The 72,089-nt window shown below is 41.5% G+C and overlaps 1 protein-coding gene across 1 annotated transcript; it reads right to left on the bottom strand.

Moving 5' to 3' along the window:
- Nucleotides 1-26,322: 26,322 nt before the first annotated feature.
- LOC122000716 (probable ribose-5-phosphate isomerase 3, chloroplastic) lies at nt 26,323-31,502 on the bottom strand. Its single transcript, XM_042555152.1, has 3 exons — nt 31,402-31,502; nt 27,117-27,486; nt 26,323-27,017 (listed from the first exon to the last, which is right to left on the bottom strand). Exons 1-3 carry the CDS (start codon nt 31,500-31,502, stop codon nt 26,580-26,582), a joined length of 909 nt encoding a protein of 302 aa, XP_042411086.1. The 3' UTR covers nt 26,323-26,579.
- Between the last annotated feature and the right edge of the window lie 40,587 nt (nt 31,503-72,089).

The following is a 72,089-nucleotide window of genomic DNA, read 5'->3' as shown; positions in this document are numbered from 1 at the left end:
ACACTCCTCCATGAAATGGCTCCACCTCCTAAAGTAAACACATAGCCTGATGTAGACTTATTATTATCCCTATCGATTGGAAATCGAAATCCATGGGAGCAGATCGTCCGCTTGGTAAACTAGCATATAATCTCTAGTCCTTCTCGGTACTTCAATATATGCTTTACCGTCCCAATGTCCTTGTCGGGTTACTCGATATCTCTGACCATGCCCACCAAAAATGATATCGTGTCTCGTATAGCATTGCATACATTAGGCTTCCTACACCGAAGCATAGAACCGCTTTCATGTCCTCTATCTCTTTTGATGTCTTTGGAGACATCTCTTTAGATAGAGCTACTCCATGTCTAAAAGGTAAGAAACCATTCTTGGAATCCTGCATGCTAAAGCGAGCAAGGATTGTATCTATATATGAAGCTTGGGATAGACACAACATTCTTTTCACGATCCCTTATAACTTTGATCCCAAGAATGTGTGCACAATCTCCTAAGTCCTTCATATCAAATTGTTTGGACAACCATACCCTTACGTCTGATAATACCTTGACATTGTTGCCAATTAACAAAATATCATCTACGTATAGTACAAGAAATACCACCACGTTTCCGTTACACTTATTATATACACAAGACTCATCCGGACTTTGAATAAATCTATATGACTGGATTACTTCATTAAACCGGATGTTCCAAGATCTTGAAGCTTGCTTTAGTCCATAAATGGACCGATTGAGCTTGCACACTAGATGCTCTTTGCCTTTTTCAATAAATCCTTCTGGTTGCTTCATATGGATGTTCTCTTCAAGACTTCCATTAAGGAAAGCTGTCTTGACATCCATTTGCCAAATCTCATAATCCATATGAGCAGCAATGGATAAGAGTATCCGGATAGACTTAAGCATGGCTACCGGTGAAAAGGTTTCCTCATAATCGATTCCCTCTTTCTGAGTGTACCCTTTCGCAACAAGCCTAGCTTTGAAGGTTTCTACCTTCCCGTCTGTCCCTCTTTTCCTTTTGTAGATCCACTTGCATCCAACGGCTTTTACACCATCAGGTGGTTCTACAAGCTCCCAGACCTTATTAGAGTACATAGACTCTATTTTGCCAAGATGCTGCATCTATATCTTGGAGTGCTTCGTCATATGACCGAGGATCAGGTTCATGTTTTCCCGGGATCAAGTCCGAAGACTCTCCCAAAAACATGAATCTTTCAGGCTGCCTCACAACCCTCCCACTACGACGAGGCACTATCTGTGGTTGTGTATCATGTGTGACACGTGTTGCAGTCTCTTGTGGTACTTCATCTTGTACTGTTGGTATTGAAGTAGACATGTCCTCTCTAAGTTCTTCTAAAACGACTTTACTACTGGGCTTGTGATCCATTATATAGTCTTCTTCTAAAAACTGGGCATTGGTGCTAACAATGACCTTCTGGTCTTTAGGACTATAAAATAAACCACCTTTTGTTCCTTTGGGATATCCTACAAACACGCGAACTTCTGTACGAGATTCTAACTTATCAGCATCTGGTTTCAGCACATGTGCTGGACTACCCCAAATCCGAATATGTCTTAGACTGGGTTTTCGCCCATTCCACAATTCTATGGGAGTAGAAGAAACTGATTTAGAAGGTACTAAGTTCAGAACGTATACTGCTGTTTCCAGAGCATATCCCCAAAACGAATTTGGTAATTCTGAATAACTCATCATTGATCTAACCATCTCCATAAGAGTCCTATTCCTTCGTTCTGCTACACCATTCTGTTGGGGTGTTCCAGGTGCAGACAATTGGGATTGAATCCCAGCCTCTGATAAGTAATTCCTAAACTCTCCTAAGAGGTATTCGCCACCACGATCAGATCGTAGTGTCTTGATACTTTTACCTAGTCGTTTCTCCACATCAGCCTTGTATTCTTTGAACTTATCAAAGCACTCGGACTTGCGGCGCATTAGGTAAATGTATCCATATCTTGAATAATCGTCTATGAAAGAGACGAAATATTCAAAACCTCCTCTTGCCTGGACAGACATAGGACCACACAAATCAGAGTGAACCAACTCTAACACTTCTTTGGCTCTATACCCCTTGGCCTTGAACGGCCTCTTGGTCATTTTACCTTCCAAGCAAGATTCACAAGTTGGAAAATTTTCCAACTCAAATGAACTCAAAAGTCCATCGGCTATAAGCCTCTGAATCCTACTTAAGTTAATATGTCCAAGCCTTAGATGCCAAAGATATGCTTGGTTCATTTGCGAAGGTTCTTTTCTCTTATTAGAATTAGAAGATGAGTTATAAATTTCCATGTTTTGCTTTGTGGAAGAAATTGATTTAAAGTATACAAATTGCCAACTAATGTACCAGAACAGATAATCACTTTATTTCTTTTAATAACTACATCGTTACTGAAAGAAACTGAATATCCATCTAAAAACAGTTTAGAAACTGAAATTAAATTCTTTCTAAAACTGGGTACATAAAGACAATTTCTTAAAACCAAATTTTTATTTCTACTAAAAGATAAGTAGACGTCTCCCACTGCAACAGCTGCCACCTTAGTAGCATTGCCCATGTAGACGGTAATCTCCCCTTCAGATAGTCGTCGGGTTTCCTGGAACCCCTGCAAGGACATGATCAGTGGCTCCCGTATCTACACACCAGGTGCTGGTAGATAACACCGCTAAACATGTTTCAACAACTAGAGCATGAGATATACCTTTGTTTTGGTTCTTACGAGGACAGTCCGCCTTCCAATGTCCTGCCTGCTTGCAGATGAAGCACTTGCCCTTCTTCATTCCAGCTTTAAATCCCGTACTCTGAGATTTATTCACTTTCTTTGCTGAACCAGCTTGTTTCTTCTTCTTCTTTCCTTTCGGTTTAGAAGTAGAACCATTTTCAGCATAGTGAATTTGAGCATTGTGACGAAATAATCCTTCTGCTGCTTGAAGTTCTGTCAGTAGTTCCGCTAATGAATAAACCCTCTTATTCATATTATAGTTCAGGCGAAACTGCTCAAAACTTCTAGGTAGCGTTTGGAGGATCATATCGATCTGGGTTTCCCCATCAATTTCTCCTCCAAGGATCTGTATCTCGTTCAGATAAGCCATCATCTTTAGGATATGATCCCTTACAGGAGTACCCTCTTGCATGGTGGTCATTATCTTTCTCATGGCTTCTTGCCTAGAAGCCCTATCTTGATGACCAAAGAGTTCCTTGAGATTGTTCATAATATCATAGGCTGTTGGTAAATCTTGATGCTGATGTTGCAATACATTTGACATTGAAGCCAAAATGTAACACCGCGCCATCTCATCTACTTTTACCCATTTCCTATGATATTCAATCTCCTCTTGGGTAGATTCACCAGTAGGTGCATCAGGGCACTACTCATTCAGTACAAATTTATAGCTTTCAGCAGTAATGTAGTTTGGTCCAGTAAGTCTATTCTGTTGAAGTATGATGGACAGTGGGTTGAAAGACATCCTAAGAATCACAAATAACTTTTGGTCAGAACTCTAAATTTAGAATAATATTGATTCCTCAAACAATACTATTTTAAATTAACCAACACCTCATAACACCGTGAATTTTGTATGCCACGTTAGTGTGGACGTATACAAATTCAACATTTGTAAAGGAGGGTTTTAACCCATTAATTTTATTATCTTGTCAACCTAACTTTTGACAAATAAAATTAATAGTTGGTATTATTTGGTCACACAAATAATAGCAGTGACTCCGTTGGGGAGGATACTATTAGATGTGTCTAAGTGTATACCATTACTTGACACTAAGTCCATTAATAAGATTATGCCCCTTCCGTTGGGGAAGATCACACGCTCTTAATTAATTTCCTATAGTCATCCAAAAATGGAAGTCTGTTCTAGTGATCCACAAACAAGCTCATCCGTTATGGAGGAAGGCACTCAGAGCCAACGCGCAAGCTTGTTTGCATCACTTACAAACCAGTAATGGAGACCATGGGATTTATTTAAAAATCCCTCTCCCACTTAGTTATTTATAAATGAGGAATTTTAACTATGCTAGCCTACTAAACTTGTAAACTAACATGCACACACAGCATAATATAAAAGCAATAAATAGAAAATCTAATTTTCAACTATTATGGCTTTTATCTTTAATTGTCCTCCGTGTGTTGTCATCCGAAGCTGCTGCCATATTTGGCCACCGCCACCGGGTCTAACTGTCGCATCCATCTTGCTCCGAGTTCCGCGCCTCTGGTCCTTAGAAGGTTCCACGCTTTGCAAGATTCGATCCGCGACATAAATAGAATTTTACATTTTGATCCTATATTCCATAAAAGGAATGTACATGTATCTAGATCAAAAATAAAATCCTAATAAAACTAAATACAGCTCCTGCTGTATTTTAATACAATCATGCACACACATATAAATTGCCCTTGACATGTCCAAGGGTCCAATCACACACATAATTAACTAAAAGTCATAATAGTTGGATCCTGCATCCACAAAGTTAGCACATCCTACTATTATCCTGCCTAAATTATGTATGACATGTGCATAATTAAACTAAATACCAAATACACAGAGGCAAAACCCTAGCTCTGATACCAATTGTTGGTTGCTACTCGGAAAACCTAGAGGTTCCACTGCACAAAAATTTTGTACAAAGGTCTGAACCTTTTCCTAGCTACCATGTGTTCTTTTAAATTAAATTTTGGATCGCTTGCGGAACTTAACACGTTTGATCCAAAACTTAATCTATTTGTTCTTTTAGGTTTTGACTTGGATCTCCTGCGGAACTTAACACGTTCGACCCAAGTCTCCTTAAGTTATTAATTCCATTAAATATTAATTTCCATAAAAGGTTCCCAGTACTGACGTGGCGAGGCACATGGCCTTCTTGGATATGGGAGCAACCACCACCGACTAGACAAAACCTTTAATAGAAAGCTAATATTTAATTTCCTAAAATAACTTTAGGTTAACCAAAGAGAACAATCAAATCACAAGGAAAAGAAAGAAACAAAAGAACACAACTTCAAAAAAAAACATATTCGAAATACTAGAACGTAAGCCTCTTGTATTTGGTATTATTTCCATAAATAACTAGCATGATGCGGAAATAGAAATTACTAGTTATACCTTGTAGAAAAAACCTCTTGATCTTCTACCGTATTCCTCTTCTAACCTCGGACGTTGTGTGGGCAACGATCTTCCAAGATGAGAAACCACCAACCACCTTCTTCTCCTCCAAGCAAGGTTCGGCCACAAAAGAAAAGCTTCACCAAGGAGAAAAACCAAAATACTAACCAAGCTCCAAGAGATGCTAGCTTTCTCTCCTTCTTCTTCTTCTTCTCCGAGTAGTATCCGGCCACCACAAGAACTCCAAGGGAGAGGGAGAGGTTCGGCCACCACAAGAGGAAGAGAAGGAGATGATGGCCGGCCACACCAAGGAACAAAAGAGGGAGAGGAATAATAGATGTTGTATCTTGTGAAGGCACCCTCACCCCTTCTTTTATATTCCTTGGCCTAGGTAAATTAGGAAATTTAATTACAATAAATTTTCCTTAATTTCTTTGACATGATTTAATTGAGAAAAATAAAATAATATTTCCCCAATTAAACAATGATGGCCGGCCAAATCAATAGGAAGCAAATTGGACAAGTTTCAATCAACAATTAAAACTTTCCTTATTTGTTTCCGGAAATTTTAAAATAAAATTTCTCTTAAAAATCTCTTCATGGTTAATAAAAGGAAATATCTATAATTTTAATTTTATTAACATGTGAATAATTTTAAAGAGAAAATAAAACATCTCTCAATCTACAAATAAGGAAAGAGATCTAATCTATTTCTTTAATCTTGTGTAAATCTTTTACAAGAGAGATATTTTAATTTTAATTCTCTTTTAAATTAAATCTTCCACATAATAATAAACATTAAAATTAAATTTTCTTTTTAATTAATTATGGCCGGCCCTACTAGCTTGGGTTCAAGCTAGGGCCGGCCACCTTAAACCTAGGCCGGCCCTAGCTTGGTTCCCAAGCTAGCTTGGCTGGCCCCTTTAGGTGGGTATAGAAGGTGGGTATATGTGGGTATAGTACTCTATAAATAAGAGGCTACGATAGGGACCGAGAGGAGGAATTGGTTTTGGTCTCCGATAAAATTAAGCATCCCATGTTCGCCCGAACACACAACTTAATTTTATCAATGATAATTCATTCCACTAGAGAACTATCATTGAACTACCGCACCAATCCCAAATTACATTTTGGGCTCCTTCTTATTATGAGTGTGTTAGTCTCCTGTGTTTAAGATATCGAATGTCCACTAATTAAGTGAGTTCTGACAACTCATTTAATTAATATCTAAGTCCAAGAGTAGTACCACTCAACCTTATTATCATGTCGGACTAAGTCCACTGCAGGGTTTAACATGACAATCTTTATGAGCTCCTCTTGAGGACATTATCAACCTAGTATCACTAGGACACGGTTTCCTTCTATAATCAACAACACACACTATGAGTGATACCATTTCCCAATTTATCGGGTTTATTGATTCATCGAACTAAATCTCACCCATTGATAAATTAAAGAAATAAATATCAAACATATGTGCTTGTTATTATATTAGGATTAAGAGCACACACTTCCATAATAACTGAGGTCTTTGTTCCTTTATAAAGTCAGTATAAAAGGAACGACCTCAAATGGTCCTACTCAATACACTCTGAGTGTACTAGTGTAATTATATAGTCAAGATAAACTAATACCTAATTACACTACGACCTTCTAATGGTTTGTTCCTTTCCATTCTGGTCGTGAGCTACTGTTTATAATTTATAAGGTACTGATAACATCATCTTCTGTATGTGACACCACATACTATGTTATCTACAATATAAATTAAATGAACAACTACAAACAAATGTAGATAATTAGACCAAATGTGATTCTTTATTCATAATGAATGTTTACAAAGCTTAGGCTTTCAGTATACACTCCAACAGTCATATCATCGCGTCTATCTTGCTTCCTTTTCTGCTGTGCCTCTGGTCCTCAAATAGCACCACGCCTCACAAGGATACGATCCACGACAAAAATAAAATTTTACATTTATCGATCTTATATTCCACAAGAGAATGTACATGTAATCTTGATCGAACGGGATATAAAATTCTAAAACTAATACAGCTCCTGCTATATTTAATAATTACAATCATGCACACACATAAAATACCCTCGACATGCCCGAGGGTCCAAATCACACATAAACACAATAGGGTCATAATAGTTGGAACTAGGAAGCCTGTAACGACAGAGTTAATCTATTTGCACATCCTACTATTATCGTGCCTAAATTTATGTATGAAAAGTGTATAGTTTAACTGAAAACCAAACACATAGAGGTAGAAAACTAGCTCTGATACCAATTGTTGGCACTATTCAGAATTTCGTTCTGTTTTCCCTGTACAAAAATTTATACAAGCACAGAACTTTTCCTAGCAACCCATGTGCTTTTCAGAAGTTAAACTTGGATTGCAAACGAAACTTAACATTATTAATCCAAGTTCAACCCATGTGTTCATCAAAAGTTAAACCATATTACAGAAGTTGATTAAATATCTATTTCAAGGATTGACTTCCAGGTCATTGGCGAGGCACTCGACCTTCTTGGGTATGAGATCATCCACCACTTCCTAGTCAAAGCCTTTCAAAGAAATTGAATATTTAAACTCCTTACAGTAAACCATAGGTTAAACTACAGAGACCTCAATCAAAGCACAAGATCGCTAGCCTCTTGTATTGGTACTTCAGGATCCATACAAAGGAAAAATAAACTAGTACACAGTGGAAACAATTAACTAGTTATACCTTTCTTTGTAGCTTAAAGACCTTTTGATCTTTTGTTGTATTCCTCTCCTCCTCTTGGATGTCGTGTGGGCGACGATCTACCAAGACAGAAAAACCACCCTCCTTCTTTCTTCCAAGACTTTCAGCCACCAAGGGATAAAAGCTAGGAACACCACCTCTTGTTCTTCTTTCTTCCTTGCAACCCGCCAGCCACAAGATGGTTGAAGCCTCTTGATGCCACCGGCCTTATGTGAGAAAGCAAAGGGAGAATAAGAATATGAGGGGGTCAGCCACAAGGAGAATAGAAGAGGAATAAAAATAGTGTAGATGATTATTACCTCTAAGGCGTCATCTATACTCTTTTATAATCCTTGGTTATGACTAAAAAGGAAAGATTTTAACAATAATTAAAATCTCTCTTTTAAATTTCCTATTATGGATGGTTACAAAAGGAAAGTTTTAAAATTAAAAATCCAATTTTTAAACATTGTAGATGGCTAAAAAAGGAAAGATATTTAAAATTAAAACCTTTCTTTTGAATTATGGTTACAAAAAAGGAAAGTTTTAACAAAAATAAAATCTCTCTTTTAAACCATTATAGATGGCTACAAAAGGAAAGAGTTTTTAAATTTAAAACTCTCTTTTAAAACCATGTGGATAGCTTCAAAAAAGGAAAATTTTTAAAATTTAAAAGCTCTCTTTTAAAACATTGTAGATGGCTACAAAAAGAAAGAATTAAAAAATTAAAAACCCACTTTTAAACCTATCTTGGTCGACCCCTTACTTGGGCACCAAGCAAGGGGTGGCCGGCCCCTTGCTTGGGCACCAAGTAAGGATGTGGTCGGCCATAAGGATGACTTGAGTGGTTGCGAGACTTTATACATAGAGGCCACAACAGGGACCTAGAGGAGAAATTGGTTTTGGCCTCCTGATGAGCTTGAGCTTCCTGTGTTCGACCCGAACACCCAACTCAAGTTCATCAATAACAATTCATACCACTAAAGAGTTATTATTGAACTACCACACCAATCTTATATTACATTATGGGCTCCTTCTTATCATGAGTGCGTTAATCTCCCTGTGTTTAAGATATCGAATGCCCATTAATTAAATGAGTTACTGACAACTCACTTAATTAACATCTAGCTCCAAGAGTAGTACCACTCAACTTCATTGTCATATCGGAACTAAGTGTAGGATCGAAAAGAATTTAGATATCTCCACAATGACATGATATTGTCCACTTTGGGCCTAAGCCCTCATGGTTTTGCTCTTGGGCTCTCCCCAAAAGGCCTCATTCCAATGGAGATATCTTTTCTCTTATAAACCCATGATCTTTCCCATGTGTTTTCAATATGGGACTATGTTTGCAACCTTGCAACTCCAACAATCCCCCCCTCAAACAAAGGACCATAGGCTTCCCACGTCCGATCTTCGACCCACCAGGTCTTCCTGCCCCTCGATCCACCCGACCTACTAGGACTTCATTGCCTAGTCGCAACTAGGACTTCCTGCCGGTGTCTGGTCCTCTTGATCCGAACATAGGAGCCCCCACTTTCTTTGTTCGAGGTCAATATTGTACCCACATGGCTCAATCAGACCATAGCTCTTGTGCACAGTCGGCGGTTAAACCTTCTGGCAGTCCGGGCTCTGATATCAAGTGTAGGATCGAAAAAAATTTAGATATCTCCACAATGACATGATATTGTCCACTTTGGGCCTAAGCCCTCATGGTTTTGCTCTTGGGCTCTCCCCAAAAGGCCTCATTCCAATGGAGATATCTTTTCTCTTATAAACCCATGATCTTTCCCATGTGTTTTCAATATGGGACTATGTGTTGGTGCAATATCCCTCAGGTCAAGGTTGACCTGGGTAACCAAGCTGAGTCTTGGTTTGGGTTTAGATGTTTGACAATAAGATATTGATTGAAGAAGAGTCAAGTAGGTCAAGGTTGACTGGATACTTGACTGGGAAGTTCTAACTGGGATGTTAGGCAAAATGAAAGTCCTGGTGAGTGAAGCCAGGCAGAAGGAAGTCCTAGTGAGTGAAGCTAGGCAGATGGAAATCCTGGTGAGTGAAGCCAGGTGAAAGTCCTAGTGAGTGAAGTTAGGCAGATGGAAATCCTGGTGAGTGAAGCCAGGTGAAAGTCCTAGTGAGTGAAGCTAGGCAGATGGAAAACCCTAGTGAGTGAAGCTAGGTGAAAGTCCTGGTGAGTGAAGCCAGGCAAGGGAAAATCCAGATGGATCAAGGATGATCGGACATCTGGTGTTGGGAAGTCCAAGTAGGTCAAAGGATTGACTGGATACTTGGCATGAAAGAAAAGTCCAAGTAGGTCAAAGGGATTGACCGGATACTTGGCACAGAGAAAAGTCCAAGTGGGTCAAAGGGATTGACCGGACACTTGGTAAGGGAGTCCTAGCAGGTCAAGGGAGTGACTAGATGCTAGGCATGACATACCAACAGTCAAGGTTGACCGGATGTTGGTTTGAGGTTTAGGACTTGGTTTTGGACAAAACCAAGTGTTGGATCGATCGTGGATCGATCCAGGAGATCGTCGGATCGATCCACTGATCGATCGAAATGGTCGGATCGATCCGTGGATCGATCCGAGGTCCCAATCGATCGATGGATCGATTGGGACGCTCGCGCGATAAGCGCCGGATCGATCCGTGGATCGATCCAGCTTCGCGCGATAGGCGCTGGATCGATCCGTGGATCGATCCAAAGCCTCCCGATCGATTGGGAACATTCAATCGATCGGGATCCGACCGTTGACGCTTATAGCTGCAGGCGTTCGATGGCTGCGGTAGAACTTCACCGATTCACTCCAGATTACTCGCCATCTCCTCCACAGCGCTCTCAAAGATCAGGTCGCCAGTTCTTGAAGGATCTTGGAAGCTTTCCAAGTCAAGAGGCGGATCAAAGGCAAGAAGAGAAGCTAGGGTTAGGGTTTTCTGTACTCATTGTAAGCTTTGCGCTTGTATTTTGTTTCCCTTTCCTTTCTTCTTGTACTGAGAGTCTTGTAGGGCTTCTCCGCCCTCGGTAGTTACCGAAAAGGAGTGTTTTCATAGTGAAGGGTGCGTGCGTGGTGTGGATCCTTGGACTAGTCACCTCTTGTGAGGTGGATACCAAGTAAACCAACCGTGTTAGCGTTGTTGCATTTGTTTCTGTATTTTCCGCTGCATATTCTTGAAGAAACAAGCAACGCCAAGCAACGCCGAGCACCGAGAGAACGCGACGAGCTATTCACCCCCCCCTCTAGCTACTTTTGGTCCTAACAAGTGGTATCAGAGCAAGGCCGCTCTTCACCGGAATCATCGCCGGAAGGGTCAAGCATAACAAGAAAAGCTAGAGGGTGAAGAAGTTGAAGCAAATTCTTCAAGTTCAAGATTTTATCAAGCTCAACTTCAAGATGTAATTCCAAGATGGACTTGGATTTGACACAAGGGTGGCTCCACCATACACATCCACAAGCTTCGATTCTTGGAGATCAAGAATTGAAAATTTCTTGATGATGGAGATAGAGCAATGATTTGCTCTAATGGAAGGTTTCAATGCTCCAAGAAATTCAAAGGGCAAAGCTCTAAAGAAAAGCAAATGGAGCCCGGAGCAAGTCCAAAGGTGCGAGGCAAATGACAATGTGACCAAGCTTTTGGTCAATTTATTGCCAAGCACCATTCTTTGTAAAATTGGAGAATTTGAAGATGCAAAGGAACTTTGGAGCAAATTGGCTAAGCTTCATGAAGAGATCCCCTCCACTGTACAAGATAATGAAGAATCCAGAGAGGGTGACTCTTTGGAGCAAGACCAAGAGGAGGACTCCGAGGTTGAGAGATACTCAACCTCCGAAGAAGAGGAAATCCAAGAAGCTTCATCCTCAAGGGAATGCAACGAAGGGAACAAGGAGGGAGCATACTCCTTGTTTCATATTCAAGATGATGAAGCCTCCACCTCTAGGATTGAGGGGGAGCAATCCTTGGTGACACCGGATCAAGAAGAAGAAGAAGCTTCTACATCCGGGTCAAGAGAAGAAGAGGAGGAAGAAGCTTCTACCTCCACAAGTCAAGAAAAATCAAATGGAGGAGAATCAAGGTCCGATCAAGAGGAAGCTTCTACCTCCGGATCCAAAGAAAATGCCACCCTGCAAGCAGAGGTATAAATATTTCAATTAATAATAAAAATCATATAATATGTTTTGAGTGTAGGGAACATGGGCACTATAAGAGCAAGTGTCCCAACTTGGCCAAGAAGAAGGGCCAAATGGCACAAAAGGGCAAGGAGAAGCTCAAGGAGACCACCCCCGGGACAAAGAAGAGCAAGGAGCACATTGTGTGCTTCTTGTGTCAACAAAAAGGGCATTACCGAAGTCAATGCCCCAAGGGGAAGAAGATGGTCAAGGCTCAAGGAGGCACTAGTCAAGGGGGAGCCTCTAAGGTAAAGAAGAAGGTAACATTCATTGAGCCTATTCCCTTGCAAAATGGTAAAAAGCATGCTAGGTCAAATTTTTATCATCTTAATGCGATTTACCATAAGAATAGGAAGCATGAGGGCTTTAAGGAAAAGCATGTGGCCCTACATGCCAAAACTACTATCCCAAAGGCTAGGAATGTAGGTAAAAACCTAGGCGATAACTCTAAGGATGTAAGATACAAGCCTAGAAACAAAAATGTTCATGAACTTAATGGAAAACCAAAAACTAAGGACTTAGTGATGGAAAATCAAGTCTTGAGGTCAAGACTTGATAAAATGGAAAAGACCCTAAAAAGGATGGAAAATATCCTATTAGGGCAAAATGAGCATAACCTAGGTTTAGGGGTACAAAAGTCATCCAATGGCCATAGAGGTTTGGGATACAAACCAAAGGCTAAGAAGGATGTGCCCTCTTACCATAGAGTTCCATATAGTTATGGAACAAACCCTAGGTCTAGTGGTCAAGCCAAAAATACTAGGGAAGTCATCCCTAAGAGTATTTTTGCAATAAATGTGACTAAGACTTCTAAGAAGTCTAAGAAAGTCACAAACAAGGTCACAAGGGAGGTTATCCCTAGAGTTGACCTAGAAAATGTGACCAAGGCTTCTAAGAGGCCCAACAAGGTCACTAGGAAGGTATCTAGGGAAGTTATCCCTAGTGAGTACCTAGAGCATCCAAGGAGCACCAATAGGTGTTGGGTTCCTAGGAGCATCTTCTCTACCCCATAGATGGGTTAGAGAGTGTCAACTCCGATTAGAAGGGTAGTTAACCCAACTTTGAGGAAATTGACACTCAAGGAGCATTTTCAAGGTTTTTGTTAACCTTTGAAAATAAAATGGAATTATTGATTACTCCTTGAAAGAGTAAAATGTGCCTAATGGTGGAAGAATTGATTTTAATTTTAAATGGCATATATTGGAAAATTAATAAGAACTATCAAGTTGAGTTTTTGGTATGTTCTTAGGCAATTTAAGGCAATCCGGGCCTTAAATTTAAAAGTGCTACTCTTGAGGAAAAATGGAATATGCCAACATTTGAGGACATGTTTATTTTAATTGGCATAAATTAATCAAGGGAATAAGAAATGCAAACTTAGGCTTTGGCATTTTCTTGAAGCACTTTAGGGCAATCTAGGTTTAAGGTGTAAGTTTAGCTAAGACTTTAAGGATACTTAGATAGTTAATCTAGGTATATTTTATTTATGCTAAATCTTGCCATGATTGTTTGCCCATAATATGCCATGACATCATATTTTATCTTATTTGGATTTTGCATTCATGACTTATCATGAAAAATACAAAAATACCATGTCATGCCATACATACATCATGTAGTTATAGAAATCTTTCTTTTGAAAGCTATTTTATTTTGATGTATGCCATAACATAATCATGCATTAAGTTTAATTCCTTGTAATTAAGGACGAATGGCATTTAACGACACTTATTGACAAGTGACATCCTAGGTGGATGTCTAACATTTCTAAAATGCCTAGATAGATATGCATGATCCCTAGAATAGGGCAAAACCAAATTTTACATCTCACAAAGACCTCTAAGGTGACTTGTATGTGTTTTAGTGCATATTATATACAAGTGAGATGTTAGGATGATGAACAAAGCTCAAGATGTTGATTTAGTGCATTCCTTTGAGTTTTAAATTCATCAAAACACATAGTTATGTGTTTTCCCATCATTGGGAAAGCTAATGTACAAGTCATGTGCATTATGCCCAAGGAAAATGATGGGATATTGGTTTTGAAAATGTTTTTAAAATGTTTTTGGAAAACCTTGGTGAAGGCTATCTTTTGATAGTAATCACCATTGAATAGTTAGACACAAACTTGAAGAAAAACACTAAAGTTTTTACAAGTTTTCAAGTTTGTGTCAATCTTTGAAAATATAATGTATTTTCATATAAAACTATTTTTCCATGATAAATTATACCCTAAATAATGTCTACACGAAATTTCATGATTTTTGGATTTTTGTAGAATTTTCTAGGGGTTTCTGAAGTCGACTGAAATGGAATTTCAGCAACTATCAGAGCTCCGATCGATCCATGGATCGATTGGAGTGCCCGAATCGATCCGTGGATCGATTCAAACGGCAATTCCCGACGAGCAGGATCGATCAGCCGATCGATCCAGGGAGTCTGAATCGATCCGTGGATCGATTCAGAAAGGTTCAATCGATTGGAACCCAACTCCAATCGATCCAAGTTACTGATTTTGGCTGGGAAGGCCTGATTTCAGCATCTTTGAACCTCTTTGAGTCTAGGTAACAATTTCACAACCCTTACATACATTTGTATACATACAAAGGGTGTTTTCATGTTGAAAACAAGGATGGATTGGTTAACGAAGACTAAGTAGAAGTTTAGGTTGAGGTTGTTTCAAATTTTGAATATTTGAACCTCAAAACTTCCAAATTTGGGTTTCCTAATGTTTTAGGGATTCCAAGTCATTGTTGGTGCAATGACAGAAGTTACCACCATGTCTTTAGGGGGAGGGACTCTTTAAAGACATGAAAGTTATTTTTCATGAACCTTGGAAGGTGGTTAACCTTCTGTTGTGAACTTGCTCAAGGTTGAGCATTTAAACTTGAAATGGGGAGAAATGGGGAGTGGATATCCTCATTATTTCAAGTGGACACTCATGTGGTAGATAATGCTCAAGGTTGGGTAGTTGTCTACATTGAGGGAGAAGTTAAGGATAAATGAAGGGTATGGGACCTTCATTATCGTGTTGATCACAACGAGTGATGTTGTGAACAACGATGAGCAACTCTTCAGGGGGAGAGTCTTCAACAAATGGATTTGTTGAAGTGTGCCCAGAATTGGAGCATAGGTTGATGTGTGTCCAACGATGGGTTGATGTGTGCCAATAGGGGGAGAATGTATGGTTAAGCTTAGTCCTTCATTACCTATGGGAAGGTCATAGGGGGAGAATGAAAGGACTCATGAAAGGGAGTAAGTTAGGCTTTCATTACCTAGAGGGAGTTTGCCCTCTTAGGGGGAGAATGAAGAGCTTAATTTATGCTTTCATTACCTAGTGGCATGAAGAAGGAGGCTATGGGATTAGCCTAACTTACATATGGGATTGTAAGTGTTATTGTGGTATTGTCAAACATCAAAAAGGGGGAGATTGTTGGTGCAATATCCCTCAGGTCAAGGTTGACCTGGGTAACCAAGCTGAGTCTTGGTTTGGGTTTAGATGTTTGACAATAAGATATTGATTGAAGAAGAGTCAAGTAGGTCAAGGTTGACCGGATACTTGACCGGGAAGTGCTAACTGGGATGTTAGGCAAAATGAAAGTCCCGGTGAGTGAAGCCAAGGAAGTCCTAGTGAGTGAAGCTAGGCGATGGAAAATGGTGAGTGAAGCCGGTGAAAGTCCTAGTGAGTGAAGCTAGGCGGATGGAAATCCTGGTGAGTGAAGCCGTGAAAGTCCTAGTGAGTGAAGCTAGGCGGATGGAAAACCCTAGTGAGTGAAGCTAGGTGAAAGTCCCGTGAGTGAAGCCGGGCAAGGAAAATCCAGATGGATCAAGGATGATCGGACATCCGGTGTTGGGAAGTCCAAGTAGGTCAAAGGATTGATGGATACTTGGCATGAAAGAAAAGTCCAAGTAGGTCAAAGGGATTGACCGGATACTTGGCACAGAGAAAAGTCCAAGTGGGTCAAAGGGATTGACCGGACACTTGGTAAGGGAGTCCTAGCAGTCAAGGGAGTGACTAGATGCTAGGCATGACATACCAACAGTCAAGGTTGACCGGATGTTGGTTTGAGGTTTAGGACTTGGTTTTGGACAAAACCGCGTCGGATCGATCGATGGATTGATCCGCACTGTCCCAGCGAGAGCTTCGGATCGATCCGTGGATCGATTCAGAGGTCCCAATCGATCGTGGATCGATGCTGCTTCGCGCGATAAGCGCCGGATCGATCCGTGGATCGATCCAGCGCTTTCGAGCAAGAGGCTCTGGATCGATCCGTGGATCGATCCAAAGCCTCCCGATCGATTGGGAACATTCGAATCGATCGGGATCCGACCGTTGACATCGTTTATAGCTGCAGGCGTTCGATGGCTGCGGTAGAACTTCACCGATTCACTCCAGATTACTCGCCAGCTCCACGCTCTCAAAGATCAGGTCGCCAGTTCTTGAAGGATCTTGGAAGCTTTCCAAGTCAAGAGGCGGATCAAAGGCAAGAAGAGAAGCTAGGGTTAGGGTCTTCTGTACTCATTGTAAGCTTTGCGCTTGTATTTTGTTTCCCTTTCCTTTCTTCTTGTACTGAGAGTCTTGTAGGGCTTCTCCGCCCTCGGTAGTTATCGAAAAGGAGTGTTTTCATAGTGGAGGGTGCGTGCGTGGTGTGGATCCTTGGACTAGTCACCTCTTGTGAGGTGGATACCAAGTAAACCAACCGTGTTAGCGTTGTTGCATTTGTTTCTGTATTTTCCGCTGCATATTTTTGAAGAAACAAGCAACGCCAAGCAACGCCGAGCACCGAGAGAACGCGACGAGCTATTCACCCCCCCTCTAGCTACTTTTGGTCCTAACACTATGTTTGCAACCTTGCAACTCCAACACTAAGTCCACCTGCAGGGTTTACATGACAATCCTTATGATCTCCTCAAGGGGACATCATCATCCTAATAAATAGGACACAGTTTCCTTCTATAATCAACAACACACCATATAAATAATATTATTTCCTAACTTATCGGGTCTATTGATTTAACGAATAAATCTCACCCTTTGATAAATTAAAGAAATAAATACTAAGTACATGTGCATATTATTATATCGAGATTAAGAGTATGCACATCCAAAATAACAGAGGTTCTGTTCTTTTATGCAGTTAGTATAAAATGAATAACCTCAAATGGTCCTGCTCTATACACACATAGTGTACTAGTGTAATTTTATAGTCAAGATAAATTAGTACCAAATTACACTACAACCATTCCAATGGTTTGTCCTAATCCATCTTGGTTGTGAGCTTCTATTTATATTTATAAGGAACTGATAACATGATCTTCTGTGTGACACCACACACCATGTTAACTATAATATAAATTAAATGGACAACTGCATTTAACTAAATGCAGATATTTAACCAATGTGATTCTCATTTCAAAATAAATGTTTATACAAAAGCTAGACTTTTAGTATACATTTTAACAAGCAGGGCCTTTCAAGATCGTAGAGAAGCTCCGTTCGGGCGCCTACTATATGGAGGATGAAGAGGGAAGGCAGCTCGAGAGAGCATGGAGTGCGAATCATCTTCAACCCTACAGGGCTGGATGAGAGGTGCACGAGTGAGTACTATATTTTTTGTATTTCTTGTATGTCTCTCGAACACAAGGCAAAATCTGAATAAAAATCGAAGGCCTCTTGAAGTGCATCTCCCTTATCGGTCGAGCGGCGACCTTAAACCCGGGTCTACATCGAGTTTACATCAACGGTCAAGCGATGACCTTAAATTCTTGTCTCCACCAACAGTTGAGCGGCGACCTTAAACTCTTGTGTCCACCAACGGTCAAGCGGCGACCTTAAACTCTTGTCTCCACCAATGATCGAGCAGCGACCTTAAACTCTTGTCTCCACCAATAGTCGAGCGACGACCTTAAACGTTTGTCTCCATCAATGGTTGAGCGACGACCTTAAACGCATGTCTCTATCAATGGTCGAGCGACGACCTTAAACACATGTCTCTATCAACTGTTGAGTGGCGACCTTAAATGCTTGTCTCTATTAACGGTCGAGTGGCGACCTTAAACCCGGGTCTACAGCAACGGTTGAGCGACGACCTTAAACCTGGGATCACATCAACGATCGAGCGACGACCTTAAACCCTGGTGTCCACCTAATCTTCCTCAACTGTCGAGCGGCGACCTTAAACCCATGACTCAGTGAGCGAGCAAATATCGATGAATAACCCACCGTGAACTCGGGCTACTCAAGAGCTTGAAGTCTTCAAGATGTAGTGGTTGTTCGACACTGTTCTTCAAAATGATCCTAAGGTCGATCGGGAGTCCATCAAATCATAGTGGTACTCCAACTACAAAAGGATTGGTCTGCTGGATAGACTAATCATGGACGATCGGGGTGATGAGGCCACGAGTTCTTGCAATACTCAAAAGAGTTGAAAAACATACAAGGAGATAAAGCTTGTCCGAACGGATAAGAATTCATTAAGATTTCAAAATTTTACAACTCCAAAAACTTTACAAGAGCCCTCGACCTCACTCAAGGTAGTCCAAGACTTCGTCAGACAGCGCGACAGTGAGTTTATCCCGGCTAATGACACTACTGGTCAGAGCTGTCGGCAGGTGGCCTCTCTCGTGGAGTTGGTCAATCATCCCATCGATGGCCAAGTCAAATAGGCGTAGAGCCCAATCGGTGACCTTCTCGTTGAAAACATTCGAGTGGAGGTAATTTTTCTTCATAGCCTCGAAACAGCTAGGCTCGGCTTCATGGTAGGTCTTCAAGGTCGATCGGGAGGCCTCCAGCTCATCCTTAATAGTGGCCAGCGCAGTATCCTTGGAGGGGAGTTGGCCGTGAAGGGTCGTTTCTTCGGCCGACCGGTTGTTCCACTCGACGACCAGGAAGTCCTCAGTTTCCTTGAGTTTTTGGGTGAGGGTCCATGCCTCCTTATTCTTCACCTCGAGGTCTTCGATGGTCCGATTCTCCCTTGCGTTGGCCGACTCGATTTTATTATCGAAGGTGGTGACCTGTTTATTGAGCCGCTCAAATATCATGGCCTGCCCGGCGCTCTTAGCCCGTTCAGTCTCGAGCAGTTTGTTACTCTTCTCCAGAGCGGTCCGCAATTTGGCCACCTCGACGTTTGTTTGTTCTTGAGCGGCGGAGGACTGACCGCTCGGCGCCTTCATTTGCTTCACCTCCTCCTCCAAAAAGATGAGCCTTTGGCACATGGCCAGGCTCTCCACCCAGTACTGCAAACAACAAAATGAATATTAGCGCCGAGCAGAAGTAAACTATGTAAATGTAAAACTTACCCCAGTAGACATCTAGGTGTGGCTGTTCGCGAGTGCCCTCGGAGGCATCACCGCCACGCGGGCCCGGGCATCTTCCCATATTTTGCCGAGCGTCTCTTGGATGATGATCTGAAGCTCTGGAGCTTGGGATTCGACGCTGGATTCGCGCCACTCCTCGGTCGGTAGATGCAGAATCGCTGTAATATGGCGTTGGCCGCTCGGGGCTGACTGTGCAGAAGTGGCCCTCCCAGACGGCCGTGATGAAGAAGCCGACCGGATGTCTGACTTCTTGGTCTTCGATTTTGGTGGCAGGAAGGGCACCGGTGGTGCGCAAACTATCCCCTAAGGCAGACCGGTTAGGGAGGGCGTCTGATTCGATGACTCAGGGATAGTGGACTCTTGGACGGGAGCAGGGATCGACGTCTCCACCCATTCGATGGACCACACCCCAAAAGTGGCGGAGCGCAATGAAGGCTCCGCTCGGTGCCTCTTGCGCATGGTCAGTGGCTCGTTTGAGGAAGCTGAGCTTGAATCCCCATCAACAGGAATGATCGGACACCGTTTGGAAAAAGGTTGGGAGCCACCGGTCGCTCAACCACTGACCAAAGTGGGAGTCTCCTCGCTCTTGTCCCGCGGCTCATCTTGCGAGCCAACCGGCTGTAGGCCGCGACTCCCCAGTTCTTCTACCATGACCGTGTTGATCGCGATGTCTGCAAGCTTCGCCTTGCTAGACAGATGTACGTGCAACATGACTTCGGCTGCACAAAAGGAAGAAAAATCAATTAGAATCAAAGAAAGGAGTAAAGTGATCGCATACCTAGGCTGAACGGGAGCCGGGTGCGGATTAGATTCAAGCCAAAGATATACATGACACCCTCCAGCAGCAGATTGTGGATGTCGTATTTCTGACCGGCCAACATTGATGCAGTGTTAAGGTAGTCTGATCGGCTTTTATACTTCTTCAACGGAGGCTGAGCCACCACGTCGAGCTGCCAGTTTGTTGGGAAGTCCGATCTCTCGGGAAAGCGCACAAAAAAGAAGTACTCCTTTTAGTGTTTGTTGGAAGTCGGTATTTTATCAAAGAAAACCAATCCCACTTAGGCTTGGAAAAGGAAAGTTCCCGACTCAGAAGATTTGGTATAATAAAAGTAATAAAAGAGCCAGGGAGTGAGTGGGATGCCATCCAGGCGAAAAAGAACTACCACCCCGCACAACAACCGAAAGGAGTTTGGTACACTTGATGAAGGGAGACTCGAAAATATTTACACACGGAAGAAAAGAAGGGGTGGATGGGAAACTGTAGGCCGATGGTAAAATGATCTCGAAAGAAGGTGATACAGTTGGGCGGCAGAGAATTTGGCCGATCGGAAGGTGAAGGAAGAAGTACTTCGTATTCGGGAGGAAGCTCAAAAACGACTTTTAGACTTTTAGCGTCGCCGGCGTCGAACCGGGACTCGGTAGAGGTGTACTAGGGCCCCAGGATGCCGACAAGCGGCTACTAAGAACTTGCCATTACAAAATAAAGAAAGGTGGAGATGTGAAGAAAACCTACCGGCGGGGCTATCGTCGAAACACAGACGCTGAAAAATTCAGAAGGTAGGGGAGGACAGACGCTGAAAGAGAAAAAAACTCGGAGATCAGTGCGATAGGGAGGAAAGCTTACGAGCAAAAGGTCGACGGAGAAAGTCTGCTGGGGGAGGTCGCAGGAGGAGTAGTAGGGGAATGTCATCGGAGCACGAAGCAGGCAGCGCCAAAGAGCACGAAGGCGAAATACGCAAAGGTGGCGACACGCACTGGCTTATAAGCTTGGGGCCAACTGATCATAGTCGCCCAATCTAGGTCAAAGAAACTCAGGCAAACATCGGACTGTTGAATTTAAATCGCCAAATATCACATCAATACCCTATCAGGTCAGGCATGCGGCAGTAGCGGGCGTGCCATGTGGCGCATCGCCACGGGTCGACATTTAATGAAGGCATGGGAGCATGCTCAGCCTTAATGCACGGAGATTTGTATGATTTCCTAGAAATTTGGGTGACATAAGCCTTGCTTGTGCTCGCCCAAGACAGTCCAAGCAAAGATTTACAAGTACAAACCTTCGTGGTACCGATCAGATTGAGGGACCATACCTATGACCGAACGACAAGCTTCAATGGGCCGATCGGCAAGGAACGGTCGCATCTCGATCATCAACCACATAGTGTCGAAGGTCGATCGGGAGGAAATCTGCTCAGACAATTGTCTAGTCAGTCAGACTTATAGCCTCCTTCGACTAGACTTGAAGGGGAGACTTGTGATGCGGTGATGATGAAGGGTCCCACCCCATTGCCACGGTGGAGGTTAGAGGAGGTCACAGTCAAGGCTGTTAATACGTAGATGGCATCAGCCGGTCGGGCAAAGCATGCCCCGATCGGAAGAAGGCTCCGACCCGCCGTCGCCTTCGACACGGGGAGCAATCAAACAACCGACGCTCAAGACAATGTGCAGAAGTCGAGTTGAGCGGCTACCCCACTCGACCAGACAACAGAGATCGATGTGTGCAGAGTTCAACTTCGACCAAGCAGCTATCCCGCTGGGCCTAACGATAGGCTCACCGACACGGGGCTCACCGACGCGGAGTCTACAGGAGGTCAGCGTGAGCGCCACATCTCTAACTTTTCATATCTTCAATTTTCGGACAGAATCACTATATTTACTTGGGAGGATGGATTCAAAAACCGAGAAAAATTTTTCTCAAGGAAAACTTTTTATCGTTTACCTGATGAAAAAGATGGATTATTAATCTTTTCTATTATTTACTTTGGCAAAGCAACGCATCGACTGTCTAATTTATGAATATATTTTTGCCCATCCAAAATTCGGAACGTCACTTTCCATCCTTCCTTTCCAGTCGTTTTGCCCTCAACTAATCGGTCCTGCACGACCGCCTCACTCAACAACTTGTTGGCAGCCTCGCACTCGTTGGCTGCCTCACACTCGCTGCAAGCAGCGGGTGGCCCTACAGGACCTACTCGTGCTCGCCAAGGCTGCCTCATGCTCATCGCGAGAAGTTGCAGCGGCCTTGCAGGGCCTCCTCGTTCTCAAACTCAATGTGAGCAGCGGGGGCGACCCTGCAAGGCCGCCTAAAACTCATCGGCTGCCTCGCGTTTATCTGATCGAAATTGCTTCACATCTATCTGATCGAAAGCATTATAGAAGATGAAAAAGAATGTATTTTTCAGCAATTGCATGCACCAGATTCGCCACCTGAAGTGGAGTAGACCAACACAATCGAAATGCAAGAGACATGCAAAGGATAAAAGCTTAATTTATGTTCATCTTCACCTAGGAACTCTGTTGCCCTCTGTCTTTGTTCTTCATTTGCTTGCAGCTTATTTGGACCTTCAGTGCTTCTTCTAGCAAAGTTTTCTCGTACAATTTCTCCTCTAAGTTCCTAAGGAACTTGAAGGTTGGTGATTGAGATGAAGAAGCCTTGGGTTGCGAGTGGAACATGGTTTTCTTTTGACAGGCCATTGGAGTCAGGGCAGGGGAGGAAAGAGGAATCACAGTGGGAGTTTCATTACACTGAAGCAAGTCCCTCAAGCTCTTCCTAATGGGGCCTTTCTTGCTCCCCCAAGACTCCAAGTCCTCCTACGTCTCCTCTTCGATGGTGAAGACAGACCTCGGGTAACCTGCAAGGCTCATCCGCTCTGCATCATCTTCTAATGGCTTCGGCTGGCCATGGCCTTCATCGGAATGATCTGCTCCAACGTAGATTCTTTCATAATTGAGAGCCGTTGGGATTAGAAAACTAGGCTTCTTCTAGCAGAAGATGTAGGGGAGCTCCTTCCCAGGGATGGAGAAGCTAGCTCCACTCGATGTCCATATTACTTCTTCTCTTCTTCCACTAGAAGAAACTCGTTGATTTTTGTTATTGTTGATCGTGGAGGGGTTTTCATTACGGTGGGCATATCAACCCAATGATGATGCTCAGGCTATTCCTGGGCCAGAAGGTGTTGTCATTTTTTTCTTATTTGCCTCATTTTTTTTCTTTCTTCCCTCTTCCTATCGCAAGATTTCCGCAGGATTCATTTCTCTCCTTTCCTTTCTCTTCCTTCATTCAATAGATTTGTTTTTCCTAGGCATTCCTTTCCCTCCTCAATCCATACCTCGAAGGAAACATAGCGTAAAAGTAAGTAACAATACCATATTATTTTTTTACGATAATAATTTATTGTAACTATTCGTAATTATTGTAACAACACTCAAAGTAAAATATTCTCGATAAAAAATATTATTGATTCCGTCTAAAGGCTAGGGAGATGACGTGCTGACTCTAGTGGATAGTTTGTTAATTAGCCGACGACTTCTTTAACTGGTGATGAAGCTCCTCAACGATTCTATACACAATCCGACAATCCAACAAAATGTTAGTGACCAAAGACCAGAGAGGGGGTCCCTGACAAACCCTTCTGATGCTCCAATCAGTACAATTTCCGGCGGGTGAATGGTGAATAGTAGAGGATACGCGCGAGAGTAATGCTTAGATGATGCCAATTGCGTACATTACCAACGAAGAGGACCCTATTTATATACCACCTCTTATAACTTCCATGATCATGAGGTGACCTAAGTTGTCAGAGTTTGTAAAGTGATGAAAAGCATACAACTTGGACGGTATGAAATAATTATATAAGGAATCTTTTATCCACCCATTGATATACCTCTTTTTGTTATTTATACTTCATGTTATTACTGAAATGATTAGAGAAATATATTGTCATGATTAGTTGGCTTATGAGAGACATAATAATATTCGAAGAAGGTTTCAAAGGAATATTCTCTGATAAGTTCTCATAAGTTGTTATAATGTTGTTAGAAGTTGTCTGCTGAGTATATCCCGATTGGTCTCAAGGCCAGTTGTATTTATATCTGTCTTTGTATTAATCTGCTTTGTTGTGTACAAAATACTGTAAAAATTTGTTTAGAGACTGATACGGTGCCCAAAGTATGCCAAAAGTTCATTTAAAGAGTCATATGATCAATTGTATATTAAAGTAACATTTGAAAGATGATATGATATCAGGTAATCTTAAACCTAACCAACCTTTACCCAGCCGACCATTCATGTGAAGCTCCTAAAGGATAGGTGCCTTTAAACCTGACTAGCTTTTACTCGGCCAATCATAGATTGAGAGCTTTACTAGGCTAAGGGCGCTAAACCCAGCTGGGATTTGCCCGACCGAGTGTGCACAGAAAGTCATATGTTCGACCAGCATTTATCCGGTTGATCGTATATCAAGAGCTTTACGAGGCTATATGTTTTTGAGTCTGGCCTGCCTTTACCCGACCGATCATATATTGAGAGCTTTACGAGGCTAAGGGCGCTAAACCCGGCCGGGCTTTACCTGACCGAGCATGCACAGAAAGCCTTATATTCGACTAGCCTTTATCTGGCCGATTGTATATCAAGAGCTTTATGAGCCTGAGTGTTTTTGAGCCCGACCGGTGTTTACTCGACCAATCATATATTGAGAGCTTTACGAGACTAAGGGTGATAAACCCAACTAGGCTTTGCTTGACTGAGCGTGCACATAAAGCCTTATGTTCGACTTGTCTTTATCTAGCCCATCGTATATCAAGAGCTTTAATAGGCTGAGTGTATTTGAGATTGACCAGTCTTTACCTAGCCGATCATATATTGAGATCTTTACGAGGCTAAGAGCGCTAAATTCAGTAGGGCTTTACTAGACCGAGAGTGCACAGAAAGCCTTATGTTCGATCAGCGTTTATCCGGCCGATCGTATATCAAGAGCTTTACGAGACTGAGTGTCTTTGAGCTCAGCCGACCTTTTCCTAGCCGGGCGAACATAGAGAAACTTATGTTCGACCATCATTTATTCTGCTGGTCGTATACTAAGAGCTTTATGATACTAAGTGTGTTAAACTCGGCCGGGCTTTGCCTAATCAAGCGTGCACAGAAAACCTTATGTTCGACCATCCTTTTTCCGGCTGATCGTATATTTGAGAGTTTTATGAGGCTAAGGATTTTAGGCCCGTCTGGACTTTGCCTGAGCAGACGTATATAGAGAGCATTATGTTCTACCGGCTTTTATCTGGCTGATCGAGTATAAAGAGTTAGAAGGCCTAAGTGCCTAAGACCCGAACGACCTTTCATCCGATTAGGCTCCTTAGAGCCCAGACGACCATTCATCCAGCTAGGCTCCTTAGAACTCGGCTGATCATTGACTGACTGAGTGCATTTTTTCTTTAGTTTCAGAGTAAAGTCCTATAGTCCTTATATTCGACAGGGTGTGTATTCGGTCAGCCTTATTCAAACGTCATACTTTAGGGTCGTACAGGTAAGATCCGAGAATTTAACAAGATCAAATATGGAGTGCTCCTTTCTCCTAATTTTAATCACCACGTCATCTTAATTTTAATTACTATTTCATCTTTTGGATCCGTTTGCTATAACTCTTATCAATTATAGAGCACGCTTTTAACTTTTCATTTTAAAGAAATGTACTTTTGATAATTTATACCATTTGGAACGTCAATTTGACTTTTACCTAAATATCTTTAAGATTTTTTCAAATCTTATAATTTCCCTCCAAAATTAATTTCAATATATACCTGATGAATCAGATAATACTATATTTAAGATCATCCATTTGATTTCATAAAAATTTTCTATTCATTATTAGGATAAATTAAAAAATACTCATAATAAACGGTTCATAAATTTAGTATTTTATAGTACTCATAGTAAACAGTTCACAAATTTAGTATTTTGTAGTTATGCATTTTATTTAGAAAAAAAAAATCTCTTCAAATATATTATAATTAAGGATTAAGTCATAGATATCTAGATGATAACTTATACTATTTTACTGCATCATAACCCCAAAGCACTACTTATAACAACCATAGCTACTATATATTGCTAGTGATTAATCGATACTACAATAACACTAAAAGTAAATAATATTATTGTAACGACTATATAATAACTACTACATATTGCAATAATTCACTCAAAGTAAAATATTCTCGGCATAAAATATTGGGTGGGGCATGCTTCTAACTTTTTTTTTTTTTAACAATATACTTTTAATAATTTATACCATTGGGAACGTCTATTTGATTTTTGCCTAAATAATTTAGGATTTTTAAAATCTTATTATTACACTCGGAAATTAGTTTCGATATATCTATATATAGTCATTCAATTCAATGCTCAGATAGAAGAAGCAATTGACGATGCACATCGAATCAATGGCGACGGTCGAATTCACTTCGCCTTCACGGCGACTCCGTCTTTCCCCGCGATTATGACGGCGGTCGCCATGTCCAGAAACAATCCGTGCTCCACGACGCCTTCGAACGCCGAGATCTCTTCTCCGGCCGCCGCGGCATCTTTGATCGGCGTCTCGAAGTACAAGTCGACGATGTAGTTCGCATTGTCCGTGACGTAAGGCTTCCCGCCGTCGTCTAGGCGAAGCTTGGCTTCGCAGCCTTGTTCTCGAAACAGCTCTTGCAGTCTCGTCAGGTTGTACTTCCAGCAGAACTGCACGACTTCCACGGGCATCGCTAGCCCGCTTCCTCCCAGCCCGGAGACGAGCTTCGTGTCGTCCACCACCACGACGAACTTCTCGGAGGCGGCCTCGACCATCTTCTCCCGAAGTAGGGCACCTCCACGCCCCTTGACAAGATTCAGATCTGGATCGACCTGTCACAATTCCGGAATTAAGAGATTTTAGCAGCTAGCGAGAATCAAGAAAGAGGCGTATGCATCAATGTATGGTTCGCCAAAAGCAGGGATTTCGACCTCGTCGGCGCCGTCGATGGCGAGATCGATCCGCGGGTGACCGTCGAGGGTGGAGAGGGGGATCCCCAGCGAGAGGGCCTGCTCGTAGGTGCGCTTGGAGGTGGGAACGCCGACGATGTCGGTGAGCTTCCCGGAGGAGAGGAGGGCCCCGATCTCCGCGACCACGAAGGCGGCGGTGGAGCCGGTGCCCAGGCCGAGGACCATGCCGCTGCTGACGTACTCGACTGCCTTGACGGCGGCGAGTTTCTTGAGGTCGTCCTGGGTGAGGGCAGCGGGGGCGGAGAGGGCTCGGACCGGGGAGGAGAAGGGCCGGCGGCGGACGCGGGAGCCGCCGCGGCGGAGGAGGAGGGAGGAGGAGGAGGGGAGGAGGAGGAGGGGGCAATGGTTGAAGAAGGAAGGGCCGCGCCTTTTGATGGGGATTTGGGAGGTGTGCGGAGCGAGTGGTGGTTGAGAGGATTGGGGTTGGTGGTGAGGAGACGCTATTGTAACAAAGAGTCAATGAAATTTGCAATATTTGGGGGTCTGAAAATTTAAAAAAGATTCTCAATATAAATTTACAATTATTGATATTTTTTTTAAAAATCAATAATTGTTTTATTTTCACATGAGTACGTGCTATATTTTTTTTATAATCTAAATATCTAACTATTATTAATTTTTAAAATGATGACTCAGTAATAAAGTTTTTATTAGTCACTAAAATTAAAATAAATCGAAAAATATTTATTGTCTACTAGAAAAAAATTTCTATAACACATTGTAGCTCAGATTCAAATTTTAAATATCAAATTAATCATATGAAAGATTTAACTATTAGGCCGTAGGCCCGTAGTCTCATTAGGACATTAAATACTCTATTCTTACTCTATGATCTAGGAGACATTAGGTGTGTAACATCTAATAAATTCATCACATTTACTCCTTGAAATGAGGTGATGGGGCAAGCCTCATGGATCCTCTAACATGTTAAGAGGTAGATTCGTTACTTTAGTGGTCTCCTAATATTGATCCCATGAATATGGAGGAAGATACATGCAGGTACACAGACCATAAATACATGGTAGGGTATACCCTAGGTCGTCAATTCCTAAGAATTAACTACTGGTATTATGCCAAAGATGATATATACCCACCGTCTGCGCTATAGTCTGGGGCACCCTCTAACCTTTTAAAAATATTACAAGTAATGCTCTATGTCAAATATAAATAAATTTTAAAAAGGAAATTAGCAAGAGCTTTAGAATAAATCCTTCCCTTAGGATTTCAGGTCATTGGAATTAGTTTAAGCAATTGGTCACAACAAAATACAATAACAACAATAATCAAGTCTTTTCTTTCAGGTCATTAGAATTAGTTTAAGCAATTGGTCACAACAAAATACAATAACAACAATAATCAAGTCTTTTCCTATTAGGTGGGGTCGGCTGTATGAATCCTTTTATATCATTGAGCTTTATCTCCTATTATATCATCATCTATATTTAAATAAAATTTATCTTGTTTTATTGTTGCTAACCAAGTCTTTTTTGGTATTCCTCTTCCTCTTCCTCTTCCTCGTTTGATATGCATGTTTATCATAATTTCACATTACCTAATTGGAGCATTTATTAGTCATCTAAGTACATGTCCGTACCATGTTAAACGTGTCTCTCAGAGTTTTTTCTCAATAGATGTAACTCTGACTTTCTCTCTAATTCTTTCATTTCTTATTTTGTCCATCCTTGTATGTCCACACATCCGCCTTAACATCCTAATCTCTGCAACTCTCATTTTCTGTTCATGTGCTAGAGTTATAGTCCAACATTCAACTCCATATAACATAGCAGGTCTAACTACGATTTTATAGAACTTACCTTTAAGTTTAAGAGGTACTTTACGGTCACATAAAACACTCGGCGCTCCCCTCCATTTCACTCATCCTGCTTGTATTCTATGTAAGATATATCTCTCAATCCCTCCATCCTTTTGCAAAAATGATCCTAAATATTTAAATCTCTCGGTTCCAGGTAATTCGTCCTCTCCTATCTTAACAATTGTTTCGTTACTTCTAATATTGCTAAACTTAAATTCCATATATTCTGTCTTTAATCTACTAAGCTTAAAACTTTTCCCTTCTAGTCTTTCCCTCCAAGATTCTAGTTTAGCATTTACTCATTCACGTGTTTCATCTACTAAAATAATATCATATGCAAATAACATGCACCACGGTACTGTGTCTTGAATGTGCGCAGTGAGTTCACCCATAATTAGTGTAAAAAGATAGGGACTTAGAGTCGATCCTTGATGTAATCCTATCTTTATTGGAAATGCTTCAGTTACTCCACTTGAAGTCTTTACTCTGGTCGTTACATCCTCATACATATCCTTAACTAGTTCAATATATGTTACGTTAACACTTCTCTTTTCTAAAATTCTCCATATAATTTCTCGTGGGACTCTATCATAAGCTTTTTCTAAGTCAATGAATACCATGTGTATAACTTATTTTTGCTTCCGATATTTTTCAAATAATTGTCTAAGAAGATGTATAGCTTCTATTGTCGACCTTTCAGGCATGAACCCAAATTGATTTTCTATCACTATGGTCTCCTTCCTTAATTTTTGTTCTATTACTTTTTCCCAAAGTTTCATAGTATGACTCATTAGTTTAATACCCCTATAGTTTGCACAATTTTGTACATCTCCCTTGTTCTCATATAAGGGAACTAGAGTACTTATCCTCCATTGATCAGACATTTTTTTTTTCATTTTCAATATCATGTTAAATAATTTTGTAAGTTATTCAATACCTTGATTCCCTAAGCACTTCCATACCTTTATCGGAATATCATTTGGTCCAATGACTTTTCCATTGTATATCTCATTTAAAGTTTGTTTTACTTCTGAAATTTGAATTCTATGATAAAAATTAAAATTTCTATGCTCATTTGGCTACTTAAATTACCTAAGTTAAGTTGGTCACCTAAACTTTCATTAAAAAGTTAATAAAAATACCTCTTTCACCGCTCTTTTATTTTCCCATCGTTTACTAATACCCTATTACATTCATTTTTAATACATTTTATTTGGCTAAGATCTCTTATTTTCCTTTCTCTCATTTTAGCTATTCTATAAATGTCTATTTCCCCTTCTTTTGCATCTAATTTTTGATATAATCGTTCAAAAATTTCATTTTTTTACTTCACTCACTACTTTCTTAGCTTCTTTCTTGGCTATTGTATATATTTTTTAAAGTTTTTCTCATTCTTACAAATATATAATTCCTTATAAGCTATTCGTTTTTCCTTCACTTTCTCTTGTACTTTCTCATTCCACCACCAAGATTCTTTACTTAGTGGTGCATGTCCCTTTGACTCATCAAGTACACTCTTAGCTACTATTTTCAACTTTGATACCATCTCATTCCATGTTGTATTTGAGTAATCATATATTTCACCTAATGCTTGTACTTCTACCTTCTCCTTTAATATATTTTGCTTCCCATCCTTTAACTTCCACCACTTAATTCTAGGGATCGTATATATTTTCTTTCTATTGATACTATATTTGAGGTGTATATCCAACACTACTAACCTATGTTGGGTAGTTAAGCTTGATAGGACCTTTGTATTTGGCTAGAGGAGGGGGTGAATAGCCTTTCTTTGATTTATACCTACAACTTGTTAGTGGAAGCAAATAGAGTAGAATAAAAATAATGAAATACTAAGAAAAACAATGCTAACTCCTTGATTTACTTGGTCTCCACCTCCTTGAGATGAGTAATCTAAGGCACACACCCACACGATCAAGCTTCACTAAGACTTTCTCCTTTTCGAAACAAGAGCGAAGGTGGAGAAACCTTTACATGATTGTCTCTTCCTTTTAGAAGATGAGAGCTAAGCTTTGAAGGAGGAGACTGAAATTTTGGCAGCTTAGGAGTCAGTTTTCAAGCACTTTTGTTAGCACAGTAGTTCTACTTTTCTTCAAGCTCCAAGAATTACTTTTATAGTTTTTCCCGATATCAGTCGACTGATGTGTACATCAGTCGACTGATGCGCTTCAATGACACTTAAGATTTTGTAAGATTTTCTACCGTCACACTACAATGGTCACTTACCAGTCGACTGGTACTCGGTTGCAATCCTTCTGTCTCCTTTCTGTATGTTTTGTTTACTTGGTACCAGTCGACTAGTGTGGGTACCAGTCGATTGGTACCTTATAGCTTTGAGAATTACAGCAGTTTTATAGCTTGAGTTTTACATCACTTTTACATACTTAAATTATTTCCTTAGCTTAAACTTTATGCCTCCAAGCATCTTCCATCAGCCTTGCGTCCTTAGGATGTTTTCGTCTCCACGACTCCTCATCCTTGCGCTTGCCTTCAAGTGCTACCTTCGACTTTGTCATGCTAAGTCTCCTTTTGCCAAGAGGTCGCACCTCCAGGACTTTCCTTGCCAAGTCTTCATACTTGGTCTTTTCTTCATATCTGCGTACTCAATAATTATGTTAGATCACAAATAATGCCTAACTTAACTTACTTAACCGAACATCAATAATGAGCAATGTCTAGAGCATAATTGCTCCAACAAAGCTTTCTCCAGGGATGACTTTGTAATCTTTACAAAATCTTTTTATCCTTCTTCCTAACTATAAGAAAGTTAATTTGTGATTTATTATTCCTACTTTTGAATGTGACTAATGTTCTTCTCTTTTCTTAAAAAACGTATTAGCTAATATAAGGTCATATGCTGTTGCAAAATCTAATATAATTTTCCCTTGCTCATTCCTCGTTCCAAACCCATAACTCCCATGTACTCTCTCATGTTTTTCATTTTTCACTCCGACATGACCATTTAGATCACCTCCTATTAAAATCATTTCATTTGGTAGAATATTTTGTAATATTTCATCTAAGTTCTCCCAAAATCTTGATTTGGTAGCTTTATCTAATTCTACCCGTGGTGCATATATGTTAATTATGTTCATAATTTCTTTCGCTACTATTATCTTAAGAGCTATAATTCTATCCCCTTTTCTAACTACTCCTACAACTTCATCCTTTAATAAATTATCTACAATAATACTCACTCTATTTCTTGCTTTACTCTTTTCAGTGTACCATAACTTAAAATCTGAGTTCTCTATCATCTTTGCCTTCTCGCCTGCCCATTTAATTTGTCTGTTGCACATACAAAATACTAATTCTTCTTCTAATCCTAATATCTACTATCTCCATTGATTTACTAGTGAGAGTTCCTATGTTCCATGTTTCAAATATTAGATTATTAGTTTTTCTATCATATTTGTTCTTATCCAGCCTATGGTATGAGAACTCTTGTTTATTTAACACTACACCCAAGTTCTCATGAAGATGTAGCGGTCCTTGCTGAGACGTTATAGTTGGATTCTGTAACGTAAACTCTTGCATATTTAGCACTGCACCCGAGTTCTGGAGATGTAGCGGTCCTTACCAAGATGTTACAGTCGGATCTTACAATGCGTTCCTTCCGGGGAAGAATCTAGCATTAGTATAATAATTTTAGTTGGTCACAACAAAATCTTTAAAAAAAATATGTGCACCCTATTTATCCCCTAAGAAACCTCCCAGACTTTTTACAATGTTGTAACGACTCTATTTTACTTACCTCCAGTCGATTGAATCAATCTTCATGGGACTAATCGAACAAATATAGTCATTTCACATCTAGCAACTAACTAGCTAGGCAATCAACTAAAAACCCAATTGATTGTATAGAGCATACACTTTTTTTACAAATCTGCTGCATAGTGACCCGCTTGGCTATATCCACTGTATCCTGGGGCAAATAGAGCATACATTTGATTACTACTTAAATAGAAATATTCTATTCTCTAAACCCTTACATTCAGCCAACTGGCATTCTATTTCAAGTTGAGTAAATCTTACTTGAATTACTAATAAACGCTTGCAAGTCTCAACATTGAGCTGAGCTGCCAACTACACTAGTATTCACAACAGAAAATATATCAAATAGTGATGGATTATATCTATCGCTAAATATATATTATGACGGAACAACGATGGAAAGCGTACCATCGTGTAAATATCAATCGTTGGCACTGCAGCGTCGGATATTTTAATATTTGTCACAATTTATAGCGACGGAAAACTATCGTAGTGGATATCGATGTTTAGCTAATAGCGACGGAAATTTAATTTTCCATCGCTATTAGCAATGGACATTTCAAAAAACCATCGTTAGTAGCGACGGATATTTCAATAATCCGTTGCTATTTGCGACGAAAAAGTAAATTTCCGTCACTATTCTATGCTACAATTTGCTAATGCTCTTTTTATTTTTATTTTCTATTTTTCCTATTTACATATAAATCTATATCACTCCAACAATCACAAACGATAATTTTCATAATAAACTCACAACAAACTCAATATATGTCAACAATTACAACATAATAAACTTATAATACATAATAAACACAAACATATAAACAACACAGCAATCTAGTTGAACTAAAATGAACAATAAATACATAATAGTAAATCCAAACACAGGTCCTAATTTAATACAAGATAAAGTTTGTCTAATACAAAGTAATCTAATACAATACATTCTAATCAAAATAAGAAACAAAATGGATCTTACATGAAATTTCATTGAGATTAATTGTGAATAGAAAATATGATATTAAACTACGAAAGATATAACTATTTATCTTAACTGATAATTAATTTAGCTAGCGAATATTTTTTAAAAATGCATACATGCATTCTTGGGATAAAAATATGCCACATATGAAAATATCATGGAAATGTATAATACAATAAAAAATACATGTAATTATTAAAAAAATATTTTTGATTGAAATTAAAAATCAAGATAAATGATATATATCTCAAAATAATCTACTCTGCAGGGGAATGGTCAGGATCATGGATATCATGATACTCCAAACGGCTCGGGCCAAATATCTGTGAATCAGGAGAAAACGTCGTTGTAAATGCTTGCATATGACAAACTATTAGTTCAATCTGAGCTTGTCACTCCTGCTTCTCCAGTATCTCTACATCCCTCCCGACCATTGTCTCCTCTAATGATGATAATCGAGTCCGCAAGTCCTCATTTTCCTCCCTCAATTCTTGTACCTTACTAAATGAGGAGGAAGTAGGATGACCTCTGATCCTTGGAGTCCTTATTTGCTCATACATAACTTTGGCCTGAGAGTTAAACCCATAGAGGGATGTCTTCTTCCTTCCATCGACGACATCATAATAAATATCATTAACTGCATCGGTGGAAAGAGGCTATGCCCCCTCTTCTTTGTGCCAGACTGAGACGCCTCAACAACTCTAGTGGAAATTGCTTCCTTTGTCAAAATAATGATTTTATTAACCTTCACATCAAGTCTACAAATATATTCACGAAATTTAATATTCTTACGTTAATTGCTAAGGAACATCCATTAATAAATGATTCATCTTTCTTCTTATGAGTTTTATTAAATATCTCCTAACAAGTGGGAGGTATCTATAATTCAACAACTCATGTAGAAAAAATACAAATACATTAAAACAAATAACAAAACATATATAATAAATATTTATAAAACTTAATTTTAAATATAACAAGTCAGAGATATGCTCTACAATCAAATGAGATCTAGCAATATGCTTTGTGGATTCGGTGCTTAGCCTAGCAGACTCTGAGTTGCGATTGCTGCGTATAATCGCTGAATTGTCCTGCCAATGGGCAACCCAAATGGCTCTTCAAGACTAGACCTATCAGATGGACCAACCCGTGGCAAGATGGGTGGGCCAGTCATTTGGCGGGATGGGACGAGCCGATCTGTCATCTTGATGGGTTGGAAAATCCCCAACCTAACATAATCTAAGACGGGTTATAAGTTAGGTAGGCCAACCTGAGGGCCCATTATTTTTTTTTTAAATTTAATATCTTCAATATTTTACTTCGAAAAAATTTTATTATCCAGAAACCGATATTAATAAATCTATTTCAATTTGAGCAAATCCTTAATTCTTACATTCAGTCAACTAACATTGTATTTCAATTTGAGTAAATCTACTTGAATATTCCTCCTTTACTTGAATTATTAATAAACGCTTGCAAAGTCTCAACATTGAGCTGAGCCGCCAACTACACCCGTATCTATTTTTTCATAATTGGAAGTTTCACACAAATCACTAGGTATTTTTTCATAACATCTATGATGATGCTTCATAAAAGTGAGCCTAAGATTATATTCTCTAATAATTTCTCACAGTTCTCGTACCTGGAGTTCTTTAACTTTGTTATCTTGATTCAACTCATGTCAATCCTTCAGTTCCTCATGCGTCCCCAGGGCTATGATATATTTATAAAAAAATTTCTTCTAAATAAGGGGCACAATTAAAAGATATTGGGCTTCTAGGCTGACCACAGCATGCACTTCCCGATTAACTCTGATCACTGGTGGAAAATTTCTATGGACCGAATCAGTCAACTCCAGAGATAATTAATAAGACTAACTGAAATTATTATTCAGGTCCTCATGCACCAAACCATCCTTCACCTCTCTATCTATGAGTCCTTGATCTCTCAGATGCTAACTCCCTTTAGGTTATCGAGATATTGAACCATTTACAATCCAACTCAATCAATTAGGTCAGAGAACTCTCCTATTCTGTTGAATGTTTTAAATCCTAGCACACTTGATGCACACATCGACAATACAACTAAAACCTAATTTAAATTATTTCACTATAAAAAAATCTACGAATATCGACAGACTTCACGACAGAAAACAAATCCCGTCGCTAATTAGCGACGAATAACAAATTCTGTCGCTAATTCCATCGTTAATATTGTCGCTATTGAGGCAATGAGAAATCCTAATTAGCGATGGAATTTATTATCTATCGTTAATTATCAGCAAAATATAAATTTTGTTGCTAATATCATCACTATTGAGGCAATGCATGGAAAACCATAAATCATAAATTTTGTTCTCATTTTACAACGATATTTATATTCCATCGCAAAATTCATGATTTTAGGTTTTTCCGATCGTATTTTTCCCTATCTGTTCTCTCAAACTCTCCTCTTCTCTCACTCTGATCGCCGGTCGCTTCTCTGGTACACACGGCCTTCTCCGACACTCAGGTAAGCTAGATCTTTCTCTCTCCTCTCTCTTCGAGTGTGGACCTCATCCAGGCGACCTTGAGGTAGCCGCGGCTGCTGTGGCCGACATGGCCGCACTCAGCCGATCAACAGTAAGCTCGGCGGTGAGATTAGTCAACCACGAGATCAAACCAACATTGATCTGGAGCTCAATCTTATCTAGTAGCAAGCTTGGCCGCAAGATCGACCATGCCTGTAATGTTGGCCGACCCTGGCCTCAACTAGCCTTGGCTGCGAACTTAGCCGCGATCTCAGCTAATTCATTCTGCAATTTTGGCTTACCGTTGTTGTATCTTATTTTGGATTTAAGGTATTATATAATGTGATTAAAAATAGCTAAATTTTATTTTTTATATCTTCAGGTATAATACTACATTTTATGATCTATATGATTTTCATGTATAATGTGCCTTTTTTTTTTTTAGGTTCACACTTAATGTTCACTTTAAATTTAAGTGTTATTGATAGTATTAAAGTAATTTAAGTTTTTAAAATTAGTTTAAACCATATGCACATTTAGTTTTACATGTTTAGAAATGTTACAATTACTTGTTCTGATTCTACGTATTGATTATTTTGAACTAAAATCAAACTCTTTAATAGAATATTTATACTATATATGTTAGGGTCGATTTGTAGCTAAAAGGGGAGGGGGAGGGGGAGGGGAGGGGGGGGGTGAATAGCTCATCGCGCTCGTTGTCTTGCTTTGTAATGATGATATGCAGCGGAATGAACCACGAAACACACTTACAACGCTAACAAGAAGGATTTACTTGTCATCCACCTCATGAAGAGATAACTAATCCAAGGATCTACACATGACACACTCTCCACTATGAAAAACATTCATTCTCGGTAACTATCGGAGGTGGAGAAACCTTGTACAAGACTCATACAACAAGATACAACACACACAAGAAGAAAATACAAGAATGAAAATGAAAAACCCTCTTCTTGCTTGACCTTGATGGAGATGTCTCTTAACCCTTTGGAAAGTGCAACAATACTTCTCTTCCAAGCTCTCAGTCCGGTGGTGAGTAGTAGTGAAGGATCTTGTAAGCGCTACGGAGAAGAAAGCTCGCCACGACTTTATACTCGATGCTTCTAGGGCTCTCAATCGATTGCCACGTGAGATCCGCGCCATCCCAACCATCCGTCACTCACTACCTGCTCAATGGTCACATCCCAATCAATTGACCAATCAATTGGGGAGGCTTGAATCAATCGGGTGATTGATTCAGAGTGCCTCTGTGCTCCGCTGGAAACGGCTTGAATCAATTGACCGATCGATTCAGGCTTCCTCGCGTTCGCATATGAAAACCAACCTCAATCAATCGACCAATTGCTTGACCAACCCTAGCTTGCCGGAGTCAAGTCTAGGGCTCTCAAACCCAACATCTGGTCAACCATGACCTGTTGAGACACCTCGTGCCTAGCATCAGTCAACCTTGACCTGCTAGAACTTCTTCACCAAGTATCCGGTCAATCCTTTGACCTACTTGGACTTTTCTCCTCGTGCCAAGTGTCCTGTCAACCTTAACCCACTTGGACTTATCGTCTCGGGCCAAGTGTCTGATCTTCCATGACCCACTTGGACTTCCTTCCACTAGATGTCCGGTCACCTTTGCCCCATATGGATTTCTTTGTTCCAAGTATCCGGCCACTCCTTTGACCTACTTGGACTTCCCAACACCAGGTGTCCGGTCAACCTTGACCTACCTGGAGTTCCACGTGCCTGGCTTCACTCACCAGGACTTTCCATCTACCTAGCTTCACTCACCAGGACTTTCACTTAGCTTCATTCACTAGGATTTTCCCACTGCCCGGCTTCACTCACCGAGACTTTCACATACCTAGCTTCACTCACTAGGTCTTTCATCGGCTTCACTCATCAGGATTTCCTAACTTCCTAGCTTCACTCACTAGGTCTTTCACCTGACTTCACTCACTAGGATTTTCAACTGTCTAGCTTCACTCACCAGGACTTTCACTTGCCTAACTTCCAGTTAGGACTTTCCTAGTCAAGTATTTGGTCAACTTTAATCTATTTGACTCTTCTTCACATCTAACTGGTCATCACTTGACTAGATGGGAATTGCATCAACAAATATCCCCAATTGGATGATTGCATCTATAATTTCCATATATTGTCAAATATCGAAATCCAAATATCAAGACTCAAGCTTGAGCCAACTCAAGCTTAGTCAACCTGGTCAACCTTGTTAGGATCGATGGTCGCGGCTAGAGAGGGGGGGTGTGAATAGCCGACCCCAAATTCTTCGTTTCTTCCTACGATTAGGGTTAACGCAGCGGAAATAACTAAATAGAAACGCAAAAAGGAAAGATCAAACCTCAAACTCGAACTCGACGATATAACGAGGTTCGGAGATGAAACTCTTACTCCTCGGCGTGTCCGTAAGGTGGACGAGCCCTATCAATCCGTCGGTGGATGAGTCCTCGGAGAACCGGCTAATAAATACTCCTTGTGGGTGGAGAAACCTCGCCACAATATCTTGCAACAGCAATATGAAAATACAAAGAAGAGCAAGAACAAAATACACAATGAATGTACAAATACTCGCTTGCCTTCTCATCGACTGAAGTCCCGGATGAAGCACCAACTTCACGGACGAATGCCAACAAGCAACTCAGTCGAAGAAGCTCACACGAAGCTTCGGAGCTCAGCAAAGCTCAAGAGCACAGCTTTCAGAAGAACATCAGCTCAGTTCAGAGGAGGAAGAAGAAGAAGTAGCTTCGGAGAAGCAGAAGCAGTAGTCCCTCTGTAGAAGCCCTCAGCCTCTTTTATACCTGCATCCACCTGCGAAGAAGAAGCCAGGAGACAGCAGAAGACAGAAGACCGTTGTGAGCCAACGGATAGTTCTGGACCGATCAGGCTGAAGCTTGATCGGTCCAGGGCACCTCTGATCCGTCCTGGGAACCGATCAGGCCCCAGTCTGATCGGTCCCCGGACCGATCCCACCTCTCTGTAAGAGAGGTGGCTGCGTCTCTGATCGTTCGTGGAGACCGATCAGACTCCCTGCTGATCGGTCCCCAGACTGATCAGTTCACTCACAGAAAGTTGGCTCAACTCCTCTGATCGGTCTCCAGACCGATCAGATGACTTACAGAACCCTTCTGTTTGTTATCTGATTGGTCACCAGACCGATATCGCTGGATCGGTCACCAGACCGATCCAGGTTTAGAGCTCCAGCCCTAAACCCTAAATGGTCCTGAGAACGAGCTACCGAGCCCTCTCTTGACCTAGTCCGGAGAACGAGCTACCGAGCCCTCTCCGACTTCGTCCGGTCCAGAGAACGAGCTACCGAGCCCTCTCTGACCACAGTCCGGAGAACGAGCTACCGAGCCCTCTCCGACTTTCCGTGCCAAGTCTCCAACTTGGTCTTCCCCGTGCCAAGTCTCCATACTTGGACTTTTCCCGTGCCAAGCTCCCTGCTTGGACTTTTCACCAGATGTCTGGTCAACCTTGACCCATCTGGATTTCCCTTGCCTGACTTCACTCATCAGGACTTCCAAACTGCCTAACTTCACTCACTAGGTCTTTCCCCTGCCTGGCTTCACTCACCAGGTCTTTCCCAAGCGCCTAGCTTCACTCACTAGGACTTTCACTTTTACCTAGCTTCACTCACTAGGATTTTCACCTGGCTTCACTCACCAGGATTTCTCGACTGCCTGGCTTCTCTCACAAGGACTTTCTCCAACTGCCTAGCTTCACTCACTAGGACTTTCACTTTCACCTAGCTTCACTCACTAGGATTTTCACCTGGCTTCACTCACCAGGATTTCCCGACTGTCTGGCTTCACTCACCAGGACTTTCCGAACTGCCTAACATCCCAGTTAGGACTTCCCAGTCAAGTATCCGGTCAACCTTGACCTACTTGACTCTTCTTCATCCAACCTGATCAGACCCTGATCAGTATCTCTCCGCATGGACAACTGCACCTGCATTGTCCATGTCTACATGTCTTTCTGTATTGTCAAACATCGAAACCATGACCAAGGTTTACGCTTGGTCAACTAGGTCAACCTTGACCTACTGGAAATTGCACCAACAATCTCCCCCTTTTTGATGTTTGACAATACCTTTAAATTAGGCTACCTCCAATAGCCTCAATTTTCTTCATGCCACTAGGTAATGAAACATAAGTTACAACCTTACATTCTCCTTCTAAGAAGGCAACCTCCTTCTTAGATAATGAAGGTCTAACTTAAACCCTTCATTCTCCCCCTATTGGCACACATCAACAAACTCTCCCCCTGAAGAGTAAGTTATCGTTGTTCACAACTTCACTCGTTGTGATCAACAAACTCTACCACTAACTCCAATGTTCTTCCTTGAACATTCTCTAGACATTCTCCATTCTCCCCCTTTTTGACACACATCAAAAAGAGTGAATCAAGGTCAAGAGTTTCTTCCTAATGAAAGTCCCATACCTTTCATTGAAACCCTTAATTTCCCCCTTGATACTAATGTCAATAGTCAATTTAGTGATAATCCCATATCACTCATGACAACTCCCCCTAAAGGTCAACTCCCCTTGACCAATAGGTAAAACTCCCCCTAAAAGTCAACTCCCCCTTGACCATTGCACCAACAATGTCTTGGAGAGTTTCAAACCTTCAAAATACCAACTCCCGAGCTGAAATTTCAGACAACCAGTCGAATTTCAGCAATTTGGCACACCCTGATCGGTCACCAGACCGATCAGGCTCCCTCTGGATCGGTCCAGTGACCGATCCACACAGACCTGGACCGATCAGGGAACCTCCTGATCAGTCCACGACCTCTGATTTCTGATTTCTGAATTTTTCTTCTCCCGAAATTCAAAAACTTCTAGAAAATCACAGAAAATTTCAAAAATTGTAAAATTTTGAGGATACATTCCTCATAACATATACTATCATGGAAAAATAGTTTTCTATGAAAGTAGCTTCAATTTTTCAATCTTGATACAAAGTTCACATGTCTTTGAAATAGTTCAAAGTTAACTCATCTTTGTATCACCTTGTTCAATGATGAATGCTATCACTAGAAAAGCTTCATCAAAGTTTTTCAAATCAATTTTAAAATGATTTTAAACCCTTTAATTTAGGATCACAATCTTAGGGCTAAATGTACATGACTTGTACACAAGCTTTCCCTATGATCCTCAATTAGAATTAGGCTCATCTAGGTACAAGAACTATGCACCTTGATCCTAACTCACAATCCTAATATCTCACACACATCTAAGGTGTATCAAACACATCCAAGTCAATTTTGATGTGAGATATGGGTTTAGGTCATCTTAAGCTAAGTTCTCATGCATTTTCTAAACAACAATTTGATTTCCGTATCAAATTATGTTTTTGTCCTTAAATCAAATTAATTGATTATAAATGTAAAATATGATGACATGACATATAATGATATCATAAGTAAAAACATGTGCCAATGTCATGATGTCATGGCATAAAGTATGAAACTTAAATAAAGCATGACATCTAAATAACCTAAGCATTATCATGACATTTCAAATGATACTAAATTAAATATGATGTCATGACATGACATATGACAAACAATATATGACAAATAACATGTAAAGATATAGAAGATACCTAATTCTAGTCTTAGTTGCCATTTTTGATAGTTTAGATCATTTTGCCATAGGTTCTATATTCCTAAGTGTAATAGACCTAAAATCATATACCAAAGATTTTTAGATCACTATGTGCCAATTAGATGGACTCTAGAAAACTCCTCAAATGTGGTTGACACATCCTAATTATCTTAGGAATAATTTTCCCTTTCATTTTCAAGGCTTGATTAGACCTTGAAAAATCCTAAAGTGCCACCTTTTGCCATGATTAGGTTAACTACCTATTCAAGTAAGGTTGGCACACCCTAACTAATCTAGCGTGATGAAACCACGCTCCTAGGAACCCAATACCTATTGGAGCTCATTGGGTTCACTAATTATTCACTAGGGATGACTTCCCTAGCAACCCTTCTAATGACCCTCCTAGGCTTTGAAGCCTTGGTCATTTGGGACTCATCAAGATCAACTCTAGGGGTGACTCCCCTTGTGACCTTGGTGATGGTCTTCCTTGCCCTAGATTTTGTTCCATAATCTAATGGAACATTGTGATAAGTGGGCTTGACCACTTGGGACTTAGGTTTGTGACCCAAACCTTTCATGTCCTTGGGCTTTGGTTTTTGCCCCTTAGACTCTATATTTGACTTTTCCAAATTTTTAAGGGTCTTTTCTAACATGTCAAGTCTTGACCTCAAGACTTGATTTTCCTTTTCTAATACCTCAAGTTTTAATTTGTCATTGTTCTTTGAGGTACTCCTAGGCATGTGTCTAGTTGATTTGGGATTCCTACCTAGGTTTTCCTTAGCCTTAGATGGGTTAATTCTAGGGTTGGCTTTCCTAGTGTTATCCTTATCTAGGCTCACATGTTTGGCACCTAAGCATGTGTATCGATTTCTAATGTTATCATGCTTACAATTATTAACAATAGCAATGAGGCTACTAGCATGTGTCTTATTATTATTGCAATAATGTGCCTTAGAGATTACCTTAGGGTTTGCCTTAGCTCCCCCTATCGATGTGCTCGTCTTCTTGTCCTTGTGAGGTTGCCTCCCCCTCGGACATTGGCTCCGATAATGTCCCCTTCGCTTGCATTGGAAGCACACCACGTGCTCCTTGCTCTTGCGTATCGGGACTCCGACTTCCTTGATATTTGGCGCCGGTGGAGTCTTCCTAACCCTCTTTGGACATTTACTCTTGTAATGTCCAAGTTCCCTACACTCAAAGCATAATATATGCAATTTACTAGAACTTAAATTGCTTGAGTTACCTAGGGTTGAGGTGGGATGTAAGCTCTCTCTTTCATCCCTTCCGGAGGTAGAAGCTTCTTCTCCTTGCTCCGAACTTGAAGAGGAACTCTCCTCCTCTTCTTCTTTAGATGTTGAGTAGCCCTCAACTTCTAAATCCATCCCTCCATGATGTGAACTCCTTGGCTCACTTGACTCCTCTTCATGGCTTGAAGTGGAGTTCCCCTCATGGAACTTAGCCAAGTTGTTCCACAACTCCTTGGCATTGTTGTATCCACCTATCTTACATAGAATGTCATTAGGTAATGAGAATTCAAATACTTTCATTACCTCATCGTTGATTGTGGAATGGTGGATTTGTTCCCTTGTCCACTTCTTCTTATCGAGTGGTTTTCCTTCCTTATCCATTGGAGGCTTGAAACCTAATTGAACACAACTCCAATTTTCAAGGTTAGTCATAAGAAAATACCTCATTCTTACCTTCCAATACGCAAAGTCGTCGAGGTCATAGAAAGGTGGAATGGTGATGTCTTCTCCGAGTTGATCCATCTCTAGCTTGTGCTCCCTCGGGTGTTAATCCGTCGAAGAGCAACCTTGCTCTGATACCACTTGTTAGGATCGATGGTCGCGGCTAGAGAGGGGGGGGGTGTGAATAGCCGACCCCAAATTCTTCGTTTCTTCCTACGATTAGGGTTAGCGCAGCGGAAATAACTAAATAGAAACGCAAAAAGGAAAGATCAAACCTTAAACTCGAACTCGACGATGTAACGAGGTTCGGAGATGAAACTCCTACTCCTCGGCGTGTCCGTAAGGTGGACGAGCCCTATCAATCCGTCGGTGGATGAGTCCCCGGAGAACCGGCTAATAAATACTCCTTGTGGGTGGAGAAACCTCGCCACAATAGCTTGCAACAGCAATACGGAAATACAAAGAAGAGCAAGAACAAAATACACAATGAATGTACAAATACTCGCTTGCCTTCTCGTCGACTGAAGTCCCGGATGAAGCACCAACTTCACGGACGAATGCCAACAAGCAACTCAGTCGAAGAAGCTCACACGAAACTTCGGAGCTCAGCAAAGCTCAAGAGCACAGCTTTCAGAAGAACAGCAGCTCAGTTCAGAGGAGGAAGAAGAAGAAGTAGCTTTGGAGAAGCAGAAGCAGTAGTCCCTCTGTAGAAGCCCTCAGCCTCTTTTATACCTGCATCCACCTACGAAGAAGAAGCCAGGAGACAGCAGAAGACAGAAGACCGTTGTGAGCCAACGGATAGTTCTGGACCGATCAGGCTGAAGCCTGATCGGTCCAGGGCACCTCTGATCAGTCCTGGGAACCGATCAGGCCCCAGTCTGATTGGTCCCCGGACCGATCCCACCTCTCTGTAAGAGAGGTGGTTGCGTCTCTGATCGTTCGTGGAGACCGATCAGACTCCCTGCTGATCGGTCCCCAGACTGATCAGTTCACTCACAGAAAGTTGGCTCAACTCCTCTGATCGGTCTCCAGACCGATCAGATGACTTACAGAACCCTTCTGTTTGTTATCTGATCGGTCACCAGACCGATCAGATACTCAGGCGTATCGCTGGATCGGTCACCAGACCGATCCAGGTTTAGAGCTCCAGCCCTAAACCCTAAATGGTCCTGAGAACGAGCTACCGAGCCCTCTCTTGACCTAGTCCGGAGAACGAGCTACCGAGCCCTCTCCGACTTCGTCCGGTCCAGAGAACGAGCTACCGAGCCCTCTCTGACCACAGTCCGGAGAACGAGCTACCGAGCCCTCTCCGACTTTCCGTGCCAAGTCTCCAACTTGGTCTTCCCCGTGCCAAGTCTCCATACTTGGACTTTTCCCATGCCAAGCTCCCTGCTTGGACTTTTCACCAGATGTCTGGTCAACCTTGACCCATCTGGATTTCCCTTGCCTGGCTTCACTCACCAGGACTTCCAAACTGCCTAGCTTCACTCACTAGGTCTTTCCCCTGCCTGGCTTCACTCACCAGGTCTTTCCCAAGCGCCTAGCTTCACTCACCTGGACTTTCACTTTTACCTAGCTTCACTCACTAGGATTTTCACCCGGCTTCACTCACCAGGATTTCCCGACTGCCTGGCTTCACTCACCAGGACTTTCTCCAACTGCCTAGCTTCACTCACTAGGACTTTCACTTTCACCTAGCTTCACTCACTAGGATTTTCACCTGGCTTCACTCACCAGGATTTCCCGACTGCCTGGCTTCACTCACTAGGACTTTCCGAACTGCCTAACATCCCAGTTAGGACTTCCCAGTCAAGTATCCGGTTAACCTTGACCTACTTGACTCTTCTTCATCTAACCTGATCAGACCCTGATCAGTATCTCTCCGCATGGACAACTGCACCTACATTGTCCATGTCTACATGTCTTTCTGTATTGTCAAACATCGAAACCATGACCAAGGTTTACGCTTGGTCAACTAGGTCAACCTTGACCTACTGGAAATTGCACCAACAAACCTGACCCAAGGGATATTGCACCAGCAATCTCTCTCTTTTTGATGTTTAACAATACCTTTAAGTTAGGATAATCCTATAGTCTCAACTTCCCTTCATGCCAAAGCATGAATGAGAGTTTTCTTCATTCTCACCCTTTCCTAGAAGGCAAACTTCCTCTTTAGGATGAAGACTTAACTTAAACCCTACATTCTTCCCCTTTGGTACACATCAAAAACTCTCCCCCTGAAGAGTTACTCATACGTTGTTCACAACCTCACATGTTGTTCACAATACGACAATGAAGGTCTCATACCCTTCACTGTATCCAATGCTCACCCTTGAGCATTAAACCACTTCACAATGCTCATCCAAGAGCATTCACAACTCAACAATGAAGATATCCACTCTCCATTATTTTTTAATGCTCAACCTTGAGCATTTACTTTAACGAACGTTAACCACCTTCCATGGTGTTTGAAAAATAATTTTCATGTCCTTAAAGAGTGACTCCCCATAAATACATGCTCCAAACTTCTGTCATTGTACCAACAGTTAATTGGAGCCCCTAAACCTTTAGAAAATCCAAAACTTGGAGTTTTGAGGTTTAAAAGATTCAATATTGAAACCAACCTCATCCTAAACTTCAACCTAGTGTTCCTTAACCATTTCTCCTTATTTTCATCATGAAAACTACCCTTAAATGTATATAAATATATTCCAAGAGGTTAGGAGTGGCCAAAGAGACTAAAAATGACTTAAGGTGTTGAAATCAGACTTTCCTAGCATCAACCTTCTCAAACGATTGGGGTTGGGACTCAATCGATTGACACTATTTCAATCGATCCAGTGATCGATTCCGCGAGCTTCTGTTCACGAAGAAATTGCTTGAATCGATCGGTTGATCGATTCAACAAAGTTGAATCAATCGGCTGATCAATTCTGCGAGCCTCTACTCGTGAGAACCTCAATTTCAATCGATTGACTAATCGATTGAAACTGCCCAATCGATCGGCTGATCGATTGAATTTTTGATTTTCTGAAAATGAATTTCAGTCGAAATTCAGAAATATCCTTAAAATCCTTCAAAATTCTAAAAATCATGAAAATTCTTGTAGACATTATTTAGGATATATACCATCATTGAAAAATAGTTTTCTAAGAAAATACTTCATATTTTCAAAAATTTATACAAACTTGAAAACTCTTGAAAACTTCAATGTTTTCTTCTAGTTTGTGTCTAACCTTTCAATAATGTTTACTATCAAAAGATAACCTTCACCAAGGTTTTCCAAAGTATATTTAAAATGATTTTCAAAAATAATTTCCAACCATGTTCTTTGGGCTCAATGCACATTGACTTGTACATTATCTTTCCCAATGATTGGAGTACACATAACTATGTGTTTTGTTGAAATGAAAACTCAAATAGATGCACTAAACCAACATCTTAAGTTTTGTTCATCATCCTAACATCTCACTTGTATCTAATATGCACCAAAATACATACAGTCACCTTATAATCTTTGTGAGATGTAGATTTTCGTTTTGCCCTAAACTAGAGATCATGCATATCTATCTAGGTATTTTAGGAATTATGGACATCCACCTAGGATGTCACTTGTTAGTAAATGTCATTGTCCTTAATTATAAGGAAATTAAAATGAGACATGATGAGTTATGAGACATATCAAAAAGAAATAATTTTCAAAAGAAAATATACTATTGCTACATGATGTATGTATGATATGACATGATATTTTTATTTGTTTTTCATAATAAGTATGAATGCAAAATATGATGTCATGACATATGATGGGTAAACAATCATAACAATTAGCATAAATAAAATATACCTAGATAATCTATCTAAGTATCTTAAATCCTTAACTAAACTAAAAATGATCTTAAATTGCTCTCATTTTCTCAAGAAAATGCCAAAACCCAACTTGACATTTCTTTTGCTCTTCATACTTGTGAAATTAAAATTAAGTCCACATTTTCAAAGTTTGGCACATTTTACTCTTCCAAAGAGTAATCAATTAATCCTTTTCATTTTCAAAGGTTAACAAAAACTTTGAAAATGCCTTCAATTGTCAACTTTATCAAGGTTGGATTAACCACCCTTACCCATTTAGAGTTGACACTCTCTAAACCCATCTAAGGTGTAGAGAATATGCTTCTCGGAATCCAAAATCTATTGGTGCTCCTTGGATGCTCTAGGTACTCACTAGGGATAACTTCCCTAGATACCTTCCTAATGACTTTTCTAGGCTTCTTAGAAGCCTTGGTCACTTTCTCTAGGTCAACTCTAGGAATAACTTCTCTTGTGATATTCTTGGTCACTTTCTCCAGGTCAACTCTTAATCACATTAGTCTTTCCAAAAATACTTCTAGGGATAACATCCTTTGTATTTTTTACTTGACCCCTAGACCTAGGGTTGGTTCTATAACTATATGGAACCTATGATATGAAGCGACATCCTTCTTACCCTTAGGTTTGTATCCCAAATCTTTACGGCTATTTGATGGCTTTTGTGTTCCTAAACCTAAGTTGTGCTCATTTTGCTCTTTTAGAATATTTTCTATTCTTTTGAGAGTCTTTTCTAATTTGTCAAGCCTTGACCTCAAGGCTTGGTTTTCCATTTCTAAATCCTTAGTTTTGGATTTTTCATTTTTCTCCTTGAGTATTTCTATTTCTAAGCTTATATCTAAAATCCTTAGAGTTATTGCCTAATTTGTTATCTATATTTCTAACCTTAGGTTAAGTGATTTTAGAATGATAAGTTACATAATTTTCCTTAATTCTATCATGCTTCCTATTTTCATGATAAATAACATTAAAATGATATAAACTATTCCTAGCATGCCTTTTATCATTACTTAAAGGAATAAACTCAATAAATGATACCATAGGTTTGCTCTTGAGAGCTGCCCCTTGACTTGAGCTTCCTCCCTTAACTTTGACCGATTTCTTCCCCTTAGGACATTGACTTCAGTAATGCCCTCCTTGATTGCACAAGAAGCACACTATGTGCTCTCTGCTCTTCTTTGTCACTGGAACCATCTCGTTGGGCTTCTCCTTGCCCTTAGGTGCCACTTGACCTTTTTTCTTAGTCAATTTAGGACACTTACTCTTGTAGTGCCCTTTTCCCCTACACTTAAAGTATATAATGTGATCTTTATATTTAAATTTGAAATTGTTATACCTTTACTTGTAGGGGTGGCACATGATCCTCCATTTGATTTTTCTTGACTTGTGGAGGTGGCATCATCTTCCTCTCCATTTGACTCGGAAGTAGAAACTTCTTCTTTCTCCGGTGTCAATGAATGACACTCTCCCTCAATCCTAGAGGTGGAGGCCTTTTCATCTTCATCCTCTTGCATATGAAACAAAGAGTATGCTCCATCTTTGCTCTTCTGGTTGCACTCCTTTGAGGATGAAGCTTCTTGGACTTCTTCTTCAGAAGTTGAGCATCTCTTAACTTCGGAGTCCTCTTCCTCTTGGTCTTGCTCTAATAAGTCGCCCTCTTTGGATTTCTCTTTGTTTGATGCAATGGAGGGTTCTTTATGAAGCTTAGCCAATTTACTCCATAGTTCATTTGCATCCTTGTATTCTCCAATTTTGCAAATGATTGTGCTTGACAATAGACTAACCAATAATTTGGTTACCTTGTCATTCGCCTCACACCTTTGAATTTTCTCCTTGATCCATTTACTTTTCTTGAGAATTTTGCCTTTCGAATTCTTTGGAGCTTCAAAGCCTTCCACGAGAGCAAATCGTTGCTCTATCACCATCATGAAGAAATTTTCGATTCTTGATTTCTAAGAATCGAGGCTTGTCATTGTGAATGGTAGAGGCATCCTTGTATCGTATCCTAGTCCATCTTGAAATTCCATTTGAAGTTAAGCCTTTGATGAAGTCTTTGATTTTGTTGAACTTACTTCAACTTCTTCTCCCTCTAGCTCGATGCCATTTCCGGTGATGATTTCGGTGAAGAGCGACCTCGCTCTAATACCACTTGTTAGGGTCAATTTGTAGGTAGAAGAGGGGGGGTGAATAGCTCGTCGCACTCGTTGTCTTGCTTCGTGATGATGCTATATAGTGGAATGAACCGCGAAACACACTTACAATGCTAACACGAAGGATTTATTTGGTATCCACCTCAAGAAGAGATGACTAATCCAAGGATCCACACATGACACACCATCCACTATGAAAAACACTCCTTCTCGATAACTATCGGAGGTGGAGAAACCTCGTACAAGACTCACACAACAAGATCCAACACATGGAAGAAGAAAATACAAGAATGAAAAAGAAAAACCCTCTTCTTACTTGACCTTGTTATTGGAGACGCCTCTGGACCCTTTGGAAAGTGCAACAACACTTATCTTCCAAGCTCTCAGTCCGGCGGTAAGTAGTAGTGAAGGATTGCGTAAGCGCTACAGAGAAGAAACCTCGCTACGGCTTTATACTCGACACTTCTAGGGCTCCCAATCGATTGTGCTTGCTCCCAATCGATTGTCACGTGAAATCCGCGCCATCCCAGCCATCCGTTGCTCACTACCTGAGTAATGGTCATATCCCAATCGATTGACCAATCAATTGGGGAGGCTTGAATCGATCATCTGATCGATTCAAAGTGTCTCTGTGCTCCACTGGAAATAGTCTGAATCGATCAACCGATCGATTCAAACTTTTTCGCATCCTCGCGATAAAACCAGCCTCCAATCGATTGATTGATTGATTGGTGGTGCCCAATCGATCGACCGATTGATTGGTGGTGCTCAATCGATCAATTGATCAATTGGGGACCGTTCTATGCTCGCAGCATCGCTTCCCAATCGATCAGCTGATCGATTGGGCTGTTGTTTGTCGCAGCACTGTGCCCAATCGATCAGCTGATCAATTGGGCTTTGTCTAATTTAATCACTTGATCAAATTGACCAACCCTAGCTTGCCTGAGTCAAGTCTAGGGCTCCCAAACATAACATCCGGTCAATCGTGACCTGTTGGGACTCCTCGTGCCTAGCATCCGGTAAACTTTGATCTGTTGGGATTTCTTCACCAAGTGTCCGGTCAATCCTTTGACTCATTTGGACTTTTCTTCTCGTGCCAAGTGTCCGGTCAACCTTAACCCACTTGGACTTACCGTCTCATGCCAAGTGTCTGATCCTCCATGACCCACTTGGACTTCCTTCCACCAGATGTCCGGTCACCCTTGACCCATATGGATTTCTTTGTGCCAAGTATTCAGTCACTCCTTTGACCTACTTGGACTTCCCAACACCAGGTGTCCAGTCAACCTTGACCCACCTGGATTTCCACGTGCAAGGCTTCACTCACCAGAACTTTCCATCTGCTTAGCTTCACTCACAAGGACTTTCACCTAGCTTCACTCACTAAGATTTTCCCATTGCCCGACTTCACTCATCGGGACTTTCACCTGCCTAGATTCACTCACTAGATCTTTCACTTGTCTTTACTCATCAAGATTTTCCAACTGTCTAACTTCACTCACTAGGTCTTTCACCTAGCTTCACTCACTAGGATTTTCAATTGCCTGACTTCACTCACCTGGACTTCTACTTGCCTAACCTCTAGTTAGGACTTTCCTAGATAAGTATCTGGTCAACTTTGACCTACTTGACTCTTCTTCACATTAAACTGGTCATCCCTTAACCAGAGGGGAATTGTATCAACAAATATCTCCAATTGGACGATTGCATCTGTAATATCCATATATTGTCAAACATCGAAACCTAAACATCAAGACTCAATTTTGAGCCAACTCAAGCTTAGTCAACCTGGTCAACCTTATTGGATCATAAAAACGCTAGAGGGGGGGGGGTGAATAGTGATTGTCGAGAAATTGAAAATCAAATTGAGTATGTAGCGAAAAATTAAAAAGCACAACGCTAATACAAACCAGTTTTACTTGGTTCGGATCCTTCGTCGACTCCTACTCCAAGACCCACACTCATCGAGTGCTTTCGTTGGGCAATTCACTAGCAGTTCGAAGAATGATTACAAATGTAAGTACAAGAACTCTTTAAAAAATATAACAACAGGAAAATAAACTCGAGTTGTAAGTTGTTGGAGAAGCTTCGCAGCGTTGTAGGAGCAGTGCGTAATAGAGCAGTCGTAGAAGAAGTTGTTGTTCTTTGCTCAAGGTGGTGGCCTCTTTATATAGGAAGCTCTGAGCACCCGGATCCCTTCCGGGCAGCTGGAGCATGATGTCGGCCCAGCCAATCAGTGTGCTCCACGTTGCGTTGGGATAGAATTTTGCATTCTGAGCGCCCGGACCACCATTCTCCAGCAATTCAATTTCCTACAAGAAAGTGTTAGTTCAAGGCAAATACAAATTATACTACCTTGCAAAACAAAGTGTTAGTACAATTATAGAGTAGTAATTAGATTCCATCTCACCGAGATCGGAATCTAGTCATGATCTCAACTTAGATTCCCGAAATGATTCTAAGTTTGATCGACACCTAAGTTCTCTAACTAGGAACGCATCCTCACCAAGTCACTCCCACTCCAGTGACTTACCTTAACTTACCTACCAGACATTCGGTCAACCCGTCGACCTGTCTGGACTTCATGCTAGCTATCAGGTCAGCCCGTCGACCTAGCTGGACTTTATGCCAACTATCAGGTCAACCCGTTGACCTAGCTGAACTTCGTGTCAGACATCCAATCAACCCGTTGACCTATCTGGACTTTGTGCCAGCTATTAGGTCAGCCCATCGACCTAGCTAGACTTCGTGCCAGATATCAGGTCAGCTCATCGACCTATCTAGACTTCTCCTATATAATTAGTCAAAGTGTTAGATCACTACGAAACTAACTTAACCTACTTTATCATTCATCAAAACCTGAGTTAGACTGTTAGTACTAACTGCACCAACAATTTCACCCTTTTTGATGTAATGCCAACCTGGATTAAGTTAGTAAAAATATTCAAAAATAACTATTACAAAAGAGTGATGAGTCCAGCTGAGTAAATAATGGCATGAAAAATATGTAGACTAATGTCTATGTCTAATCTATGGCATATAGTAAGAATGAGTGAAAATGACGCATCATCGTGATGTCGCCAGTGGTCAGTGGCAAAATGCAAGAGACCAAGACCATATAAAGGACATAGTCCTGAACTCTAAGGGAGACTGACCTAAATAGGGTAACTATAGGTACTTGCTCTTCAAAAAAAAAATATGAATAAATCATATCTATTGTAATGTGTGAGTAGGGATCACCAAATGGTGGATCCCTAGTGGGATAGCACTGAAAAGTGCATGCAGAAGGACGTAAGCCTAGAAAAGTACGGATGGCAGTAGAGGATAGCGTGATATCAATACCAGCTACTCTCGTGGTATATATTGTTGGGATCTTAGATGGCTAGAGGGGGGGGGGGTGAATAGCTTCTTAAAAACTTAAACACAAATTTCTACAAAGAAACTTGTTAGCACAGCGGAATTAGGAAACTAAAACAAAGAGGAAACAAGTACACTAACACACGGATTTACGAGGTTCGGGGATAACTTGCCCCTACTCCTCGGCGTGTCCGTAAGGTGGACAACCCCTTGATCTTCGATATATCGCACCCCGGATAAATTCCGGCTAAAGATCCTCCTTCTCGGTGGAGTAACCTCTCCACAAAGTCTCAAGAAATATATATGTTAAAGCACAAGACTTACAGAGCTCGGTGGCAAAGAAGAATGAACTAACGCTTACAACCACGCGAGGATCAGTGGAAATAGAGAACTCACAGATAGCAGTTTCTCACCCGAGAGCTCAAGAACTTAGCACACCTCAACGATCAACAGAACGTTTTTCTTTTTTTTCACTTTCTTGCTTTCTTGTTGTTCTTTCCTCTCACTTTTTACTGCTTCTTAAGCCCCTGTTCTCTGCTGTCACGGATCGCGGTCAAGCTGCACAGAATCATCGCTGCAGCCAATCCCTCTTCCTCCTTACCTGGTTCTCTGAACTCACACCAATGAAATCACAGTCTTCACTGATGTCTTCTGAGCTCGAACCAATCACCAGGAGTCAAGCGGATGGCAGCCAGATCACACCAGTAGCCGTTGATGCCTCAAATGCACCATGCGCCGCGAATCACAGCAGAAAGGCTATTTGTCGTATTCCTCTTATGGACTTAATTTGAAATTAGGCTTGGAATGATACCTGTGATCCTGCAAACTCAAAAGCTAACAGCACAGAGGAATCATGCAGATCAAATGCAGTGGAGGAATCGCAGAAACATGAACAAACGATTGTGTGTGGATCGGTCACCGATCGATCCATGGATCGATCGAGGACACCTGATCGGTCCATGGATCGATCGGGGGAGATCAGGCTTCAAGTGGATCGGTCTCCACGACCGATCCCCGCCTTCTTCTCTTCGCAATACCATTTCTGATCGGTCTCCAAGACCGATCAGTTGCACTCAGTGTGCTACCGAGTGTTTTCGATCGGTCTGCATCGACCGATTGCACCCACATCACAGTGGCTTCTGATCGGTTTCTGATCGGTCTGCATCGATCGATTACACCTGTGTTTCTGATCGGTCACCAGACCGATCCATGGAAACTTAGTTTCACTGGATCGGTCTACCGACCGATCCACTGTCTTATGTATCACTGGATCGGTCTGCCGACCGATCCAATGTACCATGGAATGTCCACTTAGGTCCCTCTCTGACCTAATCCAGAGAACAAACTACCGAGCCCTCTCCGACTTCATCCGGTCCAGAGAACGAGCTACCGAGCCCTCTCTGACCTAGTCCGGAGAACGAGCTACCGAGCCCTCTCCGACTTCGTCAGGTCCAGAGAACGAGCTACCGAGCCCTCTCTGACCTAGTCCGGAGAACGAGCTACCGAGCCCTCTCCAACTTTGTCAGGTCCAGAGAACGAGCTACCGAGCCCTCTCTGACCTAGTCCGAAGAACGAGCTCTCTCCGACTTCGCGTGCCAAGTTTCCAACTTGGACTTTTCCCTTCCACTTGATCAACCTTGATCATTAATCAAACCGAGTTTAATTAACATCTAATACAAACTTAAATCCATGTCAACATCAAAACAACAGCCAGGTCAGACTGTATCAACAATCTCCCCCTTTTTGTTGTTTGACAACACGATTTAAGTTTAGATCAGAAATGTTCTTATTTTCATAATTTTAGGGGAATCAAGATCCTCCCCCTAAGATGGATATACCACTAAGTCAATAACGGGAATCAAGATCCTTCCCGTTATCTTCTCCCCTAAAATCAAGCCTTCATACATCTCTAAACTTAGGTATCCTCTCCCCCTTTGTCAAACACCGAAAAGGTGCAAATGAGGTGACAAAACTCAAAAGGCTCCCCCTTAACCCATACTGTCTTTTTCTTAATGCACCTAGAGTTCCCTCTAATGGTATTATATGACAGTAAGAAAGAGATAAGATACAATCAAGTCATGGCATAGGAACAACATATTAATATGAACTGAAGCATAAGGAAAAGCAAGAAATAGACAAATGAATAGCAAAAATATATGAGTAGCATAAGTATCCAGGTCAGACAAAGATATCCAACAAATAGCATCCAAAACACAGACAGGCAAAGTGACACACAGAATGTATCAATCAATATCCTCAACAGGAGGAACCTCATCATCATCTGCGGGAGGCACGTAACCCTGAGGCAGCATGCTGGAGCTCGAAGGTGGATGACCCGAGAAATGCTGCGGAGGTGGGTAGTTGGCCATCCAGCCCAGAAGCAGCTGTTGTGTCACCAACTGCTGTCTGCGTAAGTCATCGTAGCGCTGGTCGATCCGAACACGCAGTCCATGGAGCTCAGCAGACAGCAGCTCATCGTGCTGATCGAAGCGGCTCTCTAGCTCAGCGATCTTCCAGCGCAGATCAGGATCGACCTCATCAGCAACAGGAGGAGGAGCAGCAACTTGTCGAGGAAGTGCCCGTGGTAACTCACCCAGACCTCTCCCATCCTTCCATCGAACAGTCCCATTCTGTCCCAAGATACCGGACTTGGAAAATGTCCGTTTCCCAAGTCTGCAATCCTGTCTGACCATCTTCACTATCCTACCCTTAGACACATCTATCAGAAGGGTCTCGAGCCAATCTGTAATTATATGCCCATAAGGCATATAAATAGTGGAGCTGCTAGGCTGAGTATATGAGATGATCGAAGAATAGATGCTCGACATGATATCAAAATCGAGACGCCGACGCAACCCATAAAGCATCAAACAATGATAGGGTCGGATCTCTGCTAGAGGTTTGGATGTGATTGGAAGAAGACAGTTTGTGACTATCTTAAAAAGAATATAGTCAGGAGGAGATAGTCTCAGAGCCGCAAAAGTAGGAAACTCGACATCCAACTCATCCAATCCATCTGATCTAGGATGACCGAAGAAGTACTCATAGATGGAATCAGGTGAGACATCAAATGGAGGAGGTAAAGGATGGGGTAAATCAGGATAAATGGGAAAAGGATCTCCTGAACACATTCGGCAACCTAGATACCCAAAGAATTCTACGACGGAGAAATCGATAGTTCTTTTAGCAACTCTGGTTCTATAAGCACCATCACTGCCTGATGAAGATTGTTGTAGAATTCAGATACTAGGTCATAGTTGATGTCCCTTTCTAGGTAGACTAACGAGTCAAGTTTATAATAAGCCAGGGTTTTGGATACAGAGGGACAAAACTCATCCATGTACTTTCGATCCACAGATCGACATGGGAGTAGCTTGAATGTCCTCTGTTGAAACGCTTGTTCAAACTGTCGGTTCGGGAATCTCAAAGAAGAAGAAGGTTGAGGTCGGGAGGGTGCCTGAGACTTGGATTTCTCAGCAGATGACTTAGACGTACCCTCACCGGTTGATTTCTTCCTAAATAGGTCAAAAATGGGACATGGTCGGGGCAAATGGGAGTCCACGGGAGCCACAGAGTCGAGAACCGAGACAACACACAGAGATACACTGTGAAAAGAAGCTAAAATGCCAAAAATGAACAGATTTCAGGGAGAAAGGAAGTTACCTAGGCGCCATTTGAGGCTTTCGGAGAAGATGGAGAGAAGAGTCGGGACTGAGGAGTGGTTCGGCTAGGGTTTTCGGTGTGAAATGAGAGGACAAAGGATTGGGGGAAGTTAAAGAGGGTGATCAGATCATAAGATCGAACGGCTGTCCGAACAGGAGTAATCCTGACCGATCAGGGAACGTCCTGATCGGTCAGGAAGCATCCTGATCGGTCGTGGAGACCGATCAGGGAACCTCCTGATCGGTCCCCGGACCGATCAGAGGTCGATCAGTGACTAGTGATACGTGCCAGAACCCCTGATCGGTCTGCAGACCGATCAGATATCGAACAGAGAGGTGGAACTCTCCTGATCGGTCGTAGAGACCGATCAGATATCATCCTGATCGGTCCCTGGACCGATCAGTGTCTGACAATCAGTGATTTCAGTCTCTGAAACTTGGTTCAACAACTTCCAAGTTCAGAACCTAGGATCTGAAGAGCCCACAGATTATATTCAGTGATACCAATGAATATTTCCTAATGATGAGCTCTAATGATTTGGAATTATTTAGGGCTCGAAAGTTTCAGACACTTCATAACAAATGTGTTGAATCTCAAAGTTTCAAAACCAGAGAAGTTTGTTTTGTTTGTTTGCTGAAACTATGATCTATAGTGAACCAAGGTAATAAATCTGACTCAGGCTATCGGTTCAAAATATATCCTTGCTATGAGTAGTTACAAGTTTGTCAAAATATGTCAAAATTTCTTCACCAACTTGTCCTATTTTCAATCAAAATCAGGAAGGTATCAATCAAGGGTATCATTCAACACATCAACAAGGTTAGATGATTTCTAGACACAGGACCAACCAAGATTCCTTGGTTGGAATATATGAGTAAGATGTAGGAGCCAAATACACATGAATTATGTAATGGCCTTCCCCATACTCAATTTATGTCTCTTCAACCTAATTATTTAAGGGATGCATGATACATTTTGAATAATTTGGTTGATCCTAGCATCTCACCCCATATTTAGCAAACAAAAACAATTTGTTAAACCTTATAGTTTGTGTGAGATGTCCCCAAGTTGTCCAAATTAATTTCCCAATTTCTCTTGTAGTTTTAGTTGTCCTTATTGATCATGATGAAATCCTAATGGCCTATTGAGCCAAACACATCCCCAATTCTCTCCTTAAATGACTAAATTCATTTTCCGGAAGGGGTTTGGTGAAAATGTCGGCTAAGTTTGACTTTGACTCAACATATGTGAGTGCAATGTCTCCCCTAGCTACGTGATCTCTAATGAAGTGATGACACACTTCAATGTGTTTGGTCCTTGAATGATGGACTGGATTTTTCATTAGGTTTATTGTGCTAATGTTGTCACACAACACTTGCACTCCTTTATATGAAAGTCCATAATCTTCTAGAGTGTGAATTATCCACAACAATTGTGATACACTCTCTCCCATGGCAATGTATTCAGCCTCGGTCGTGGAGAGAGCAACACAATGTTGCTTCCGACTTGACCAACTAATCAACGATGAACCTAAAAATTGGCAACCCCCACTAGTGCTTTTCCGATCCAATTTGCATCCAGCATAATCGGAATCGGTATAGCCTATCAAATCAAAAGACTCCGTACGAGGGTACCACAGTCCTACTCTAATTGTGCCCTTGAGATATCTTAGAATTCTCTTAACTGCAGTTAAATGAGATTCCTTGGCACAAACTTGATATCTAGCGCACATGCCCACAGCAAAAAGTATGTCCGGTCGACTAGCTGTGAGATATAGAAGACTACCGATCATGCTTCTATATTGCGTTAGATCAACTGGTTTCCCACTCTCATCATTGTCAAGATGAGTGTTTGTCGCCATTGGAGTGGATACTTCCTTAGAGTCACTCATTTTGAATTTTTTGAGCATCTCTTGAGTGTATTTCGTCTGATGGACATAAATTCCATCTCGAGTTTGTTTGATTTCAAGTCCAAGGAAGAATGTCAATTCTCCTACTAGACTCATCTCAAACTCTCCATGTGAGAAATAAATTCATTCAAATAGCCCTTGTTATTTGAGCCACAAATTATGTCATCGACATACACTTGGGCTGCAAAAATATTTTCACCATCTCTACGTAGAAATAGTGTTGGGTCTATTTGGCCTCTTACAAAACCCTTTTCTAGTAAATATGTTGACAACCTTTCGTACCAAGCTCGTGGTGCTTGTTTAAGCCCATAAAGTGCTTTCTTGAGCTTGTACACGTGGTTTGGAGCTTCGGTATTCACAAACCCCGGTGGTTGTTCAACATAGACTTCTTCTTTAATAAAACCATTTAAGAAGGCAGATTTAACATCCATTTGATAGAGCTTGAAACCTCTATGTGCAACAAAAGCTAGCATCAAACGAATGGACTCTAATCGGGCCACGGGAGCATAAGTCTCATCATAATCGAGACCTTCGACTTGACTATAGCCCTTGGCTACAAGTCTTGCCTTGTTTCTTACAACTTCTCCCTTTTGATTTAACTTATTTTTGAAGACCTATTTAGTTCCAATAATGGTGCTCTTCTTAGGTCTAGGAACTAAGTCCCACACTTGGCTCCTTTCAAATTGACCTAACTCATCTTGCATAGCTATGATCCAATCAAGATCGCGCAATGCCTCATCAACTAATTTTGGTTCAAACTCTGAAATCAATGCGACTTCATTAGACTCATTTCTAAAGAATGACCTAGTCCTAACCCCTTGTTGGATGTCTCCCACAATTTGGTCTTGGGGATGACTAGTGGCTATCCTAGATTGTCTTGGTGTTGGTGGTGCCTCATGAATGGTTTCACTAGGCACAGGCAAGGACTCAATATCAGGCAAAGGATCAGATTGAGTTCTTTGTTGCCTTTGCTCATCATCATCAGAGTCAACTTCGACTCTTTCTATGTTTCGATCATTCAAACTTAGCCTTCTAAGTTCAAATTGAATTTCTCCTACATCCCTTGATTGATCATTTAAGTTAGGGATTTCTTTAAAAGCTACATCAGAGGACTCTTCAATCAATTTAGTCCTATTATTGTATACTCGATAGGCTTTGCTGGTGAGCGAGTACCCGACCAGTATCCCTTCATCAGCCTTGGCCGAAAATTTTCCAAGATGGTCCTTGGTGTTCAAAATAAACACCTTACAACCAAACACCCTAAGATGTTTAATTGTAGGGGGTTTTCCAAACCAAAGTTCATGGGGAGTCTTTCCTAAAAACCTATGTATCAGGATTCAGTTTTGCACATAGCAAGCTGTATTTACAACTTCAGCCCATAAGTAACTCGGTAGTGAGTACTCATTGAGCATACTTCGTGCAGCCTCTTGTAAGACTCGGTTCTTTCTCTCCACAACCCCATTTTACTGTGGGGTCCTTGGAGTAGAGAACTCATGCCTATATTCCTTTTCTTGACAGAATTCTAAAAACCTATGATTTTGAAATTCCCCACCATGATCACTTCTAATGGTTTTAATTGTTGTTGATTTTTCATTTTCAGTTCTTCTACAAAAGGAAATAAAAATATCTATGGTTTGATCCTTAGTTTTCAAAAAGAAGGTCCATGTATACTTAGTAAAGTCATCAATAATCACTAAACAGTATCTACTTCCATTTAATGAAATAACACTACTGCAATCAAACAAATCCATATGTAATAAGTCTAAGGCAGTAGTTGTACTTACAACGCTTTTACCTTTATGAGGCGCTTTAGTTTGCTTACCCTTCTGACATGCATCACACAATTTGGTCTTTTGGTACTTGATGCTTGGTAAGCCTCTCACTAACCCTTTGTTGACCAGCTTCCGGATATTCTTCATGTTCACATGAGCCAACCTCCTATGCCAAAGCCACGATTCTTCTTCTTTTGACATAAAACACTTAGCAAGAACATTAGTAGCACTTTTAAAAGAAACTTGATAAATGTTATCTACCCTTGTGCCTACTAGTACCGTGTCAAGTGTGTCAATGTTTTTGACTAGACATTGACTCGAATGAAACTCAATTGTGTAACCCGTATCACACAATTGACTGACACTTAGGAGATTAAAAGTCATCCCCTTGACTAGAAGGACATTCTTGATTTGGAGATATTAAGATATATGAATGTCTCCAACCCCTATAACCTTAAGGCTACCATTATTAACAAAGGACACATTACCTCTATTTTTGTTTTGAATGGTAGAAAATAGTGACTTGTCTCCGGTCATGTGCTTGGAGCATCCACTATCAACAAACCAAGTTGATAGACGCTCCCCCTTTACCAATGCCTACAAGACACGAAAGATAGATGTTTTAGGTACCCAAATCTTGGGACCTAATGCATCTACAATGAAAGACTTAGGCACCCATGCCTTTGTTACCTTCTTCCTAGTCTCATGAACCCTAGAAACATGCGATCTATGAAATTGGGTTCTTGACACTAAAGAAATAAAGCTAGACTCCTTAGGTTGGTATCCTAATCCAGCCTTGTTGTAGACCGCCCTTTGGGCATTTAGAATCATGTCTAGGGTCTTAGAGCTAGTTGAGAATTTTTCAAGCATTTTCTTGAGTTTCTCAACCTCACCCTTCAAGGCCTTGTTCTCATCCTCAAGGACCTCTAGATGTAGGTCATCAACCTCATCTTCCTAAGGGCCCTCAAGTTTTCTACTTCTTCTTTTAATGATTTATTTTCTGTTTTTGATTTTTTAAGCAAGGTAGACAAATGTGTAATAGTCTTATAGCATTTTTCTAAGTGAGAAGAGGTTACCTCTTCATCATCCGAAGATGATGAAGCCGCGGCTGAAGTGCTTGAGTCATCACTCTCGGACTCGGACTCCTCCCTTGCCATGAGTGCCAATTGTCGAGTACTCTTCTCCTTCTTCTCTTCCTCCTCCGAAGAGCTTGAGGAAGATTCATCCCAAGTGGCCTTGAGAGCTTTCTTCTTCTTGGCTCTTTCCTCCTTCTTTTTGGCCCGTTCCTCCTTCTTGAGTTTTGGACACTCACTCTGGTAGTGGCCTTTCTTGCTACACTCATAACATGTAACATTAGTCTTATCGATATTTTGATCATTAGGTTTACCTTTTCCTTTGTATCTTCGGCTTCTTCTCATAATTCTCCTCACGAAGTTGGCCATCTCACTTGATGATGATCCGCCTTCATCATCAGACTCGGAGGAGGATGTAGATGAAGAAATCTCTTTCTCCTTCTTCTTTTCCCTCTTTCTTCTTCCATCCTTGTTCTTTGGTCCTGCAACTAAGGCAATACCTTTCTCTCTTTGACCTTTGTTAGCAAGTTCATGAAGTTCCATTTCACAAAAGAATTCGTCTAATTTAACAATGGAAAGATTCTTGGAAACCTTGTAGGCATCTACCATAGATGACCACAAGACATTCCTTGGAAAGGCTTTAAGAGCGTACCTTACTAGATCGCGATTCTCCACGCGTTCATCTACGGAATGTAGACCATTGATGATTTCCTTGAACCTCCCATGTAGTTCACTTACCGTTTCGTTTTCCTTCATGGTGAGATTTTGTAGTTGATTCAAGAATAGGTCCCTCTTGGCTATCCGAGAATCTCGAGTTCCTTCTTGGAGCTCGATAAGCTTGTTCCATAAATCTTTTGCACTCGAGAATGGACCTACCTTGACGAGTTGGTCCTTGGCAATCCCACATTGTAAGGTGACTACCGCCTTGGCATCGGCTTGCCCTTTACGAGTTTGTTCGGTAGACCACCTTAATGAATCGAGTTCCTTACCTTCTTCTTCCTTCGGTGGTGTGAATCCTTCCTTGATCGAGAACCACATGGAGATATCAGTCTTGAGTTAATACTCCATGCGGCTCTTCCAATACTGAAAATCTGCTCCGTCGAAATAGGGAGGACGATTGGTGCTAAATCCTTCCTTCATAGCCATCTTCTTTTTCTCTTTAGGGTGTTAATCCGAATGAAAGAGTGCCTTGCTCTGATACCACTTGTTGGGATCTTAGATGGCTACAGGGGGGTGAATAGTCTCTTAAAACTTAAACACAAATTTCTACAAAGAAACTTGTTAGCACAGCGGAATTAGGAAACTAAAACAAAGAGGAAACAAGCACACTAACACACGGATTTACGAGGTTCGGGGATAACTTGCCCCTACTCCTCGGCGTGTCCATAAGGTCCACGACCCCTTGATCTTCGGTAGATCGCACCCCGAATAAATTCCGGCTAAAGATCCTCCTTCTCGGTGGAGTAACCTCTCCACAAAGTCTCAAGGAATATATATGTTAAAGCACAAGACTTACAGAGCTCGGTGGCAAAGAAGAATGAACTAACGCTTACAACCACGCGAGGATCAGTGGAAACAGAGAACTCACAGATATCAGTTTCTCACCCGAGAGCTCAAGAACTTAGCACACCTCAACGATCAACAAAACGTTTTTCTTTTTTTCACTTTCTTACTTTCTTGTTGTTCTTTCCTCTCACTTTTTACTGCTTCTTAAGCCCCTGTTCTCTGCTGTCACGGATCGTGGTCAAGCTGCACAGAATCATCGCTGCAGCCAATCCCTCTTCCTCCTTACCTGGTTCTCTGAACTCACACCAATGAAATCACAGTCTTCACTGATGTCTTCTGAGCTCGAACCAATCACCAGGAGTCAAGCGGATCGCAGCCAGATCACACCAGTAGCTGTTGATGCCTTAAATGCACCATGCGCCGCGAATCACAGCAGAAAGGCTATTTGTCATATTCCTCTTATAGACTTAATTTGAAATTAGGCTTGGAATGATACCTGTGATCCTGCAAACTCAAAAGCTAACAGTACAGAGTATTATATCACATGAATCAGGCAGATCAAATGCAGTGGAGGAATCGCAGAAACAAATCCATGGATCGATCGTGGACCCCAGATCGATCCATGGACCGATCGGACATATCTGATTTCGCACTGATACTCTGATTTCGATCAGACTGCAGGTGGATCGGTCTCCACGACCGATCCCCGCCTTCTTCTCTTGCAATACCATCTCCTGATCGGTCTCCAAGACCGATCGTTGCACTCTGTGCTCGAGTGTTTTCGATCGGTCTACGCATCGATTACGATGTGCTCTGAGTGTTTCCCGATCGGTCTGACCATCAGATTACACTCGATGTGCTCGAGTGTTTCTTGATCGGTCACCGGACCGATCCAGGGAAAGCTTTTGGATCGGTCCGCCGACCGATCCAGCACTGGATCGGTCTGCCGACCGATCCAATTTACCATGGAATGTCCACTTAGGTCCCTCTCTGACCTAATCCGGAGAACAAACTACCGAACCCTCTCCGACTTCGTCCGGTCCAGAGAACGAGCTACCGAGCCCTCTCTGACCTAGTCCGGAGAACGAGCTACCGAGCCCTCTCCAACTTTGTCAGGTCCAGAGAACGAGCTACCGAGCCCTCTCTGACCTAGTCCGGAGAACGAGCTCTCTCCGACTTCGCGTGCCAAGTTTCCAACTTGGACTTTTCCCTTCCACTTGATCAACCTTGATCATTAATCAAACCGAGTTTAATTAACATCTGATACAAACTTAAATCCGTGTCAACATCAAAACAACATCCAGGTCAGACTGTATCAACATATATAAGGTCATATACTCTAACTAGGTTATGTTGATGCGGGAAGCATCAGACGATCGAACCTTAGTTTTGATAATGGAAAAAGAGATTCAAAGTTAAGTTTAATTGTTATCTAATGTGCTTGAATGAGTTTGCAGGAAAGTCCTAACTGCGGTTAGGCAGGTGGAAAATCCTAAGGGGAGGTAACCTTAGGTCCTAGGGGATGGAAAACCCTAGGTGGAGGAGAAATCCTAAGGAGGGGTAACCTTAGGTCATAGGGGGAGGTAACCCTAGGTGGAGAAAAACCCTAGGGGGTGGTAACCCTAGGTCCTAGGGGGTGGTAACCCTAGGTGAAAAGTCCAGTCGGTTTGGAAGACCGAACTGACATCAGGTATGATCTCATGAGTGGAGTAGGTGAGGACGCATTCCCCGGAAGAAGGAACAGTAGGCGTCGATTCGACCTAGGGTTTCCGGTTAGAAATCCGAAGTCAGAATTGGACAATCCGGAGACTGGCAAACACTTCACTTAATGTATTTATATGTGCTAACTTTTTTTTGCAGGATATGTTTGTGTTTTGGGATTAATATGTCTTGCAGGTACAAAAGAACAAGGTTTTCCCTCGGATGAACAGTATCCGAGGCGCCTCCATGGAGCTTGGAGGTGCCTCGAGTGCAAGGGGTGAGCTGGCTACGAAGTGGAGCTGGAGGCACCTTGAGGGAATCTGAGGCACCTTAGACCGCTGCTTGGAGGCGCCTTGGACTGGCATGGAGGCGCCTTCAGGAGGATCAACTACGACAATTTCAGCCTTCATCCAAGCGGCTGACTCGGCAACATTGAGCCACCTTGGAAGGAGTTTGAGGCGCCTCCAATGACTTTTATAAGGGGTCTCGAACAACAACTTCAAGTGCTCTAGCCATTGTTTGCAGCCCAAGAGACGCCTAGAAGTGCTGTTATAAGTCCCCGATGACCCGGAGCTTCAGAATCTACTACTTTTGTTGTCGGTATAGTTTTTAATTACTATTAAGTTGTAATACTTATGTAAAATTTTGCGCGATATAGTTGTTGCCCAAAGTAAATGCTCAAAGAGCGTGGGCCTTGGAGTAGGAGTCGCCCTAGGTTCTGAACCAAGTAAATCATTGGTGTCTTATATGTGATTGCTTTCATTTCTGCTATGTTTATTACTCGATAGTTTTCTGATTATGACACGTGAAAGCCACGAGCGCTATTCACCCCCCCTCTAGCGTGGTCTCGATCCAACAATTAGTATCAGAGCGGGGTAACTTTGATTTGGTGCAACCACCAATCAAGCATTTTTTTCGTGGTGATTTCATTTTTCGGAGTCGATCGGAATCGGTACTCTTGCTGTCTTTTGATCTTATTTCTTTTGTGATAGGATTTATCTCGAAGTTGGTGCAACACCACTCGAGATCATAATTTATTTTTACTTTTATACCGCACTGCTAATGCAGGATCAAGTCCTGGGACAATCTTTTCGTTTATTTTTCGTGTGTAAGTTTTTCAAATGACCCAACAAGAAAGATACAACACAGTCCGCCCCCCGCTCTTCTCCGACGAAGACTTCAGTTACTGGAAAGGCCGAATGGAGTTATACCTACAAACCCAGTTCAAAGTCTGGATGATCACTAAGACAGGCCTCGAACTCCCACTAGACAGCGTGGGCAAATTAATATCATATGCGAACTATGACGCATCATTAATAAATAAAGTAGAAGTGAACACAAAGGCAACCTGCATACTCCAGTGTGGTCTGACAAAGGAAGAACTTAATAGAGTAAGACCCTTATCAAGTGCAAAGGAGCTGTAGGAAAAGCTAATCGAACTACACGAGGGTACATCAAAAACCAAGGTAAGTAAGCGAGATTTACTTTTCAATAAATTATATAATATCAAAATGCAGGAAGGACAGACAGCAAGCCAGCTCCACGCCCGGATACAGGATCTACTCAACGGCCTACATGCAATAGGACAAAATGTAGAGAACCGGGACATCATGAGGTATGCCTTGAACACTTTCCTGAGGAATACCTTGTGGGCGTCCATGGTAGATGCTTACAAGGTTTCCAAGGATCTCTCTTCCATTAAGTTAGATGAATTGTTTGTAGAATTTGAATTACATGAACAAGTAAACTCACAACCGGTCGAGAAAGATGTTGCTTTGGTTGCAGGTACAAGCAGAACTAGGGAAGCAAAAACAAAGCGCAGAACCGAACCAGAATCAGAAGAAGATCCGGACTCTGACGACGACGACGAACTCACAACAGAACTGGTCTATCACGCCCCCAGAGGAGTCCCCGTCCGAAGAAATTTCGGCAGCATCTCCCCTGTACGGCGGACAATCTGAAACTTTCTACATATCTCCTTACCTCAGCCACATACGGCTGGAATAAATAACAATAAATATAACACAACCATACAAACATCCACGCAGTTTTAATAGTAACATCACAATAATACTCTGACTCAAAATCCACCCTACTCCACTACACTCGTAAAAAAAACTCAAATCTGACGAAACTCACCTCTTTTGCCGTCCAGGCAGGCATGTAGTAAAAACATATCAAATAGAACATCCATCAATATCAAAAGAAAAACATACGATGTCCAAGTATCCAAATAACCAAGTACACACATAATCAAATAGGAACCAAACTAAATGATAAATAAATCATCGAGGTCTGCAGGGATCTAGCACTACGTGCAGTGAGGACTAGCGACTGGAACTCCCTCCTGACAGCATCAACCTGAAAATAACAACAATGGAGGCGGGGTGAGTCCAACACTCAGCAGGTACAATTGATATGCAAAGTAAAGAAATAACACCTAGCACTAATCATGCGTACAGTCTCCTGATAAAAATAAAGATAAATGCAAACCGAAGTAGACAAGAGAGAATCTGTACTAACTAGGACCCGGTATAAGGACAAACAGTCCGAAAGGTATAGAAGACCTGTATGCATGTCAAACATAGGTATCCAAACAATATGTAGCATATAAATGCAGCAAACACAATCACAAACAATAAATGCATCATGCATATAATGCCAATGTCATAGTCACCCCTGACGCCAGTCAGCCAACTCATAACAAAAGTGGGACCGAGTGGGTAGAGCTGTGACAACCATGCACTTTGCATCACTACCCCTGATGAGTGACCGAGTGGACGGGATGCTGTCGGAGTACACACGTACTCCTACCCCAAATCATAAATGGGAGAGCGCAATGCTCTCATCTCCCAGTACGCTATGACGGGGAGGGATCTCTAACGTGCTACACGCTGCGTCACACTACCCATGAGCGGACCAACGGAGCACCGGAAGAGCCAAACTGACGTGCTACCACGCTGTGTCACGCTACCCATGAGCGTCACAACGGAGCACCGAACAGTGATGAAACTGGCAATGTGCTCAACAATAATGGAGCAATCTATCGCACAGCATGCGATCATGCAAATGATGCATGTCACTAAGCATGGTAATATACTAAACCAACCTCTGGACATATAACAATGGGCACCATAGTGAGTAAATCATATCAAGATATACTGATCAATAAGGTATCAAACCTAGGTCCTGAACATGTGAAACATGGTTATATCACTACCCATGAGCATGAAAAATCAGGTACGAGATCAATACGAGATGCAAACAAACAACCAATCAAACAGGTAACATGTATTGGGCAGTGATTAACCGAAACAAATAAGAAACACAATTAATGAACATGTAATTTCATTACTAAGCATATCAAAGACAATAAGTCAAAAGTACCCGCCTCCAAATAACAAGATCCAAATCGGTCCAAATCCAACGTCGAGATGCTTGTCTCGCGTCAAAGTCCTGTGATATCAATATGTATATTTTACTTAGCTACAATCCAAAGAAATGGCTAAATAAAATCCTTAAGGCTAAATTAGGGTAAACCCTAATCAACCTAACCATCCAATATAATTCATCTACAACAAAATAATCATACCTAACCAACATCAAGTTCAAAAATATGAACTATAATTTATCATATATCAAAACGTACCCAAATCACTCCATATTAGATCCAAGACTCAAATCCTCTATTAAGGTTAACTCATTACCTCTATTCACAGCCTTGTTACTGCTGGTGGAATACGACCCAAGGAGTTCACCACTGAAACTGGATCATCGGAACCGTGAATCACCCGCAATCAGTATTAACCTAAGTTATACTAACCTAAGTTATACTAACCAGACAAGAATAAAAATCTGATACGAATCATACATACCCCATTTCTGTGCCAAAAATCCCTTCCTCTCTAATGATCGGCAGCCAAACCTCTGCCGGCAATGTCACCAAATCTAGCCGCTGACAGAATCCACAGCCTACTAACGTCAACAGATCGAAGATGACGGCTTGGATCGGGAAGAGGGCATCGGCTCCTTACTCCTTGCTCCTGTCCGAAACCAAACGCTTGCAGAGGTGGCAGTGGACCGAGACTAGGGCACGGAAGCACAAAATCTCCAGCAATGGTCGGCACTGCTCCGTGCGGCAGCGACCACAAATCGGGATCTAGGGCACGGTTCTTTACTACCTGAGCACAGCAAGATCGGCAAATGTCACGAGCTCCGGGAGGAAGAAGCTTGGGTTGCCGAAGGGATAGGATCGGGTGCTAATCAAAAGAGAAGAAACTCCGGGATGCTCGAGACAGTCATCGGTTGAACTTCAAGAGGCGCTTCAACCATCGGCGCTGGAGGAATCGGTGCCGGAGAGGAGAAGAGGAAGAGGGGTGCTAGGGCACAAGAGAAGGAAAGGGAAGAAGGCAGTGGTACCGGCTCGGGGAGGAAGAAGGAGAAGAGAAATGTCGTGGGCGCGTGCGGTTAGGGCAAGCCGTCGGCGCGAGAAAAGAAGGGAAGAGAGTGCTCGGGGGTTTTCGGCGAGGAAGAGAGGAAATAGAGAAAAAAAAACAAAAAGAAAAGGAAATATAAAAATAGACATTTCCTCGCTTAAATGGGTAGCCTAAACAGACTTTCTCAGGCCCCGTTATTATCCCCGTTAACTCATCCATACGAGCTCCGAAAAATTCCCCAAAAACGTCCAAAAATTCTGGAAAATTCCCTTATTCATATTCGCCTATTTCCGGTATTTTACATTCTCGCCTACTAATAAAAATTTGGTCCCCAAATTTCGTTATCTACCATCAGCAAGTACTAATAACAGATAAAGTGTATAAATGCTGAACAATAAATTAAATCACATACCTCAAGTAAAAAGATGGGGATATCGAGCTCGGATCGTATCCTCGAGCTCCCAAGTAACTCCCTCGTCCGAATGATACTGTCATCCGACCTTAACCAGCCAAATAGTCTTGTTCCGCATCTGACGCTCTTTCCGGTCTACAATCCATACCGGAACCTTCTCATAGGTGACGTCAGACTAAATGGGAACTGAGATTATTAGACAACACGTGAGCTGGGTCTGCTATGTATCTCCTCAGTATAGATACATGAAATATGTCGTGAACACCTGTCCGGACCGGTGGTAGTGCCAGCCAAAAAGTCCAATGTACCGCGGAGCTAGCTTACCTCTGAGACCAATCTCTTCACCACTTCCATGGGTGAAACTCGCAGAAATACATGGTCGCAAATGGAGAATGCTAGGAGTCTGCGTCTCCGACCAGCATAACACTTCTGGCGATCCTGCGCCTCTAACATCCTCCGTCTGATAATATGGATCAACTCTGCCTCATGCTGAGCTCTATAAGGTCCCAACAACTGGGCCTCACGGATTCTCATCCTGATCGACGACTGAGCAATTATGGTAACAAGAATATCCTGCTCAGTTTGTCGCTGCTCCTCAAGGTCTAACTCGGAGAAACCCTGAATCAAGTCCGTGACCACAACTCGGTGGCAAGCTAAAGTCTCTCTAGATTTCTAGCTGAGTACGTCGGCAACCATATTAATTTTCCCCGGGTGATAGTCAATCGTACTGTCATAATCCTTCAGGAACTCCATCCATCTCCTCTGTCGGAGATTAAATTCCTTCTGGGTAAAAAAAATATATATTTGAGACTTTTATGATCAGTGAGAATCTCAAATGTAATACCGAACAGATGCTGCTGCCAAATCTTCAAGGCAAAATAATGGCAGCCAGCCACAAGTCATGTACTGGGTAGTTCTCCTCATGCTCCTTCAACTGCCGAGAAGTAGGAGACTACCCTGCCGTGCTGCATCAAAACAATGCACAAACCCTGTAGAGATGCGTCGGTATAAAGCACGAATCCGTCCTCTTCAGAAGGTAAAAAAAAACAAAATCAGAGCTGACACTAGTCTCCGCTTCATCTCCTAGAAGCTGATCTCATAATCCTCAGTCCAAGTGAACTTCACGCCTTTCCTGGTCAAGCGTGTAAGTGGCATAGCAATCCGAGAGAAACCCTCAACGTATCTCCGGAAATATCGAGCCAAACCAAGGAAGTTGCGAGCCTTCTCTATAGACTCCGTCTACTCCCAACGGTAACAACCTCTATCTCCTGTGGAACCACGGTATACTCCTACTCGTGACCGTGTGTCTCACACATCTCACAAAAGACAACCAAAATACGCACTACTGATCTTCACATATAGACGTTTCAGTCGAAACATCTCTAGAACTATGCGAAGATGATGTGCGTGACTCACCGCGAATCCGAAATAAATCACAACATCGTCAACAAAAACAATGAAAACCGATCCAAACATCCTCGAAATACCAAAATCATCAAGTCTCTGAAAACATCTAAGGCTCCGCAAGCCCTAATGATAAAACCAATACACATAATGTCCGTATCACAGACATTCTCAATCCATAAGATCCTCGACAATAAATCTGAAATATGATCACCAACGATATAAATCATCTAAGCATAGATCCTCCAGTGTGAGAGCAACGCTCCATCACAGAAAATACCACATATGTGGGAGCAACGCTCTACCACAAGAAATCCTCAATATGTAGGAGTAACACTCCACTACAAATAATCTATAACATGTATCTGCAATAGATATGGGAGCAATGCTCCGCTACAAGCAATCCGAAATATGTATATGTGGGAACTCCGCTCCACCACAAACAATCCATAAGTGTCCAAGGCACCTAACTATCCAACTAGAGACTGCACGAGATCACTCAACCACAGATCAATGTGAGTAGCCTAGGGTATAACAACCTAGTAAACAAATCAAATCCATAGTCAACTCTATCATCATCCTAGTGGATTGGTCACCCACTAATAGAAGAATTAATTGACAGGATAATACAACCAATAACATAATGTAGACACTTACACTCTACATTCAACATAGGTAGAATCATCATGATACTACCAACAATGCACCTGGCACACGTGCACACACAACATAGGTATGTTCGACATAATCATCCAATTAGTACATACCAAACACACTCATAGCACAGGTATAAATCAGTGTGATACTTCCAACAATACCTATCAAACCCGTGTGCATATATCAACATAGGTATAATCAACAATACACCTCAACAACACTCACATGACATATGTACACTTATGCCAAGAGTATAATCAACGTAATACTTCCAACAAATCATAATCAACACGAGTTTACTCTCAAAACAATCATATAATAAACAAGATACCTCAAATATTACACCCAACACATCTGCACATATCACAACTCAGATTAGATCGATAAGATACATCCAATAAAACACTCAAACATATGTGCACATTTCACAACATAGTTTTTTTTAAAAAAATTGACAAATACCTCCAATAAACAATCAGACATGTATGTCTAACCACTCGAGTATAATCTACTAGAAACCCACAATAATCATATGTATAAAGGTATACCACCCAAAAGATAAAGTCAGAATTCAAGAACATCAAGACACTCTCATTTTTTATCC

This window comes from Zingiber officinale, chromosome 1A (assembly GCF_018446385.1).
Source record: "Zingiber officinale cultivar Zhangliang chromosome 1A, Zo_v1.1, whole genome shotgun sequence".
Taxonomy (NCBI): Eukaryota; Viridiplantae; Streptophyta; class Magnoliopsida; order Zingiberales; family Zingiberaceae; genus Zingiber; species Zingiber officinale.
The sequence above is the reverse complement of the archived record's forward strand: the minus strand, read 5'-3'. Positions and strand labels throughout refer to the sequence as shown.

Bases quoted from the DNA above. Each gene is read 5' to 3' on its own strand.
- LOC122000716 (XM_042555152.1), bottom strand. From the start codon at position 31,502: ATGACAAAGTCGAAGGTAGCACTTGAAGGCAAGCGCAAGGATGAGGAG. The intron at 27,487-31,401 runs GCATAAAGTTTA...TTGCCCCCTCCT, and splicing joins CTGATGGAAGATGCTTGGAG to CCTCCTCCCCTCCTCCTCCT. The intron at 27,018-27,116 runs GTCGAAATCCCT...GAATTGTGACAG, and splicing joins CCATCGACGGCGCCGACGAG to GTCGATCCAGATCTGAATCT.